At 32.3% G+C, this 72,089-nt stretch overlaps 6 protein-coding genes across 8 annotated transcripts in view; 3 read left to right on the forward strand and 3 right to left on the reverse strand.

The window, feature by feature from the left end:
• Positions 1-320: 320 nt before the first annotated feature.
• On the reverse strand, positions 321-4,030 carry LOC123910014 (F-box protein At1g70590). Of its 2 annotated transcripts, none has more exons than XM_045961036.1 (4): positions 3,365-4,030; positions 1,891-2,024; positions 1,522-1,704; positions 321-953 (listed from the first exon to the last, which is right to left on the reverse strand). In XM_045961036.1, exons 1-4 carry the CDS (start codon positions 3,882-3,884, stop codon positions 789-791), a joined length of 1,002 nt encoding a protein of 333 aa, XP_045816992.1. In that variant the 5' UTR covers positions 3,885-4,030; the 3' UTR covers positions 321-788. The 2 variants fall into 2 exon arrangements, with proteins under 2 accessions (XP_045816992.1, XP_045816993.1); XM_045961037.1 differs by lacking the exon at positions 3,365-4,030 and adding an exon at positions 2,742-2,845.
• A 25,774-nt stretch (positions 4,031-29,804) lies between these two features.
• Positions 29,805-30,143, reverse strand: LOC123904342 (cyclin-dependent protein kinase inhibitor SMR6-like). Its single transcript, XM_045954020.1, has one exon. It carries the CDS (start codon positions 30,141-30,143, stop codon positions 29,805-29,807), a length of 339 nt encoding a protein of 112 aa, XP_045809976.1.
• A 3,988-nt stretch (positions 30,144-34,131) lies between these two features.
• On the reverse strand, positions 34,132-41,812 carry LOC123908296 (glutamate--glyoxylate aminotransferase 2). Of its 2 annotated transcripts, XM_045958898.1 has the most exons (14): positions 41,295-41,812; positions 40,038-40,184; positions 39,334-39,399; positions 39,051-39,168; positions 37,820-37,901; positions 37,606-37,693; positions 37,372-37,530; positions 37,085-37,258; positions 36,860-36,991; positions 36,151-36,216; positions 35,946-36,010; positions 35,475-35,566; positions 35,205-35,361; positions 34,132-34,504 (listed from the first exon to the last, which is right to left on the reverse strand). In XM_045958898.1, the coding sequence occupies exons 2-14, from the start codon at positions 40,152-40,154 to the stop codon at positions 34,375-34,377; spliced, it is 1,446 nt and encodes a 481-aa protein (XP_045814854.1). In that variant the 5' UTR covers positions 40,155-40,184; positions 41,295-41,812; the 3' UTR covers positions 34,132-34,374. The 2 variants fall into 2 exon arrangements, with proteins under 2 accessions (XP_045814854.1, XP_045814853.1); XM_045958897.1 differs by having other exon boundaries at positions 37,606-37,901; positions 41,295-41,693.
• Positions 41,813-49,843: 8,031 nt separating this feature from the next.
• Positions 49,844-58,693, forward strand: LOC123906855 (ribose-phosphate pyrophosphokinase 4-like). The gene is made up of 7 exons (XM_045956867.1): positions 49,844-50,347; positions 54,110-54,425; positions 54,769-54,864; positions 57,437-57,505; positions 57,664-57,792; positions 57,929-58,028; positions 58,286-58,693. Exons 1-7 carry the CDS (start codon positions 49,980-49,982, stop codon positions 58,417-58,419), a joined length of 1,212 nt encoding a protein of 403 aa, XP_045812823.1. The 5' UTR covers positions 49,844-49,979; the 3' UTR covers positions 58,420-58,693.
• Positions 58,694-66,922: 8,229 nt separating this feature from the next.
• On the forward strand, positions 66,923-67,381 carry LOC123904343. Its single transcript, XM_045954021.1, has one exon. It carries the CDS (start codon positions 66,923-66,925, stop codon positions 67,379-67,381), a length of 459 nt encoding a protein of 152 aa, XP_045809977.1.
• Positions 67,382-67,599: 218 nt separating this feature from the next.
• Positions 67,600-72,089, forward strand: part of LOC123906857 (general transcription factor 3C polypeptide 3-like) — a 19,574-nt gene continuing 15,084 nt past the window's right edge. The window contains exons 1-4 of the mRNA XM_045956868.1: positions 67,600-68,138; positions 69,387-69,492; positions 70,049-70,162; positions 71,572-71,753. Of these exons, the coding sequence (XP_045812824.1) occupies positions 67,834-68,138; positions 69,387-69,492; positions 70,049-70,162; positions 71,572-71,753 (707 nt within the window). The 5' untranslated portion in view covers positions 67,600-67,833. The remainder of the gene's footprint in view (positions 68,139-69,386; positions 69,493-70,048; positions 70,163-71,571; positions 71,754-72,089) is intronic.

Below are 72,089 nucleotides of genomic sequence, written 5' to 3' on the forward strand. Positions count from 1 at the left end.
GGATTAGTGTTCTCTTTCTTTTAGGAGCTTAGCTGAGAGGGTAGATTGGAATTCGTTTCCTTCTACATTTTATCTTTCATTTTGCTATTACAAGAGCTTTGCTCCATTTTCAGTCAATAAACACATGATTTCATATACTTGCATTTCCAAGTTCCAACAAACCCAATCCGTTTTTAGAACGGTCTAGCAAAATAGGTGGCCTAACGATCTTGTTCTAATGGGGTGGATTGTAGGATCGTCCTACGTGTCAGCTTTCGACCTTGACTACATTGTTGGTGAACCCCTGAGACAACTAACCTTAACTTCAATTCATAAAAAAATTTAAAAAATAGTAGGTGCCAATTGATACTTTTGTGAAGTCAAACATGTTGCTGCTTCCCTATCACCACTCCCTGCGTAACATAAAGAAGTTGCAATCTTCCGTACATCATATGTGAAAAGGAGAAACAAAAAGCCACTTATATTCTACTCTGCACAGTTCTAAGGTGATCTGAAGAAAATTTTCAACAGTTCATCTTATAAATATCTAGAGATACATCTAGCCTTTTTTTAAGGAAAAATATCCAGAGATACACTATGAATTGTATTTGTCGAACAGAACACGAACTATAAGTTAGACATTAGATGCAGGCAGACCACTACGGTCAGAATTAGTGTACATAGGCAGTTGCTTGGTCAACTCCTGCTTTCTTTGTCCTTGTGCTTTAGGCAATCTGTCTCGACTTCGGCTATATGATGCATGGTAAAAGTAATGCGATTTCTTGCTCGCTGATCATACAGATTTTAGCTCAATTTGATGGCAAAGCACGCCAACTATCAGCTAGAAGCATGGCATGATTGCGTGAAGCAGCAGACAGCCGATGAACAATTACATTCTTAACATGAGGAGCACCCTTTTCACCAGCACGGCTAGCAAGTTCCAAGTAAACCAAAGCCTTGATCATGTCTCCCTCCTGTGCAGATATAATTTAATACCTCAATTAGAAAGACATTATAATCTAACATTAAATAGTGAAGTCTTAGTTATTTTCCACCAGATCAGACTTGCTATTAGAACCTTTTAGTTATTAATAATCATTGTCAGTTAACTTTTAGTTATTGCTGACAGCTATTCCATTAGTATAAACGAATTCCAGATAAGATAGTCAGAATATATTCAACCCAACAGCAAATGTGAGGCAACTGATCGCAAAACTTTGAAGGACAAATGTCAGAATGCTGAATTGAAATACAACCTCAAATAAATATGCAATACAGGTGAAAATTGCATTATGCACGAGTTGGCGTGTATGCCTATAGCAATTGAAAACTAGCTTAACAGAGGTCTGGAACATAGAGATCAATGTAACCAAGAAACATTGAGTAGAACCAGAGCAGATGAGATGCAAAAGTCATACAAAAAATGACTAGAATAAGACCTCAGTTTTGAATTAACAAGCTTCAAAACAACAAGTGTGGCAAGAATATTGATTAAAAAGAAGTGCAATGATGACCAGTTTTCATAAAGGGATAAACACTTACAGAATAAAGAGCAAGTCCATGCTCAAATTGAGCTTTACTATGACCACGATCTGCAGCCCGCTTCATCCACTTTCTTGCTACTTGATGATTGCGTGACAGTCCTTCCCCAAATGAGTAGCATAAGGATATATTGTACATAGCACGCACATACCCGCCTTCTGCTGCTTTCATATACCACTTAACCTATTCCATGGAAAACTTGTTAAAAGCAAAAATAGGAATATATTGTTGTGATAATAAAATAACCCAAAATACCCGATGTTATATTTCAATTCTCAAACAAAGAACTATGCAGATCTCCCAACCCCTCCCTGTTTATTTGTAATTTAAAATTGTAGTAGAGGAAATGAATAGAGATAGAGCACTAACAGCTTCTCTTATATTGCTTTTGCTCCCACCATCTCGATGAAGACAGAGAGCGAGTTGGTATTGGGCACGGATATTCCCACCTTTGGAAGCTTTGTACAACCATTTTAAAGCTTGCTCAGTGTTTGGGGGTTCAACTGCATAACATCGGTATAACTTTGTCAAGCATAAATTATCATCATAACTTTCTTTGTCAATCTAAAGAAATACTAACACTCATCAAAATTCACGAATAATATACATACGCCAATATAAAAAGTATCAGCTTGCCCTATATCATTTCATAATAGCACGCAGAAGAACTTATGTGGAACTGGAAGCTTGTTGCAACAGCTTTACTATTCTCAGTTTATATAAAATCTCCAAAGAGGGCTTCGTACCAAGTAGCAAGTATAACCCAGACACAATTATCTTATCTAAAAAAATGGATTTGACTCCTCTAAAGTGAGTAACTAATAAACTAAGAAAATCATGGAAATATATTTCAACCATTAATGATTTATTATACACGTGATATAATACGAGGAATGAATTATTCTTCAATGATTGATATCACTTTAAATGAGTTGAATCCTTCTGAAATAAAGTTTTCAATCTTATAGGAAGAAGAGTGTTTGTCTCCTGTTAAGCACTTTTAGATAAGCTCTATGTAGAACCAACACTACAAATTTAAAACACGTCCAAGTTCTACAGACTTGAGTACTCGATGCCAACATATGTAGTTACTCTCGATAACTTCCATTTTTTAAATGACTAGTGTTGTCTCTGTGTCATTGTCGTGATGATGGACGTCAAAGTTTTAAAAAATGGTTTGTTATCACAACAAAACAGTATCTGTAGTGTCAGTTACCTACCATTTTTCCGTTTTGGCATAGTGAACAAAAATCATGGAAATGACCGCAACGAAATGCCGTTGTGTCACGATGAACTCCATTACGGCCGTGGCCTGAATTTATTAGTGGTTAATTTGTTTTTTAGAAGAAAGAAATTCATCAAAAAATTGCGAAAGAATTACCGTTATGAAATCATGAAGAAACAATGAGAAATTAAATTATTATATATTATGATAGTACAAATAATTTTTGTGCAACATTGCGACTACCACAATCTATAACGCAGCATACTAGGTTGTGAAATCCTTAACACTACCGCAATCTTGACCGCTATTTTAAACCTTGACTATACAGGATATGTTTAAAATGATGACATTCATCCTAAGTTAAATGAATGAATGTATGCAGCAAGAACACAGACACTAATCACTATTGCAATGTACTTGAGCAATTGCTTAAAAAAAAAGTACTTGGAACAGAACCTATATATCCAGATACCAACCAGCAACAAACAAAAATCTAAAAGAAGCATATGAATATGATTATCACAATCCCATCCTCTACAACATGATTTTATATAAGCAAAAACATAAAAGAACAAAATAAGCTGCAAAAAAAAAATGAAAATTTGAGGAGGAAAAAACCTTGAAGATACGAAATTCCCAAATTACACTGAGCAGAAGAATTTCCAAGTTGAGCAGCCATAAGATACAAATCAAGAGCCTTAACCTTCTCTCCTCTCTCCCAATAAATAAGCCCAGCATCCACCATAGCAAGAGTAGAACCACGAGCAGCAGCTTTGGTAAACATATCAAGCGCTTTCTCTATATTCTGACGAACACCTCGTTTACCGTGCTTGAACCGTTTCCCCCACATAAGCATCGTCATCGCTTCTCTTAATGGCCGTAACGCCTCCGACCATGACCGACATACCAGAGAAGCTGATTGGAGATTCGGCTGGTCGAAGGAGGATGCGATTTTGTTGAGAACGTCGTAAGGGAGGGAGGAGAAATCGGTTTGTTCGGGAGGTTTAGAGGGAGGTAGACGGGAGCAGAGACGAACGGAGCGGGAGGGATAGTCGGAAGTGGTTAGGTTTGTTGGGAGTGGAAAAGAGGAGAAGGGAGATGAAGAAGAGGTACAAGGCCATGTTTGGTTGTTGTTCATCTGAAAAGCGCGGTGGTGGTGGTGGTGGTGAGGAGTGAGTGGTGGTTGAATGAATAGTTGAGAGATTGATGATGTTATGTCGGTAATTTGATTCTCAACTTATTATTTTCATTTTCATTTCATTACATTAAATTAGATTGGATGAATATTTATCTAAATTGGATTAACTTGCGAAATAATTTATTTAAATAAATAAATTTTTATATATTATTATAAGCTTTTCAATAGTTTATGAAAAAATAGTTTATAAAAATACAAATTTTGTTAGTGAAATTTATGAGTTAATATAAAAGTTTATTTTATTTGTATAATTTTTTTCATAAATTCAAAAATATGTCAAATTCAAACGGGACTCAAGGACAAGTCATATGACTAGATTTGTATATCATATGTACAATTAACTTGTAACTATTTTTTCTTTAATAACTAGTAGCCAACTTTTATTTAGCATACACATGACTTATATTCTTATTGACTTTATTGATTGTTGGGTAAATATTTTTATCAAATGATAGATAATCTACTACTTTTAATCACTAAATTACTTGACAAAAAAAAAATTATTATTATTATTATTATTATTATTATTATTATTATTATTATTACATTGATTATGAATGAATGAAATAAAATAAAAACAAGATATTTTCATAACTTTCAATTTTTTTTTTGGTTACAAAAATAAAATAAAATTTCATAACTTTCAATGACTTCATCGGTCACTTTCAAACTATTCTAAATTAACGAACTTTCTATATTAGTACTATTATTATTACAATTTTTTAAGAAGCATAAAAAATAAAATTAAACAATTTAAGCATAAGGAGTGCTAAAAATAAGAGTTTATATATATAGAGTCTAAAAAGACAATAATGGTCCGTTTGGTGCGCAGAATATGATAGAGGTATGATATGATAAGAAGTTGGATAATGATATGATAGGATAGTGATAGGATAAATACTTATCATATCATGTGTTTGGTGCACAGATGATAAAAAAGAGGATATGATTTTATTTTATTTTTTTTATAAAAGAATATCATTATTTTATCTTATTATGTGTTTAGTACACTTGATTTTTTCAATAATCAAAAAGAATTTAATAATTTTATAGAAAAAAATATTCATAATTGTTTCATAATCAAGAACTGGTGAACATAAACCATTATTTTTCAATGGATACAGAATCACGATTGCTTCAATTTGATCCATAAAGCAAACAATATATTTCCATCAACAAAGCACATATTTAGGAACTGAAATACAAAATTAGGGGAAATCAGAGATGATGGAAGCACATCGATAGGAATTATTGGGAGAGAAGAAGGTGGTGTCAGTTGCAAAGAATGAAAACAAATTTGGAGTGGTTGCAGCGAAAGGAAAAATAATTGGGAGTGAAGAGACTATTTGCAGAATATGGGAGTCGAAAGAGAGTCTCTTTGTGAAATAGAAAATACGTGCACTAAGTTTGGCGTTATCCGGTTACTAACCCACCTAAAACTAAGGATTAGGATAACAAAGAGCCAACGGGATAAGATTAGTGATAGGTTTAACTTATCCTTTTCTATTTGTGCATCAAACAACGGATTTAAACAGGATATGATAGTATTATCATATCCTGTCTTCTTATCCTGTGCATCAAACGAGCCCTAATAAGTAAAATTAACCTGTGATTAGTCCTAAACAAGCTTTTGGATTTAACAACCAAAGATTTAAATCGAAATAAAAACATTTTTTCCTAGCTTTCACCCACCATCAAATGTTGATTTTGATCTGTTAAGAACTTTTACGTGAATTGAAACTAAAAGCAAGAAACAATTTGGACTAAATGACTGCAATTTTATTAATCAGCAAAGTTGGCTTAAATAGCCATTTACACAATGATAAAAACAATAACTGAAAGCAACCCATTATCCTAAAATAAAGGCTAATAGCTAAGTGATAGCAAAAATTAAGGAAATCAAATAAAACTGAAGACTAAATCTTTCCTACAAAATAGGACTTTTATTCTAACTGATAAATTAATAATGCAGTAACTCTTTCATTCCCTCCCTTAAACTAAATGCTATGCAGCAACTAGTTTATATCAGAAATTTCACATACTCCCAGCATCTTTCTAAGCTTCTGGAAAACTTCAAGCTTCAACGGTTTCGTCATTATGTCCGCAACTTGGTCTTCACTTCCACAGTGAACTAATTCAATTTTGCCCTCTTTAGTAAGATTTCTTAAGAAATGAAATCTTACATCAATATGTTTGCTGCGACCATGCATAACTGGATTTTTAGACAGCTTGATAGTTGAGCTATTGTCACACATTACAATTATACCATCTCCATGAGAATGTCCCAGCACCTCTAAAATTCTCTTCATCCAAATTCCTTGACATACACATACTGCAGCAGCCACAAACTCAGCTTCCGTTGTTGACAAAGTCACAATAGGCTGCTTTTTTGAACACCATGAAACAGCAGCGGAGCTCATTAAAAACACATAACCAGATGTACTTTTTCTATCGTCCACGTCACCGGCATAGTCGCTATATGTAAATGCTAACAGCTCACCATCTCCTCCTTTCTTATAATGAAGTCCATAATTCAAAGTCCCCTTTAAATATCGAAGTGCTCTTTTAGCTAATTGAAGATGAATCTCCGTCGGTTTAGCCATATATCTACTTATGAGACAAGTAACAAACATGATATCAGGTCTTGTGGCTGTGAGATACATTAAACTTCCCACCAGCTGCTTGTAGTATGTTTCATCAATAGTTTTTTCATCTCCATATCTACTTACTTTATATCCTGGAACTATTGGACTGCTCACTGAGTTGCTTTCCATCATGCCAAACCTTTGCAAAACTTCTAATGCATATTTCCTTTGACATATATAAATACCATCAGACTTTTGCAACACCTCTATCCCAAGAAAAAACCTCATCTTACCCAAGTCAGACATATCAAACTCTCTTAACATAGAGCTTTTAAATTCAGACATCATAACTTCACAATTTCCAGTAAAAATTAAATCATCAACATAAACACTTACAATTATAATTTTTCCTTCTTTGCTTCTCTTTGTGAATAAAGTCTGCTCACTATCACACCTCTGAAAACCTTCACTAATAAAGTGTGATTCAATTCGACTAAACCAAGCTCGTGGTGCTTGTTTTAATCCATACAAAGCTTTGTGTAACTTGTAAACAAGATGCTCACTGCCCTCTTTTTCATATCCTCTTGGTTGTTCCACATAAACATCTTCATTCAGCTCACCGTGGAGGAAAGCCGACTTAACATCTAACTGAAAAATCTGCCAATTCTTATATGCAGCTAGAGCAACAATCATTCTCACAGTATCCATCCTTGCCACCGGTGCATAAACTTCTGTGTAGTCGATTCCATGCTTTTGGGAATATCCTTTAGCAACCAAACGAGCCTTGTACTTGTCAATTTTTCCATGCTCATTGTATTTGGTTTTGTAAACCCATTTTACTCCAATTATTTTGACCCCAACAGGTGGTTCAATAAGTGTCCATGTATGGTTCTTTTCAATGGATTTAATTTCATTATCCATGGCCAATTTCCAATTTTTACTCTTCACGGCTTCCTCAAAGCACAATGGATCAGTTGACACCATCAGAGCCAAGTGAGCTTCATCATCAGACAAACCTTCGCCACTAACAAAATCATCCATCCATGCAGGAGGTCGCCTCACTCTCTCTTCACCATCACTATAATCGTCTCCCATTTCTCCAACTCCCTCATCACGAGTTTCTTCAATATCTCTATCAATAATTTCTTCATTCTCATTTTCACATACAATTTCTTCATTGTCTACACCACCCCATTCTAAATCTAGTACTGTTTGTTTTTCATTCCAATCCCATTTCTTTTCTTCCTCAAAAATAACATCTCTACTCACGACAACTTTCTTAGCAACCGGATCAAACAACCTATATCCTTTTGACTCTTCACTAACTCCCAACAAAACACAAGTAGTACTTCTATTGTCAAGTTTAGTCCTCCTTGCATCCGGAACATGAGCGTGTGCTATGCAACCAAAGACCCGAAAGTGATCAACTGAGGGTTTTACTCCACTCCAAGCCTCCTCTGGTGTTACATCCTTAACTGCCAATGTAGGACACCTGTTTAGGACATAAACAGTCCAGTTCACCGCCTCTGGCCAGAAAGTTTTGGGAATGTTTTTATCAGATAACATTGACCGAACCATGTTCATAACAGTTCTATTTTTTCTTTCGGCAACGCCGTTCTGTTGCGGAGTATAAGCAGTTGTTAACTGCCTCTTAATTCCACTTTGTTTGCAAAAATCATTGAACTCATTTGAATTAAACTCACCTCCTCTATCAGTGCGTAGACACTTAATAAACATCTCAACTTCTTTCTCAACCATGGTTTTAAAACATTTGAAAGAATTTAAAGCCTCTGACTTCTCTACCAAAAAATACACCCATGCTTTTCTACTATAATCATCAATGAATAATAGGATGTACCTTTTGTTGCTGTGAGATGTAGGACTGATAGGACCACAAATATCTGAATGAATGAGTTCCAACTTCTGAGTTGCTCTCCAATTACTCTTCCTTGGAATAGAGTCGCGGTGTTGCTTTCCATTGATGCAATCAGTGCACGTCACAGTGGAGATAGAGAGTTGAGGAAGTCCACGAACCATGTTCTTGTACAACAATGTTTTCAAGCCTTTGTAACTTAGATGTCCATACCTTCGATGCCAGAGATGAGATAAATCCTGAGCTTTTGTGTGAAAGCACTGATCAAATTGTGCTTGTGAAGAGGCTTGAGTTTGGGGCAGCAAGATAAACATCCTATTGGCACTCATGTTGGTCTGAATCATCAAACCTTTCTCTGGATGAAATATCTTGCAACTCCCTCCCTTGATCAAAATTGCCAATCCCTTTTCTTGCAACTGCCCTATGCTTAAGAGATTATTTTGTAGTTCAGGAATATAGTATACTTCAGTGACAACGAAATTCATTCCATTTAGCAGTAACTTCACACTTCCTTTTCCCATCACATTCATCTTAGTGTTGTTTCCCAATTTTACAGAATGTCGGAATTTTTCATCAAGTTCATTGAACACAGTTCGATCGCCGCACATATGATTAGAACATCCTGAATCAAGGAACCATGCATCTTCTCTTTTAGCTTCATACAACTCCACATAAGACATCAAAAGCATTTCTGTTTCTTCATCAATTTCTGCATAATTAGCTTCTTTGTTCTCTGGACATTCATAACGAAAATGGCCAAGTCGATGACATTGGTAACACTCTACTGTTGCTTTGTTGAAATCTGCTCGACCTCTACCTCTTCCTCTTCCTCGGTAGGCACCTCGACCACGACCTCTTCCCCCTTCATATGTCACTTTCAAAGCTTGTTCCTCACCACTACGTCTTTGGAACTTCTGTTCATGCACTATTAATGAGCTTTGTAACTCATCAATAGAAAGAGCATCGATGTCCTTTGATTCTTCAATAGAACAAACAATATAGTTAAACTTCTCAGTCAGAGAGCGTAGAATCTTTTCAACCACTTTAACGTCTGACATCTCCTCTCCATAAGTTCGCATTTTATTGGCCACTGTCATGACCCTAGAGAAGTATTCTGTTACACCTTCACCAGACCTCATCTCAAGAGTTTCAAATTCTCTGCGGAGAGCTTGAAGATGAGACCTTTTCACCCTTGCATTTCCTTCAAACTTTTTCTTCATAGCATCCCATATGTCTTTAGAAGTATCCTTCTTAAGGATGGTCTCGAGCACAGTTCGATCAATAGCCTGAAAGAGATAGTTCTTTGCTTTGAGATCCTTCAATTTCATCTCATCATTCTTCTTTCGTTGCGCATCTGTCAGTACCACTCCACTTGCTGGCTCAACATAGCCAGGCTCGATCAGCTCCCAATATTCCTTCGATCTGAGAAAATTTTCCATTAACATGCTCCAATGATCATAATGACCATCGAAACGAGGAATTGCGGGTTGTACAAAGCTCCCTTCTGTAGTCATTTTTGTTGTGCTGCTGCAAGAATATCAAAAACTGCTGCTTTGATATATCAGGCCCAGTGGGGGCTCTGATGCCAGATTGTTAAGAACTTTTACGTGAATTGAAACTAAAAGCAAGAAACAATTTGGACTAAATGACTGCAATTTTATTAATCAGCAAAGTTGGCTTAAATAGCCATTTACACAATGATAAAAACAATAACTGAAAGCAACCCATTATCCTAAAATAAAGGCTAATAGCTAAGTGATAGCAAAAATTAAGGAAATCAAATAAAACTGAAGACTAAATCTTTCCTACAAAATAGGACTTTTATTCTAACTGATAAATTAATAATGCAGTAACTCTTTCATGATCAACCTCTCAATCGAAATTTCCTTACATTTAAAAACTCTATTGTTACACTCTTTGAAAATAAACCAAACAGTCGCTAACCATATTGTTTGAAAACAACTTCTAGTAAACTTGCAAAAGGCATGCGACCCACAAAACTAAGATGTCAAAGCTACAGTGCTATCATGAATACAACACGAAACACCCAATCAATGAATAATACCACTCCAGAGCGCACCAAAAATAGTACATGCAAACATAAATGGTTAATATCCTCACTTCAATGCAACTAGTCGAACACAAGATAGACTCATTACGAAGACACCCAAGAGCAAATAAATCAGCCTTCATAGGTAACCTATCAGCAGTGAAGCGCCAAGCAAAACTAAAAACCTTCAACAGAACAAACTTATTCCATGTGAGATCACAATGAGTAGACAATTATGTCAATGTCAAACGAGTCAAGACATGGTATGCACCATTGACTGAATAACCTGCATTAGAATTTGGTAACCACACCCACTCATCATGGGTATCAACCTGCAACTCAATGTTAGTAAAATAGATTTACGTAGAGATTCAATAAAAATTCACTAATTTACCACATCACTTTATTCTGATGATATAGTTATTTTGAAACTAATTGTACGACATGAAAAAATGGTAGATTTTATTGGATATTAGTGTAAAACTATCTTACATTGACTAACGATGTATGTGAATTTAACCCATTTATTAAAAAAATGAACATATTTGTGTAAAAAAAAATGAACATATTCAATTACATGTGATGGCATGTAACTGAACATTAAAAGTGACATTTTGGGATAATTTTTTTTTTGGGCAAATATATCACATATTGTAGTATGAAACGGGTATAACTTTTGGTTGGTTGTGGAATGAAATTGAAAATATTTGTATTTTTTTGGGGTCAAGGAATGAATATATGTTATACTCCCTCCGGTCCTTTTTATAAGGAACAATTTGGAAAAAAAATTTGGTTCTTTTTATAAGAAACAATCATTAAATTTTTTCTTACAATTCCATTTTTACCCTTATTAAATTGTATCAATTCCAAAGTTGTGCATTAATTAGAGTGATATATTCCCTAAGGATAAATTAATACACCAAGGTTAGTTTTGGAATAGATCGTAAAATTTTAGAATTTTTATTAAGAAAGATAAGGTTTCTTGGTATGTGTGTTTTTTTCAAATTGTTCCTTATAATAAGGACCGGAGGGATTATATAATTTTTGACATGACAACAAGCGGGTTTCAAGGCTCACCTCACCTATCTCATAAACCTCCAAAGCCCAAGCAATCATAACTCTATAAATACAATACAATAGTATCATCTTAAGAGTAGGTCATACATCATGAATTTATAAAATTTATTGATCACGAACCATAACTAACTCCTAATTAAGTAATTGATCTCTAATAGATTAAACTAACAAGATGAATTAATGTAAAATAGGTGACCATTTTAGTCAATATTTGTTGAAAGAACAAAATTTCATCTGTTTATGATCGGTGATGATAGTTACAGTAGGTGCTATGCGATAGACTGTGGTTGTTCTCCACCGGAGATATTTGTAAAGACACTTTAAATCTTTTAGATTTTTTTAGGGAGAGTGTGTACTTTTTTTAGAGTTGAGGACTGCTTTTGGTGGTTAGAATTGCCACATTGAGTTTGCTGTCTTTGTTGGGTCACGAGCAATTATCAAAGTGAATTAGATTATATTTTAACCCAAAATCTTAAGGCTCGTTGTCACTTCTAGGTCAGATACCACTCTTTGGTCGTAACGTGGGATAACTAGAGGATCATGCACATTGAGCTCAGAGCAATTATATATCACATATTAACCAAAAATCTTAAGACATTAAGTTTATGTGTCATCTCATAATCTCACCTATAAATTGTTTAATCTCAATTTTTGTAAGCAATGTGAGACTTAACTCATCAGAGACTTGTCGCACTATAATGTTAATTAAGATTGAACTTCCGCCTATTCCTGAACCTAAAGAAAGTAAAAGTTCAGGAACTTGCTATTTTTGATATATGTTCCTTTCAAGCTTTTTTCTTTCTTCATCAAAACTCGTTGTGATGTTGTCAATTGTTCCAGAAGTGAACTCGGGTTGTTGTGTTGCGGCTTTGTCTTTTGCACCGTTTTGCTCTTATTTTTTACTTTCTTGATGCTATGTTGATGCTCTCCTCTGTTTTTTGCTCTGTATACTCACTTCGTTTTTGTCCTACCTAGTGACACATTTTTTTTATAAGACCTAGTGACACATATTGTACTATTAGTCTATTACTATAAAGTCTATGAATCATATAAATACATATGTTATTATTATTATTATTATTATTATTATTATTATTATTATTATTATTATTATTATTATTATTACTACATTGATTATGAATGAATGAAATAAAATAAAATAAAAACAAGATATTTTCATAACTTTCAATGACTTCATCGGTCACTTTCAAACTATTCTAAATTAACGAACTTTCTATATTAGTACTATTATTATTACAATTTTTTAAGAAGAAAAAAAAAAAAAAAACAATTTAAGCATAAGGAGTGCTAAAAATAAGAGTTTATATATATAGAGTCTAAAAAGACAATAATAAGTAAAATTAACCAGTGGTTAGTACTAAACAAGTTTTTGGATTTAACAACCAAAGATTTAAATCGAAATAAAAATATTTTTTCCTAGCTTTTACCCACCATCAAATGTTGATTTTGATGTTATAAACCAACCTCTCAATCGAAATTTCCTTACATTTAAAAACTCTATTGTTACACTCTTTGAAAATAGACCAAACTGTCGCTAACCATATTGTTTGAAAACAACTTCTAGTAAACTTGCAAAAGGTATGCAACCCACAAAACTAAGATGTCAAAGCTACAACGCTATCATGAATACAATACGAAACACCCAATCAATGAATAATACCACTCCAGAGTGCACCAAATATAGGACATGCAAACATAAATGGTTAATATCCTCACTTCAATGTAACTAGTCGAACACAAGATAGACTCATTACGAAGACACCCAAGAGCAAATAAATTAGCCATCGTAGGTAACCTATCAGCAGTGAAGCGCCAAGCAAAACTAAAAACCTTCGACATAACAAACTTATTCCATATGAGATCACAATGAGTAGACAATTATGTCTATGTCAAACGAGTCAAGACATGATATGCACCATTGACTGAATAACCTGCATTAGAATTTGGTAACCACACCCACTCATCATGGGTATCAACCTGCAACTCAATGTTAGTAAAATAGATTTACGTAGAGATTCAATAAAAATTCACTAATTTACCACATCACTTTATTCTGATATAGTTATTTTGAAACTAATTGCACGACATGAAAAAATGGTAGATTTTATTGGATATTAGTGTAAAACTATCTTACATTAACTACCGATCTATGTGCATTTAACCCATTTATTAAAGAAATGAACATATTTGTGTAAAAAAAAATGAACATATTCAATTACATGTGATGGCATGTAATTGAACATTAAAAGTGACATTTTGGGATTTTTTTTTGTTTTTTGGGCAAATATATCACATATTGTAGTATGAAACGGGTATAACTTTTGGTTGGTTGTGGAATGAAATTGAAAATATTTGTATTTTTTTGGGGTCAAGGAATGAATATATGTTACATATAATTTTTGACATGACAACAAGTGGGTTTCAAGGCTCACCTCACCTATCTCATAAACATCCAAAGACCAAGCAATCATCTATAACAATATATAAAGGGGATAAGGGAGTTTGGGCTGGATTTTTTTTGGTCCATTTTGCCTTTAACTTCCTTTATGATTTTTTAATTAGTCCATTTTGCCATTAACTTCCTTTAAGATCATGCACATTGAGCTCAGAGCAATTATATATCACATATTAACTCAAAATCTTAAGACATTAAGTTTATTTGTCCTCTCATAGTCTCACATATAAATTGTTCAATCTTAATTTTTGTAAGCAATGTGATACTTAACTCATCTCACACTTATCACACTATAATGTTAATTAAGATTGAACTTCCACCTATTCCTGAACCTAAAGAAAGTAAAAGTTCAGGAACTTGCTATTTTTGATATATGTTCCTTTCAAGCTTTTTTCTTTCTTCATCAAAACTCGTTGTGATGTTATCAATTGTTCCAGAAGTGAACTCGGGTTGTTGTGTTGCGGCTTTGTCTTTTGCACCGTTTTGCTCTTATTTTTTACTTTCTTGATGCTATGTTGATGCTCTCCTCTGTTTTTTGCTCTGTATACTCACTTCGTTTTTGTCCTACCTAGTGACACATTTTTTTTATGGAAAATTCTATGGTACATTCCTTAGTTGGAATGTTTTGATACATTCCTAATCTGACCAATGAGGATGTAATGTTGACTAACTTTGAATTATATGGTACAACAACATATATGGTACTTACCATGTATCCTTACATCTATTAATATTTCAACTAAGTCCCTAACATATTAAAAGTTTCAAAATTACCCCAATTTTTAAATTATTTTTAATTTTAGTTGTGATTTGTGATAATTAAAACAATAGGACAAAATTACAACTAAAATTAAATAAAAAACAAAATGTCACAAAATCATACGTTCTTTTCTTTTTTTCTTTGAAACAAACATCATGGTTTACAACTTCTGAGCTTTCATTCTTCACCAACAAAAAAAGTCCAAATGACTTCTTCCATTCCTATTCCAAAGAAAAAAAAGAAAAACTTGTCTTCTTCCATCACCAACAAAAGAATATTTCTTCATCCTCATCCTGATTGATCAGATCTGAATTAAAGGAAGTTCATGGTGTAGATCTAATAATTCAGATGGAAAAAAACGTAAAAGAAAGTTACAAAAGATAATATATTTGAGTTTATTATAATAGATCTGGATTTAAAGTTACAAAATAAGAACGAACATACCACTTCATCAACAAATCAAATGCAACATCGTTTGGGTAACGGCTGAGTTGTTTTCAAACTTTTGAAAAATATGATTTTAGATTTTTTTATTTTAGATCATTTGAATCAAAATTAAAATCATAAATGTATTGTAAATGATTTTTGTGATGCTTCTGGGTATTTAGTTGTTATTTTCGATGTTTAAATGGACCTGAAACTGTCGGGTTAAAGCTTGGGATCGCGGGTCTAAAACCGGGTCGGAGTTACCCGGATGGAGGTTGAAGATGAAGTTTGATATTTCTATCAATCGTAATTGTATATATACTAAATACCGCAAACAATATCAATATATATACACCTGGCCGAGCGGTTAACTTGTTTGGCAATTGCTACCATGTCACGGGATCAAATCCCTATTGCAACTTTTTTTGAATTAATTTTTTTTTAAATAGCCTTCAAACTATGGAAAAAGAAAAAAAAAAAATCGTAACAAGGGTTTCAAAATTCAAACCCAAGACCTTTAGAAAGTGGCAAATAACTCAATTAGTTAAAGTTACTATTTTTAAGAAACCTTTAATTAATCAAAGAAACCTTTTTGTTACGATTAATAAAGAAAATTTATTAAAAGTTTCTTTTTATTAAATATTTCTTTTAAAAAAAACGTTTTTTATTCTTGAAAAAAAAATTAAAAATAAAAACAAAAAGTCTAAATTATTAGAAAGATTTGATTGGTTAAAAAACATTTTACATTGGTAAAGGAAATATTTTGAATTCATATAATACTAGTAGGACACCCGTGCGCCCGCACGAGAGTCGCGGCGTTGCCGCTTCTCGGTAACATGAAATAGTAAAAAATAAAAAGATATAATATTTGGTTAAAAAAATAGAAGAAAAAAACAACAATGGTAAAATAAAACTATCACAAAAAAAATTTAGGTCTCTGTATTAATATATGAATATAAATATAGATAATGTAAAAATTATGAAAAAATAGCCTACCTTATTAATATATTAGTAAAAACATAGGTCGTGTAAAAATCACCAAAAAAACTTAGGTCCATGTATTAAATATTTGAGTATAAATAGTCCCGTAAAAATATGAACAAAACATAAAAAAATAAAAAGAATGTAGAAAGTTTAGTCAATAAAAAAAATTATAGAAAGAATAAGATGAATACAACAAAAATAATATATACAATAAAAAAAAGTAGTATATATTTAGTCACAAAAAAATAAAAAAACAAAAAAAATATAAAAATGGTATATATGAATCTATGCATAAAAATAACACAATATATTCACTTATATTTTAACAATATTATATAACAAATTTTTAAATATTTTATTCCAAATAAATTTATACCTTAATATAATGACAAACTTAAATATCGAATAAAAGTCAATAGACCCGTGTGAATGCTTCGCACGGATTTGTTTATTTTTATTTAAATACATTAATTTATTTTTGGTCTTGCAATACTATCATTAATTTATTGAAATTTTCATATTTTATGAGATTTGACTTTCTCAAGAAGTTTGTATATTAATTTCTAGTTTTCTATAGAAGTCTTTATATTAATCGTGTGTTAATTACGAATTAATTATTGCACCAAAAATATTATGTCAAACTTTGGTATATAAGATAGCTACACTCAAGGAATATGATTTGATGATAAAACAAAATTTTAGAAACATTGCCAAAATTGACTAAAAATATTTTTGCTCTCAGCTTTCTTTCATCTCTTTTTTACATATTCTTTTTACATATTCTTTTCTCTTATTTAGTTTTTTTTATCATTTCTCATCTCTATGGCCTATATATTTTTTCTATTGGATCTAAAGAGCATATTTAAAGACGAAGAATAAATTTATTTATTCAATTTTTTTAATATGTTGATGAGATCCTTACAGAAACTGATGCAGATGTCTATGAGAGAAAAAATAACATGTGAGTTGGGAACGGGGAGTGGAAGATTAATATACACCATCCCCTTTAAAATATGTAAAATTTGTATTATTTTTCATATCTAAATAAATTACATTAAATAAAAAAAATTATAGATAATTAAAAAATCACAAAATATTAAAATTTTAATAATTTATATTTTTCATTCACGGGTAAATTATCTATCTATTATTTATATGTTTAGGAGTTTCTCTCTCATAGTACTTTTCTTATGCGTCATTCTCTATTTGATCACTTGATTAGGTGTCACTCTACTATTTACTAATCTCCTATGTGGCGACTTATTAGAACATTTCTCTAATTTTATTTATTTGACCTTTGGTTAATTTAAAAAGGCAACCATTACTATATTAATCAGGTTTAAATCACAAAAATCAAAATCAGAAAGACAATTATTGATATATTAATCGGGTTTAATCACAAAAATCAAATTTAAAAATTATAACTATATATAGAAATTTCTTATTCTTATAAATTAATTTGAACAACATTAGATGTTGAGATTTTTTTTTTTCGTTTGAAAAATATCAACAATATTTTCAATTCTTATTTTTTAAGTGTATTATTATTTGATTAATAAAAAAAATCTGTATTATTATTTGAGTGCATTTGTCTAAATTACCTTTAACATAAATGAGTAGTTTTACAACAAATTATTTTTATATTATATACATGCACAAAAAATATGAAAATAAATGAGTAGTCAGTTTATATTCTATATTTGAAAACAATTCAAAACATTATTTATTTTGGTAAGAATTCAATACATTATTATTAGGAGATTAGGAGGCAATCAAACATCTTATAGTACTAATATTCTAAAATGGTAAGACCCCAATTTTTTTTTTTAAACAAGACCCCAATTTTTTTAACATACGAAAATAAATTCTTATTATGTGATGATATCATTTTACTTAGAATCTTTGGCTAATTTGGAAATTCAATCATTTCTCAATTTCTCAATTATTGTTTATAAATCGTATTTAATGCACCTATTAAAAATAATTTTAAAAGGAAATAACTCAAATTCAAATATAAATAATTATATCTCATTAATATATTAATATATATATATATATTTGTAATACATAATATTATACATGTTTTTTTTTTGTGAAAGTATTATATATGAAATTTAAATGATGTTTATGATTAATCATAATTATACTAATTTTGAGCTATAATTTTTTATTAGCAGGTCCATACGGAAGAACATATTGTTCGTTATTCAAATTAAGATTAGGTATTATCAACTGATGTTAGAGTTTTAAGTATTTATTTATATTTTTTTTTAATCATGTTTACTTATTAAAAAACACTTTTTGTTCATATTATTTTTTATTGGTGTAAATCATGCTTATAAATGTTTTTTTTTACTATTATTAATAAATGTTGTACTCTTTTTTTTACTCATTATTTTTTTGTTTGTCTAATTTTTCATGTGATATTTAACAAATATACTGATAAAATAATAGAAACTCCTCGAAGGACTATGCTATAGAACGAATTGGCCAAATGTGGAACTAAGAAATTGAAGGCTTAATATGTTTCAAAACAAAATTGAAGGCTTAAGAATCTCTGAACAAAAATACTCACCTTAAAAGGAATATAAAAATAAAAATAAAAATAGTAATTTAATTGTTCACAAAAAAAGTTATTCTTAAACTTCATACTTATCGAACAGAGAAAATGGTGTGATTGTCTGAAATATAAAAGGAATGAAGTAATTGACTTCATAGATTATTTTTCTATTTTATTTTATTATTTTATTAATTTTATTAATAAAAAAAGTTACATAGTGATTTATACCAAAGGGGTATTGATAAAAAAATAATCTACAAGGAGGTATTAAGCAAAAAATAACTTACACGGGGTGGGACATACATTTGTAGATTTTATTATATAAAAAATACGATAAATATCAATTGAAAGTGAGGAAAGTAACAATGATTTTATATATAAAAAAAGAAAGAATTAAAAGTAATAATATCATGTATTACTTTGTTTTTATTTTCCAAACATCACTGTAAGATAAACAAATAGATAAATTTTTTAAAATTTGCACCATTAACAAATGAGATATGCATAAAAAAAATGATATAATTTTTTTTTTGTGTCAAGCAAATGACAAATAATTCTTCTGTTCATTACACAAATGTGAAATTTTTTCACACGGGGACATGGACTAAAATACTCCAGAAGAAAACAAATGTCTAAAGGAGAATGATGACGATTAAGAACTAATATATATTAACCGTTAGATTAGTTTTTGCTTAATGACCTTTTTTTATGAAAATAAAAGAACAAGTATACAAACATGTGGGTTGGAAACGAGGAGTGGAGTATCACTCTCCGTTCTACCATTTCTCCTTAAAATCTCCAAAATTTGGATCATTTATCATATTTAAATAAATTATTACATTAAATATAAAATTAATTTTACAAATAATTAAAAAAACCACAAAATATTGAAAATTTAATAATCCATATTTTTCATGTGTCAAAAAAATATCTATATTTTTCATTGAACATTAACCCGTGCATTTGCAATAAATATATTATTACAGCCAGATAAAATTAAATACATAATAAAGGAGTGAAACTTATACTAAGAGTTTCTCATATCCCAGTGGTTAAGATCCCATATTTGAGCTACAGAGATGTTGTGTTCGAAACATTGGCAGTGCTCTTTTAATTTATTTTTATTTTTTTTGTATTTTCAAGTCTGTTGTTATAATTGACAAAAAGTTGCTGCAAATGGGATTCGAACCCACGACATGATAAGTGTAGATATACCCATCAACCACTACACCACATTAATGAATCGTGTTTATTTGTGCGTTTTATAATATTTATACGAAACATGTTGATAAAAATATATTAAATAACCTTCATCTTCAACCTTCAACCGGGTCACATCGACCCGGTTTCAGATCCGCGATTTCCAGCGCAAAACCCGACGATTTCTTGTGATTTAAACGTCGAAAATAACAATTAATTATCCAGAAACATCACAAAACGATTTGCAATAGATTTATTTTTTTAATTTTGATTCAAATGGTCTAAAACAAAATACCTAAACTTAAAATTTTTAGAAACTTAAAAACGAGATCTTGTCACCGCCGCATATGCCACCATGAATACTACTCGATTTAGATGAATGAAATCCATTAATACTACTCGATTTGTTTCAAATCTTATGAGTTTAACAAAATTTTATGGAAACAATGGATCTTGAGATTGAAATTCTGAGTTTGAAATCTTATACAGCAAATTAAAGTTGAATAGAAAGGAATGGACACTTGAATTCAAGTTCAAGTGATCCGATTGAAACGAAAAAAATCCAAAAGGAAAGGATTGGTTTTGATTGTAGCTGGTGTGGTGGCTGCTGTTCTTTTTTTTTTTTTTTTTGGTTACACTGATGGCTGCTGTTCTTTTGGGCTCAAATCTTCATTTGAGCGTTGTTTTGGTTTTGATTTATTAGATTATAATTATAATTATAATATAATACATACTTAATAATATTAACTTAATGAGGGACATGTAACAAAAAAAATTAATGAAGGATTGATGTGCAATAAATAAATGTTTCATAGGACTCACCATGAACTTGCGCTGATGTGGCATAAGTTGGAATTCTATTGGTTAATTAAAAGGAATGCATCAAAACAGTCCAAAACAGGGCTGCACCATAGAAGCTCCCTTTTTTTATAAGACCTAGTGACACATATTGTACTATTAGTCTATTACAATATAGTCTATGAATCATATAAAAATAATAATTCAAAAAATAATAATTAATTGAATTTGACGGTATCTGACACTAACATGTGTGCACACCAAATATTTCTTTGACCAGAAATGTCTTGCTTCAAAAAGATTATTGTTAGTTTGAGTTTAGTTTTGCGGTGACAATTGACAAAAATTGATTTAATAAAATTGATTATAACTAAACAGTAAGTTAAAGTTAAAATAGTTTATGCGTAGATATATTTATGTAAAAATGAGTCGAATAATAAATTTAAATGTAAAAATCAATTATAGAATCAAAAGTTATTAGTAGTATCATTTAAAATAAATTTTAGCTTATAAAAACCTTGAAATTTAACCCATTTGGGTTGGTTTGGTGTTATTGGCTTGAGACCTAAGAGTGTGTTTCTCTTTAAGGTTTCAGGTTTGATTATCTCTGGTGACAATTTGAATGGACTAATTTAACTTCTTAAAAAATAAAAATAAAAACCCTGAGATTAACTCTGTAGTTGATAGGATTCACAATAAAAAGTTATCTATATAACCTAGGTAAGAAAGTACATAAAATTTGCTTCATGCATGCATATATCCATACTTTTTAAATTTGATGACTCTTTTATTATTGATCCATCCTAGTCCTAGCATAGAAAATATGCCTACAACTTTACAAATTCAAACTTCATTCAATTGTCGGTAGTCTAAGATCAGGACATGGCAGTGTGCAGTATACACAGCATGCAATGCAATAACACACATGATATGTATGTATACAGACAAAGGACGTTATGCTCAGAACAATACCTCAGCCATAAACAGTGATTCAACTTATCCATAAGTCAATACTACGTCACATTGCTTCCATTTTACTATAATTTGCAGGCGGATTCTAGCGTGAGGGAGTCATCCATATCTCTCACCCATGAGAGACTGAAATTCAACCACTAGATGCATTAAATGGCTGTGATGCTGTATATGGAGAGAGAAAAATTCCTACAGCTATAGCAGGTGAATATGGCTCACACTGCATTTTGTGTTACATTTTAACATTTCTTTCTTTTCTTCCTTCTTATCCAACTATTATCATTTTAATTTTTATACATTCAGCATTTTTTACAAAATATGTTCATTCATGCTAATTAATATACTAAAATAATATTTATCATTATTTAAAGAATTTAATTTATATGTACTGTCAGTCTAAAGTTATTTTACATATGCGTTCAATAATATACCGACACATCACGTATGGTAATTAAAAACACATGATGTGTCACATTCATTAAATGATGTGGCAACGCATCATTGGATGTATGTGTAAAAAATCTTTACACCGAAAATGTACAACAATTAAACTCTTATTTAAAATTACAAATGAAACCATCTTTATTTTTACTAAAATTGAATACCCATTTTTTTGTATTTTGACTCAATTGAAAAAGTTAACAAAATCATCTTCCAAATTATTATCAAATCTAAAAGGGTATCAAAATCATTTTCCAGAAAAATCATCATCAAAGCGTGAGAGAGAAAGAGAGGGTATTCAATTTCAATCAACATCTAAAAGTTGGAGTATATAGATTCCTTCCATTTCTATTCAATAATTTTCCGGATCCCTTATGGAAATAGATTCCTTCCATTTCTTCATTTCATTACTAATTAAAAAGCTTTGGAGTATATATAGAATATGACTTCACTTAATATCGCATTAGGTAAAAGCGTGAGAGAGAAGTGTATTCAATCAACATGTAAAACCCAGATCTGAAAAGAAAAATCTAAATCAACAACAATAACAATAACCCCCAAGAACAATCATTCATATAACAAGCAACGAAATGGATCTGAAGCAGTAGCTGTATTTGTTGTTATCCTTCTTCTAAGTTTAAGTTTTAAGGTAGAAGGTAGAAGAAGACATATTTTCCATGTAGAGAGTGATGGAAGTTGATGAAGTTATTGGTGGTAGTCATGAAGATGATGAATAAATTGTTTAAAATTTCTGTTTTTAATTTTTTTTTTCTTTTAGAAAATGAATATATAATTAAATAAGAAAAATGTTAAACGGTATTCCGACTGGTTAAAAAAACAAATATAATAATATGAGATTGAAATTTGTGCAGTTAATTTTTCAAAAATCGAAAAAGTGTTATTTTCAATTAAATAATCTTTATGGCACTAAATAAATAACGAAAAAATGAAAGAAAAGCTATGTATGTTTGCCATGTCATTAAAGATGTCCAAGTTGTCCAACAAAAGAGGAAAAACAAAGATCACAAATTTTTATTTACGGTGGATAAAACAAAACTGGTCTACTTTACGATGGATAAAAATGATTTATCTTAATAACAATTAAAACTGAAACCTAGTTTTAATAAAAAGGTCATTAACTTTGACTGAATCTACCAATTTTGATTGGAGATTTTAAATTTAATAAATCTGACCGTTCAATATGACCTAATTAGACTGACAAACAAATGAGAAAAATAATTTTGATGATCAGACTCCGAATGGATAGACAGATTGTAATAACAGACTCATCAAAAACCTAGTTTTGTTGAAAGTGTCATGAAGGTTGAATAAAACTATCGATTTTGATTGGAAATTTTGAATTCAATCAATCCAACCGTTGAATATCACCCAATTGGACTGACAAAAAATGAGGAAAAAAAAATTGATGATCGTATTCAAAATGGATAGACATATTGTAATAACAGACTCATCGGGAAACTAGCTTTGATGAAAGTGTCATGAAGTTTGAATGAAATTATCGATTTTGACTAAAATTTTTGAATTTAATCAATCCGACCGATGAATATCATTCAATTGAAATGACAAATGAATGAGAAAAAGAATTTTGATGATCTTACTTCAAATGGATTGACAGATTGTAATAAAAGACTCACCAGATACCTAGTTTTGATGAAAGAGTCTTGAAGTTTACCTAAAACTATCGATTTTAACTACAGATTTTGAATTTAATCAATCCGACCTTTCAATATCACATAATTAGACTGACAAACGAACGAGGAAAAAAATTGATCATCGGATACTTTTCTTCTCAAATCTAATACTTTTCTTCGTAGATTCGGATTTATTATTGATCTTTTGATGTTGTTTAGAGTGAGAAGAATGTTTGGAGAAATATTGAGTTTGATATTTTTGGGTCTTGCTTGATTTATCTACGTGGTTTATGGTTTGATTTTTGAGATTTTAGGGTCATGGGTATGAGTCTGTTAGGATTATGAGTTTTTTAGGTTTATTAAAAAAGAATTTAAAAAATAAATATTAGCTTTTTCTTAATTAAAAAAAATGAGATAATGGTTTATATTGAGCGAGTTATAAAAGATAAAAGACTTATATAAAAAAAATTAAGATAAATGACTAAAGTATTACATATAAATATGATAAATGACCTATATATTATAAATAAAAGATCAAAATGTTACAAATAAATAAAAGGGTTAAATACGTTTTCAATCCCTACATTTTTCACTATAGTCAAAAATAGTCAATACATTTTTTTTATGGTGAAAATAGTCACTATAGTTCCCGTTGTTAAAATTTTAACTGAATGCTGACTTGACATCTATTTTTATTAAAAATGTAGGAATATTCTTGAATATAGAGTTAAATGTAGGAAATAAAAATGTATTTATCCCTTTATTTTTTTTAATAAAAATAGGTGTCAAGTCAGCATTCTATTAAAATTTTAACAGTGATGACTAAAATTAGTAACGAAAAAAATTGTAGGATTTTTTTCACCATTAAAAAATGTATGACTATTCTTGACTATAGGGTAAAATGTAGGGACTAAAAATATATTTAACTTTAAATAAAATAAAGGACCTCTGGTATATTTTTGCCTTAAAACTGAAAACTAATAATACAATTGATGGTTTCATTTGTAATTTTAAATAATAGTAATTTTTTTTTTTGGTCAAATGGTAAATATTATTTTAGTATATTAATTAACATGAATGAACATATTTTGTAAAAAATGCTGAATGTATAAAAAATAAAATGATGATGGAAATAATGATGGTATTGGTAGATAAGAACGAAAGAAAAAACAATGATAGTAAGATGCAGGATTGAATAATGATTGTAATTGGATGCAGTGTGTGCCATATTCACCTGCTATAGCTGCAGGAATTTTTCTCTCTCCAGATACAACATCACAGCCATTTAATGCATCTAGTGGTTGAATTTCAGTCTCTCATGGGTGAGAGATATGGATGACTCCCTCACGCTAGAATCCGCCTAATTTGCATCTATAATTGCATCCTTTAATTTTCCCGATTCACCTGCATTTAATTGACATTTGCTAAGTTTGTTACAGAATCCTATGTTGTACGTACACCGGTATACGGTAGACCAATGCTCAAATAATCACTTAAATTTTTAATATCTTTCGCATCTTAGACGTATAAACAAATAATATATGGTGATATTGATCGTTGTTAGGGTTTCAAAGAATTTCTAAACAATGCTACATTACTAAAGAGCATATGAGACATTTTTTAACCATACTAAAGTCAGTTATGCAAGTTTGCTTAATCAAGTATTAAACTCACATGATTAATAAATTTCAATTAAAAATACTTCATCACAAAAATCTAAATTTAAATTTTGACTAAAACAATATATGGAGTGTATCTTAGCATGCATTTCCAATTTAATAATTTAATAGAGACACTTTGAGGTTACCTATGAAATGAGGCGTGGAACATAGCCATTATGAAGAAGTTCTACGAATCGAGTCGCTCTGGAAGCATATGTACAAGCTCAGAATGAGGGACGTGATCTTGCTCGTGAGGGAAATGATAGTGTAATATACCAAGCAACTTAGCTAATTATCTCCATGTGGGTATCCAATAAGGAATAGATTTTCCACGGTTAGTTGTTTACAATAGCGTGTTGTAATTGATTTGAATCATCCGATTTCTAATTGATGGTTAAGGCTTTTTTTTGGGGGGTACGAAGTGTCCACTACCATTAGCGATGACTAATCTCCGTCGGGAACCTGTGGGGCATACAAGGTGGGTTCTCCTCTTCCAACCAAATTTTCTCCATACACATACCCCAGAAATCGAGCCTCTAACCACATTCTTAATGGGACCAAGATCCTTATCACTTAGACCAATTCATTGTTAGTTAAGGATATCTTACTTTATAAAAGTGTATTTTAAATTTGAACCATTTAACCTTAAGGGTCCGTTTGATTTGCAAAATATAAATACTAGACAGAACAGTATAGGACAGTACAAGACAGAACAACACAAGACAAACGTTTAAGGTATTGAACAAACTTTGTGTTGTACAATGTTTGGTGGACAAAAGGTTATTTTGGTATTTTAGATAATTTGTGCTGAGGACAAAAAGTTGTCCCGTGATTCTGTGGGGGACAAGAATTTCAAGTTTTGTTTTGTCCCTTGGCCCCCAGTTTGTCCAGTACCAGGAACAATTTTAAAATCAAACACAGTACAGCAGGAGTTGTCCTGTCCAGTCCCTTATTTTTTAGCGGATCAAACACACCAAAAATTAACGATCATGATTAATTAAAAACGTAAAACTGCATCAATATTTCACGGCAGTAAATCCGAATGCCTCCAATGATAAGACTCAAATTTAAGAATAGTGAAACCATCTAATCCACTAATTAGGATCTGGATTTGCTGCAGTGCATTTTGCACGCAGTTTCACGCGGTTTTGGATCTCGGTCGTTAGATTAAAATCAGACGGTCCAGATTATATATTACTAAAATCAACTGTTTGTAATCTGAACCATTCATTTATGATCGGACGGCTGAGATCCAAAACTGCGTAAAACTGCGTGAAAATTTTACAGCAGGATATCCTGTGCCCACTAATTAGACCCACTGCAAGCCAAAGCAAGCAGTGTTTTTCCTTTTCTTTGTAGTACAAAATCAATCATCTTTTAGACGTGTTCGAATGTCATTCCTTAAATCACTGGCTCCGATCCCTAGAATCATATTGTTTAATTCATAAATACCAGATGAATTCCCCCTATCCACTATACACTATTCAAAACATTTGCTTTGCCTTTTCTTGCACTGTTTGCACATTCACAATCAAACAAACCACTAGTATATTTGTAGTTTTGCTATATATATATATCTAACTACAAAGTATATTACTTACTCCATTTCAAAATAAATGTTGTATTTGATTATTTTATATAAATTAAGAAAATATGTAATAAGGAGAAGAAATTGTGATTTTATCAAATTATTCTTACTAATTATTGGTGTATTCTAATTAATTATCATAAATACAAAAATGAAAAAAGAATAAATTAGGAGTGCACATATTAAATAAAAACATTAAAATTTCATTGGAAACTAAAAGCGACACTTATTTTAATTTTCTTATTTAAAAAATGTGTTGCACTAAATAAATTCTAAATATTGTGAAACTTATTTTAGGACAAAAAAATATATATTATTTTCACTCTTATACTATATTTATAAGCAAAAATCATCACAATTTTTATACTTTAAATATAAGCAAACATTATTAAATTCACCTTGTTTTTTTTTAGGAAAATTCAAAAAATATTCCTTATTAAATCCAACTTTATTTAAAAAATACTCCTTAAATCCAAATTTATTTAAAAAATACTCCTTATATTGTTTCTCATAATTTCTAAGATGTGTGCATAGTCGATACTCCTGGTCCAAATTTAATTGGTAATTATTATAGTAAAAGGGAGTATTTTAGTAACAAAAAAAAATTTGACTAAAAAAAGTTTTACTAAAAAGGAGTATTTTAGCAATTATATAACAAATTTTTTAATATGTATGAAGCAAAGAAAATTTTGCTTATATAAAGCCGAGACCCGAGAGAGTATTATTATATAGTTATGATATGATGATAGTGCGGGAACAAGATAAGATAATATAACAAGGATTTCAAATTAGTAAGCTAGTGTTAAAATATGTCAATGTCAATTATTGAGGTTAAAAGTTAGAAGGAAGTGCAAAAATTAGAGCCATTCAACTAGCATAGGATTCTAAACTTCATCACATGGTTTGTCCCTTTACAACATGACCGACTCTACGTCACAAAAGAATTTAGAGGGAACCCCCACTCTAATTAAGCATATAAATATATGAAGTAAGTGGAGGGTCATTTGCACATAACATATACATATTTATTCATGTTATTTTTTGATAAAATATGATGATAATTTCCTTTTTAAAAATCTACTTTTGTATTAAAAAAAACTACTCTCACTTTCCTTTATTAAATTTGCTTCCACCACACATATATACAACAATTATGAAAGATCTTAAAAATATGTTAAGAAAAAATTAAACCAAAGCTTGTAGATTCGATCAAAGACTTGTCTTGATAATGACTATTGGCTAAAAATGTCAGGTTCCTTATTTATATTATGAGTGTATTAAACTTATGCAAGTAGGTTGTCATTTATTTCTATTTTTAATATGTTTAACTAGTACATCGGGAACACTGTTTAGCATGACTCTATTTTTATATGCAAAGTTAATCCACTTATATTTTGTTTACCTTCATCGATAAATTGTTTTATTTTGCTTTAAAGCAATAGTTAAGAAAATTAGAATTTCCTAAAAACTTATTTGTTTTTTTTTTGGTATATAAAAAAAAACTTACTATTTGTTTTATTTTTGTTTGTTTGTGAAAATTATATATTACTATAAAGAAAAAAGTGCATAGACGTGTAGACTAGTTTAGGTTGTTGGTGGAGCACTAAATATTGAAAAGGCTATATATTAATTGAGATGTGGGGTACAATGTAGGAAGACCCAGGACTCTAAAAATAGAAGATGACAATAGACTTTGAATTCACCTAATTGGTTCTCCGGCTACATCACCAAATTGGTCTTTAGTCTTTAACCAATCAAAGATATATAGAAACATCCATGCAAACATTACCTACCCCATTTGCAAACAAATTACTCCTCTATTCTAAGATGACCGATTTAGTTTACCAATTTACACAAATTTTAAAAAAAATGTACTGTTGTATTAAATTAAAATAGATCAGTTAGTTTAAAACAATTTTTTATTTTACAAAATAAGTTACACATTTACCAAAAAAAATTACTATATTTCACCCATATACTTGACGAATAATTATTAGTTAGAATTTAATTACTTCATAATCGAATTTCAAATTACCAGAGTCTCTTCTAAGAACTAAAATGTTTTTTTCTTATTAGAGAACTAAAATGTTAAGACCAAATTGTTTTTTTCTTACTAGAGAACTAATTAAAATGTTAAGACCAAATATATAGGTATTTTTTTTTCTATTTTTACCTGGGATTTCATATTCTTCTCCATGGTCATGAATAGTGACATACATGCATAATTATATTATAGTCTATAGACACAAGAAGCTACGCCTACTATATAGTACTATTTCATTTCCGTGCATTTGAATAAATCAACAATGGAGTACTATGCACTAGACAAGATCAATTAATTGGACATCACCTATTTCAACAGAAAGAATCTCTTCATGTTTTGGGACTCAAAATAAAAGAAATATTAGTCCATCAACCAAAAACTAAAAGAAGATCAAACATGCAAGGCAAATAAATAATTTTTATTTCTTTATACTAAACTTTATACAAAAATAACACATTCTCTTAACTACTACCCAATTAACCTCTAGAGCTAGATTAACATAGGAATTAAACAACTTAAAACATAGAAAATTAAATGTTAGCCAGCTAACACTAACTTCTTTTATAAATCGAAGCGACAAAGACTGAAATCACTGAATTCCAATATAGTGTCAACAAGACCACTCTGTCACTTACGATATATATGGTGACTAGCTAACACTAATTAATTAATAACTAAAGGTAGCATATATAGTTATTTTCCCATCTCTATGATCAATTAGCTATAGCTCTTTCAACATGGCGTATGAACACAGTTTCTAACTCAGGTGGAGTGAAAAACTCTCGAGTTTTACCGCGATAATTCCATTTCAAAGAAGATTTTCTCTTCCTAGGAGCTGGTGGACATATCAAAGTTACTGGAATCCTTGATCCTTCCCCTCTTGGTGTTGTTGAACACTCTTCCTCCATCTTAATCTCTTCTTCTTCACTTTTCTCCAAAGTGATTCTTGTATTTATTGGCTTCAATGGTTTTCTTAAATTGATAACCCATTTTCTATTTTTCTCTGAATTTTCTAACACTCCTTCCACTTGTGACTTCTCATGTAATCCCATATTTAACCACAAAAAAAGCGTTGTCTTTGAGAGAATAAATTAAAGATTATGGCTTAACTTTTTTTTTTTCTTGAGGAATCAAGTTAAACTAGTGGGAAAGTGAAAAGAATAAGAATAAAGAGAAGAATTGGAAAAGTTTTTTGCACTTAGAAAGGATTTAAAGAGGAAGGAATTTTAGTTAAGGTTCAATGGAAAAGAGCTTGTTTGAGAAGATTGTAGAAAAGTGAGGGAACAAAGGGGAAAGTAGGTTGAAAGAGTTTGAGGACTTTTTTATTTATAGGGTATTTGGTTTGTGTGTGGAAAAATGATTGTAGTGTTTTTTGTGGATATAAAAATTGAAAATGCTTTTTCAAGAATAAAGACACATGCAGTTGCTTGCTACAATTGTAGTGAAAAGTGTGATGATGATGATAAAAATATGATCTATGTTCAATTGTATATAGTAAAAATCATATATATTTTGAAACATTATCTTTTACATGTAGACTCTGTTTTTTCTTTTTGTGTTTTTTTACAGATTGTATGTGGATTTCTCAAAAAAATAAAAATAAAAATTCATAAATATTAGCATAGTTGTTATTTTCCTAGCTCTTTCTCTTTTTATTTTTTGTATAATTTTTCAATTTATTTTGTGTGAATAATTATTGAAAATCTCTCTCATTAACTTCTTTTTTTCTTTTTTTTATTTTTTGGTACACATTAACTTATTTTTTTAAAGAAAAAATGGAGAGGAGAAATTATTATCAAACCGTGTCTGATAAGCTTACAAAGTCAAACTCTTACTACTAAAACGACAAATTAAGAACATTCAAACTAATTTTATGTGTTTCGATACACCAAAGAATTCTGCATTGTTCGATATTGAGGCGCGTTATAGATAGTTTATAAATAATGCCCACATTCATGGATTCATTCAACGATGCATCTTTTTCTAAATGATAAAACCATGAATGACTTATCCTCTGAACAAGATGTGTAAAATACCAAAATAACATTTTTGTCCACCAAACATCGCACAACACAAAGTTGTTCAAGACCTTAAACGTTTGTTCTGTGTTGTTCTGTCTTGTATTTTTTTTTTTGAAAACTTGGTATCCGGTCTTAGGACCGACTAATCCAAGGGGACCAATCCCACCGCCCACTTGCGGGGGCCCCATTTAAAGCCAGAGTTTTTTTTGCTCTGTATGGACTTAGCCCACCGAAATTGGCACCAATGAGAATCGAACCTGAGACCTTGAGAGGAACATACTCCAAGGGCCCAAGCCAACACCACTCGACCAACCCCAAGTTCTGTCTTGTATTATCATGTATTGTTCTATCCAGTACTTATATTTGCAAATCAAACGGACCATTTATTTGTGAAAATACTACATTTAACTTCTATAAGGACATACGGATACGGAGTATGTTATTGTTATCATCCTAAAATATAAGAAGAGATTCATGACTTGCTCCATAAGAAACTTGGTTTGCAAGTTTTTTCTTCCTGTTTTTAATATTTATTTATTTATCAGTCGTATGGCTGAAGGGAGATCATTGAACCAATTGAATGAACATGTGATAAAAAAAATTGAAGAGAGAGAGAGAGAGAGAGAGAATTATGAGGAAGGTTTATTTGTGACGTAAGGGTGGTGGAAGAGTGGGGGGAGATTATTGAATAAGAGCAGTGAGAGACAAGAAGCAGAAGATGAATGAAGAAAGAAATGTGGGTGCCCGTAAGAGTAGCTGACCCATTAGACTATAAACCATGAGGACATATAAGACCATCAAATGGGAATATTCATAGTGTGTGAGTTTTATAGATCCGTTTTGATCAACTTATTTTTATATTTATGCAAAACAATTTATATAAATAAATAAATATTTTATGTATCATTTATAAGTTTGTTAAGTTATTTTTTTTAAATAATACCTTATCAATATACAACTTTTACTAGCGAAAAAATATATATACAACATTTCACCACCTCCTAAGGTATGCATTATGCTAACATCTACCCCACCTCAAAATTTATATTGACTTGGGTGTCAGAGCATTTTTTGCGGGTACACCCCCACCCCACCGCTTGCATTGTCGGTCATCTCCATGCTTGGATTCCGACCTCAAGCTCGGAGCATTTATTCCATAAGTCTACCAAGTGATTCAGATTAAGGTAAACATTATGTAATTCCTAAAATCTCACACTCACAATTAATCATAGGTTTGATTATCAAAGTATATTTGCAGGTATATATATTGTACCCTCCGAGAAATTGTCATCTTTAGCTACATCGTTATCTTTCAGACCATTCCCTTTTTCCTATGTACACCATTTTTAAATAATTGTACAGTATACCCTTGAAACAAACTTAAGACTATTCCACTCATTAAAACAATACAACAAAAATAATACTATTCTACCTTAGTCGACATTGCCTTTTTTTTCCTTTTGAAAAAATTATAAACAAAGTTATGAATTTTATGTAAAAAACAAACCACATGGATAAGAATATTACAAACTCATAGATAAGGTGAACAAACATCAACATCTGTAGGGTTTCAAACAAAGTAACTTTTTTTTTACATACTTTAAAATGTTCTATATTCCAATATTCCATATTAATAACTTTGCATATTGGATTCCCATAGCTTTACAATTACAACTTGGAAAAGGAAACTATTTTTATCTCAAACTTTATAATCTAGATTTAAATGTGAATAATAAATAACTCCACTATTTTGAAATATAAAGGAAAGGATATAGAAATTATTACAAAAAAAAAGGGGATAGAGAAATTTCAACAGAAACAAAAAGAAAATTCCAATATATCTTAGCAACTTCTGGAAGCAATTATTGATCATTTTCCTTTATTTATTTATTTATTTATTGCTTGAACTTATTAATAGTCAATATAGTATAGGGAGGCAAAAGGACAAAACCTACCTACTAGGAGTGGGCATGGTTGGATTTTTAAGGAAAACCGAATCGAACTGAACCAAACTTTTTTCAAAATTCATAATAATCGAGCCGAACTGAATCGTTTGTCTTTTAAATCGAACCGAACTGAACTATTAAAATGGTTTGGTTTTATGGTTCTGAACCAAACTATAACTAACTTTTGACTAAAAAGAACTGAATCATTAAGAGAACCGAACTGAACCAAACTGATAATCATGAACCGAACTATTTCATTTTAGTTTTAAAATTGTTAATTATGATTCATATTTTTTTGGTTTGGTTCAATTTAGTTCTGCAATTCGGTTTAGTTTTTGGTTTGTTTTTTTTTTTGCCCACCCCTAACAATACCATATATAATACTACCATTTCCTTTTTGGTAGAGTAATATATTTATTGTGATCTATTCAAATATTATAGTGCAGGGAAGCATGCAATAGCAAAAGAAGTTATATACAAAAAGCCTTGACAAAGTTATAGGCTTTAAATGCATTTGTATATTAATGGTTAAAATAAGATGATAAAATAAAAATAAAATAATTGAAAAAGGAGAAATAATTAATATTAATTTATGTGTATTAATGATCATTTTACATCCGTCTCAAAAATAATTAAAATAATAAACTCTTATTACTAAAATATTATGGACAAGAGATTTAAACTTCATTCTGCTCAAATTTTATTGGTTACAAATTTAAGAAAATATATGTGAAAAATAGTCCAAAAAGATGTTCCTTCGGTCCCATAATAATGGTCACAATTGACCATTTCACACAAATTATATAAAAAAAAATGACAGATAAAAGAAAGTGAATGATGATTTACTAATTTACCCTTTTCAGTCATTGGTGTATTCCCATTACCATGTAAAGTGAAGAATACACAATATTAATTAAAGAATAAAATTTGAAAAAAGTAATTAAAATCATATTAGAGAGTAAAAGTGATATTTTGGGACAAATATTTGTTTCTAAATGTGACGGTTATTGTGAGACATTGAAAATATTATATTTCAAAAAGACCATATCATGGCACTTGTAAAACACATAACATAGAGATAATCCATTTATTCTTTTGACAAAGGATAGGATAATAGAGATAATTATTATATTCAAGATGATTGTTTGCCATGGTGGTGGCACAACATATGATAAAAGGTGCAAAGAGAGATTAAATATACATGAAAGATTGTCAGTTATATATAGAAGGAAGGAAATCTAAGGTTTAAGAAGGAGGGTATGTCTTTTTGAAGGGATATTGATGATGGATTGAATACATGAGTATGGATGATTTCATTACAACCTTGAATAACCTCTATGGTCTTCATATTGCTCCATGAACTCATCATTGAACTTTTTGAAACTATCCATAATAGCAGGCATTTCTTCCTCAGCTGGTAATATAGTTGTCCTCAAATGAAAGACCCTATACAAAGTTTACCACAAAGAACCATAAGAAACTCGAATATTAGTCAAATATTAGTGCACGGTCACCTCGAGGCCGTCCAATCAAGATTGGACGTCCATATTTCAAAAAACAATTATGCTAAAAGAATAATAAAAAAATAAAAAAATAAAAAATAAAAAAACTATCTTAAGAAACTATTTGATCTTAATCGGACGGTTCAGAGGTGCAGACTGACTACATATAATCCAATTCCAACTTAACTCAGAGTCTGGTTAGTTTGAGAAAACATTTTCTGTTTATTCTTATTTGCAAAACTGTCCCTTGTTTTCTATACAAATTTTTTAAAACAAAAACAGTGAAAACTATGGATTTGGATTTTGAAACTACAGAGTCGTCCACATCTAGACTGCCCAATTAATATCAAACGGTCAAGATTTTAATGCAGTTTTTTAATATCTGAAATACCGAGCTGGAAATTTGTGCCTTCCAATCTTAATCAGACGGTCTAGATGTAACTGACTGCGTGCAGTCAAGGGTTTGTGATTGCACACAATCTAGATCCAAGGTTAGCAATTTTGCAATTAAAGTAAAAATAGAAAATAAATGCAGAAATTGTTTTCTAAAGGTTTACTTGTGAGATATTTTAAGCATTAGAATGGTGGAAAAACAATTCTGATGTGGCCTAAAAAATGGCATAGAAAAAAGGATGAGTGTGTACCCGTCTTTCTGTCCAAATCCTGAACCAGGAACAGTAGATATGCCAGTGGCTTCCAAAAGCTTGAGACAGTAGAAAACATCTGCAACCTTTCCGGCCTGTTTAGCAGCCTCTAGTGCTTTTGGCGGCAATCGAACTTGAGGGAATGAATACATGGCACCTGAACAAAACTCAATGGATCAATAATGGTGTACTAGGCACAAAACAATCCAAAAATGTTGTTGTAACATGAAAAGATACTTCGAATTCGATTTGGAAGACCATTTATTATACCTTCTGTGAAATTACAAACAACATTCCTGCAGCTGTTGAACCCATCAGTCATTATCCTTGCTCTTCTTCTTAGTGATTCAAGTATTCCTTTGCTGCATATTATATATAATTGTCAATTTATTATCTTAAGAACCATTTTCTTAAGTTTTTATGGCTTCATATCAGATATTTGGAAAGGCACGGGACAAATGATGATTTCTAATTCTAACTATGTAGCACCGACACTTTAGATCAAATGTGTGTCTAGTGTCTGACACATCCGACACCGACATGATACTAACACGCGGTTACATTCAATCACTTTTATTTTCTTAAATGATTACAAGTTAAACATCTGTTAGTGTCAGTATTGTGTCTGTGTCGGTGCTTCATAGATTTCTAATGTTTGAATACAACCGTACAGAAGATGGAATTAACTGGACGAAATTTTTTATTTGAAAATTTAGCATATTAGTTTAGGACGATTATTACCTCTCCCTAAAAAATTGGTCATAAGAAATATCTCCAGGTTTGGGTGGATTGACCATTAGTCCCATCTGTAGAACAAAGGTAAGAACCAGGGAAAGGGTGAGGAAAAGGAGAGAGGGAAAAGAGAACAAGACTGGCTAAAATTATATTTTGAACAAATAAGTCAAAATTAAAATATGGAACAGAAAAACATTCAGTGCTAACTCACAAATATTTGTGCTGGAACATTTGGACTAAGTGATATTGAGGCAACTTTATAGATCTCATCAACTGTCTGCAAAAGAAAATTAGGATCATAGAAAAACATCAGCGGTGTATCTAAAGCAAAATAGAAAAACATCAGCTGTGTATCTAAAGCAAAAATTGGTCAGAAAATGTGCTTGAATTGAACACTTTACATGTTAAGTCAGAAGATCCTATATATCTAAACAAGAGGAGTGCAAAAAGCTATTTTATCATAGCAAAATTATTCACTTTGTTAAATTACATGCAGCACCATGTGCTGTTCCATGAGGTCTCAACTGGCCAGAAGAATTTGACCTTGTAACCTAAAGGGATGGAGTTCCAATCTCCTCCCGTCCTCCGGATGGTTGTAAAATGGTCATTACAGCCACTTTAATTAGTAATAATTTCTCCCTTCCCAAATTAAATTTTTTTACAGGCAATCGAGTCTTCATATTGATGTATATATCTTGTATTCCTTCTTTTATGTTCAACAGCTTTTCTACAACTTCACGCTGTTGCTTGAGTTTGTCAATGGTATGAAAAACTCAACAGGAATCGGCCACAATAAATCTAGTTAAATATAAAATCATTCACGTGCATTCAACATTTCACACAACAACTTAAACCTGTGAAATGCCAGCTTGATACTCAGTGCAAGAAAAATCAGTAACACAGATTATGAAGAAACAAACCTCGGGAGGAATGTTGGTCATTTCAAAATATCCACCTCGCTGTCCACATTCACCCAAAAACCCTTTTGACACTGAATGAAATGAAACAAGCTGGACTTCCTTGCTTAGAGGTGGCCCTATATCCATCAAAACCTGTGTTAAGAAAAATAAAGTATTATTTCGTGTTAACGATTGAGGCAAAACATCAAGATATACACCTTTCAAGATAAGCACAGCAAAATATACCTTTTTGGAACTAATGAAGGGTCGTTCGTCCTGATATATATTTGTCTGGTAAACCTCATCTCCAAGCAAGACTAAATTTTCGTCATAACAAAATTGCAAAACCTCTCTTAAATTCTCAGCACTAAGACATTGACCAGTAGGGTTTCCAGGATTTATGATCACCATTGCTTTAACCTGATCAAATTTCAATTTATAAGAAATTTTGCACTTCCTTCAAAGACATTAGTTTTTGTAAGATCTATCTAGAAATAGATGGAACTTAACATTTGTCAAGAAAAAACACATACATTTAATCCTTTACGGCGACCCTCTGTAATCGACTTTCGAAGTTCATTGGTATCAAGACCCCAATTTGCTGTCTCTTCAAGGTAGTATGGAACAAGAGTACCACCAAGAAGAGCAATTGTTGCAGAGTAGAGCGGGTATTGTGGGACTGGAACCATAATCTGGCAATAAAAAGTGTTGGAAAATTATTGACTACAAAAAACAAAACAAAAAATGTAAGAAAAAGACTATATTACCCCATCTCCTTCGCCTTTGATGATAGTATTTAAAGTCTGCATCACAGCCTTACTCGCACCGTCAGTAAGATATATCAACTCTGGATCACTAAAATAGAGGATGAAGTAATTAATCACTTTGTCTAACAAATTGGAAACTAAACTTAAGACCCTTTTGAAGAGGTTTACGCAATGCAAAGTAAGAAAAAATAATGAGTATGGAGAGGATATATACCTTGGATAACCATCACGCCTCTGTATGAACTCTGCCACTTCCTTCCTCACTCCTGGAATGCCTCGGGAGTCACTATAAGCACCTACAAGATACCATTAGTTGTAGCACATCACTGGAGATTCTCATATCATACAAAAGTCTTAACTCGTAAAAATGGTTTAGCCTTTTAATATGGTTGTTTAGCCTTTAAAAAAAATGGTTTCTAAGACTCGGATGCAAAAGATATCCCCGGTCTGAAAGGTCCTTGAGAGGCAATGGAAGAAGTTTTCTTCTGCTTGTGCTGTTGCTGTATCAGAAATTAAGTCTTAAGTGAATTATCACTATATGTGAAAACATGCTCAACTAAACTGTTAGATATAAAAACCGTTCAGAATTCTATATCTAATGGAATAGTTTATTTATAACATGGCATCACAGTCTCTATGACCGAGTCGTCAACCTTGTCAACACCATTCTAATAAAAACGTGACTTTGAATATGAGGTAGAATGGACCAATGCATTTGCTGATGCTTCAAAGCCAAAGAGTCCTTGTGAATCATTCCCCCTTCAGCAAACAACTTAGGACCCGTATACTTTCTAACAACACTTTCAATTTTCATTTTTATTTTGTATGTGGTTGGCTAGAAAGACATTTGGTTATTGATGTTCCTTTTTAATTGTAATAGAGAGAGAATAGAAGCTAACTACAATGAATTCTTTTCTGAAAACAATGTTTTGAAATTTTTCCGAAATTTCACAAAATATTCAATCTATTTTTCAAAAACTTTCATAATGTCTTCTCTAGTGTTTACTTTATCGGTGGAAATGAAAACATAAAATACCAGAAGTGAACGAGCCCTTAAGTTTTTGGTATAGGTTGGTTCTCATGACATAAACTATTCCAAAATATCTTGTTGGTGCAACCATCTTCTTTAAGCAAGTTCTTTTAGGGTTAACTGATAATTGATCAAAGATCCTTAGGAAAGAAAAACAAAGGATAATTAGATGGAAAACTATGCAGACACATATAAAGGGTACCTCAAAATTTATGGGCATAGTCTGGCATTGCATCAGTAATCTAAAATCCAAACTAAAACTAACAAAACCTTGACCAGATGCAAGTTAATGACAATTGTCTAAAATTTTCAGAAACCTTTTTAGCAAGAGAAAATACACAGAATTGTGTTCAGTGCACAGAATTTTTAACTTTACAATGTTATATAACAATGAATTGGCATATGATATGAATACCTAAACCACCCGATGTGATTGACAGATACTGTTTAGCTCTTGCAATTGCATCAGCAGGGAATAACAGTCCAACATTAGGATCATCAAGTAGGAATGGAGCCTGGCACAAAGCAACAACCTGAAATGGAAAAAATGATGATACAGGTTAGCTGATACAAACCACATTAGCATAATCAACAAATAAAATATTTTAACACGAACAATTTAATTAGATACGCAGCAGATCATATTATGAAAATGACAAGGGACATATATAAGTAGAAGTATGGTAGTTTTGCTGAACCTGGCGAGGGAAGGTCAGTGGTTTTTGTCCCAAAGCATGTGGGTTTCCAACATTGGTGAATATAATCTGTCAATAATTGAATGTAAGTTATTTTAATATGACTGGGAGCAAGTGTGCAAATATCGAGAGATGGACATGAATATAAATATAATTCTTTTGAGCAACTCGACTATGAGAAGATGTAAACCAATAAACAAATAGGTAGTATACATAATAAGACTATATTTAGATAAACATATAACTGGCCGTTTATGCAATCCAATCTCAGGATATAAAAGTTGACAAGATACAAAAATAGACATGTTAAATTTCAAGCAGCCGGAGAGAGTATGACAAAAACGAATTCGCCTTAATGAAGATGTTTTCCGCATAGAAAATTAGACAATTTTTTTTTTTTCAAAATGTAACATACTACCATTACCATGATGGTCATACTATAGTCTATAACCTGTTCAACCAGGTCACACTCGTGGATCACTCTAAAATGTATGAGAATCTATAAATAATTTGAAATAAAAGGCTTCAATTTACATTATAGCTAGCATGCATCCCGTCAAAACCCCATCTTTTACAATAGCAAATAAAAATACAAATTCAATGAAAGGAGTTCAATGATCATGTCCAATTTAATCCTCCAACTTAGAAGTGCAGTTCAAACAGATGCAACTTTCTGTATATGATGTGGAAAAGAAATTCTACTATACCTTTTTTCCCTCCTTTTGAAGCTCGGTAGCACGAAGGTATAATTCACCTCTGACAGCATACTGAGCTTTCTTCACATTTTCATTTATCGACTCATAGTCTAAAGGTTTTGGTGGCATAGTGAAGCAGAAGTCTTCTTGCAGATATTACTAAAAGAAGAAAATAGAAACAGAACAGAACAGAACAACAAACAAATTAAATACCAAGCAAAATAATTCAAAGAGGGAAAAGATTAAAGAAAAGTAAGAACCATCTAGTTACTACTCATGAAACAAAGCTTCATAAAACTACCCAATTCTACTGCATGTTAAATGTTTTAATCTTATTGATTTTTCAATTACAGAATTCAAGCCAACTAGTGAAGTAAAGACTGACACATATTTTAAATTGCGGCCGTGGTTAAGCCGCGAAGTTTTAGATTGCTATTGCAGGGACCTCTAAAACTGCTATATTGCAGCTGCGGACTACAATTAAAACTATGACTGACATGCTAGACACATAGGAGGCATAGTCCCATCAATCATACGCAACTGGATCTTCTTCGACCCCTCGTGTCTCTCTAGTGAAATCTCAACTGTTAGATTAATCCAACAGCCAATATTTGGCCAAAGAGGATGGAGAGCTAACTTTGTCATAGATCACATACCAAGGATAATTAACAAATGCAACATCAGCAAATTTGCATGAAAATAGAGATACCAGAGTTAAAAAAGAGCAGCATAAATGCAAAAGCATGTGCACCACACCAATATGTGCTCCCCCCAACTAAAAACCTATACAGCTACGACACTTTAGATTGAAGTCGTGTCTATTGTTCAACACTTAACGACACTGACACATGTGATTATATACAGTTACTTCCATTTTCTCAACTTATTATCAATGTCATGTAGTGTCAGTGTGAGTGTCGAGTCTATGTGTGTGTTTCATAGCTCAAAACTAATGAAAATGACAACACAAAGTCACCAAAGTATTGAAAAATTGAACGATTACAAAGAAACTGAAAAGGCTAGTGAACAAACGATACACAATACATCATAAAACCGAAAAAACAACAATCAAATCATGACATAGTTCTTAATCCATTCCAAATTCACAAAATTTAATTTCAAAAATAAAAAATTGGGAAACTTGAATTCACAAATTAACACAAACCCAATTGAAATAAAAGGCAAAAGATTCGATTTTTATCATTGTATTCCATCCAAGTGGGTCATTTCATCATGTTACGTGGATCAATCGCAGATAAGAAACGTTACCTGCAGAATTGGTTTGAAGCTATTGGGGAACCAAACAGTGTGTTGTTATGACAACCTTAGATTGATAGAAGAAACACTCAGTGAGAAATTCACAATGTTATGTTATACACATACATACACATGTGTGACAACAAAAGATTGAGTGTTATTTTTGTCTGTAGCAAAAAATTTAATTATGTGGCAGATGATGAATGCAATGGCAGAATCAGAACCACTGAAAAAAGGGTTGAATTGAAATGGATTATTGAATTTTTGCTAGGGATAATGCTTGTGCTTGATTTTGTGGACTAGCTTTAGGCTTAAAGGGTATTGTGTCAGTAGATAACAAGGCTCTGGCCTTAAGTCTTTCTTTGATTGTTTTTGACAAAATTGAGATGTGTCATTTTCAATTTGTGGAGTGGTTCATGTTAATTTGTTTGGTTGTTTCTTATAGATATGGTTTTTGGGGAATTTTATAGTCTTCCCTTTCTTTGTTGTTGCATGATTTTTGTTATAAGGTTGAACTTTATATGTGTCACATTCTTTACATGTAAAATCAATGTAATAATGGCAACCAAATTGGGTTAAATATGTTTTTCTTTTTTATAAGCAAGGTTAAGCATGCTTTTGATCTATGGAGACATTCTAATTTAGATTTAGATTTATTCCTTATTTTGTTTTGTGTTAACGCTACGGCTCGTAGGGGAAAGAAACCTTAGTAATCTGAAGTCGACCGCAAGGTAACTAAAGTCTGGTCAATAAATTGTTTCACTTAGATAATTAATATTTGGTCAATAAATTGTTCCACTTAGTAATTCAACTCGAGTTTTCCCGACGATTAGTCCGTTGGTGAATTTCATTAACTACTTAAGCCCAATGACGTGGTTATTTAGTACTTATTTTATTTTATGTTCAAATTTTCTTTGATTTTAAATTTTTCTGTTTACAAAATTTATATTTAAACAAGTGTGTTGGAACAATGAAACTTCTCACTAAACTATAGTTTACAACCATTTCATGATTTGTAGTTTTTTTTAGTTTTCGGGATGTCTATAAATAGTTTATTGGATTGCAAAGTTGAACAAAAGATAAAAGATTTGATGGATGAAGATATAAAGGTGAAGCATTTAAACGTCATGTAGTTTGTTCTAGGCAAGGTGAGAGAGGTAAAAGACATTTGTAGCAGGATGGTCGTGTTAAAGAACCCAGGGCAGAAGGGTTTCGGAGGATGTTAGGAGGAGTGGTGGCATGCATCAGCTTTTTAGGGGCACCAAATTTATTCTTTTACTATGTATACATATATAGAAATTATATAAATAATATTAATATTTTTTGTATACCCTAAAATTTAATAAAAAAAAGTAATTTTTTTTAATGATAGAAGCATTTTATTAAAGGAAGAATTAAATTGTCCAACGTCGTTTAATTTAATAAATTATTTATCTATTCGAGTTAATACTCGTTCTTTATAATTTCCTAGGGGGAAATGATTATTAACAGATTATTTCAGTTAGAGATGTCAAAAAGGACTACCCGACTCTAAACAAGACGGCTCGGACAGACTTCGGGCCGGGGAGAAAAGTCCATGTTAAAATACGGACCCTAAAAACCTTGAGTCCAACCCTATATGGGCCGCGGGTTTGACGGGCCGCCCATATTTTTAATTTTGACATTCTTTTAAAAAAATAATGTAAAATAGTTTACCAAAATAACATTTAAAATTAATTTACAAGACTACGAAGGAAGAAACAAACGAGGAAGAGTGATTAAAAGAAATTGTGAAAAATGCAAATGATGATGTCACGTGAAACTTTAGAATAAGATTTTGAATGTGAAATAAATTTTTTTAAAGGTTCCGTGGAGAATTATAAAACAATTACAAGACATATTTTATAAATTTATAATCAAATACAATGATATATATTTTAGAGTAGAAATTAAGATGTTAGCCAAAGAAACTATTATATCAAGTCATTGTAGGGTAATTATTTTAGTTGTTATTTTAATTTTTTGGGGGCTTATTTTGCTTTATGCGGGTAATGGGATACCCGTGGCAACTTCGGGCTAGTCCGTATTTTAAATGAACTTTTTTAGGGAAAACTGAAAGCCCTAAAAAAGCTCGGGCTAAAATTTTAAAGTCCAAGCCTTACATTTATTCAGATTTAACGGATCAATCCATACGGACTTAGCCAATTTTAACAGTTCTAATCTAACTCTGATATGCACAAGCAACATGACAAGTTCATTTGCCATTGAACAATGTGTGGAGTAAATTTACAATTATGAAAAAAAATATACTACTAAAATTAGAAATAACCATAAATACGTCTAACTTCGACACTAATTCAATTTTTGTTGTCGATTAATTTAGTGACTATAATTACTCAAAAGCACTTTGATGAGATAGCACGGATCTTTTATAGTTTAACTAAAATTTTAAGTTCAATCTCTAACTTTAGCATGCGACATTGTTGAAACGCATATATAGAGAGAATTTGTCACTTATTTTGTATTGTTGTAAAATTGTTAAATATTTACATAATCAAATGAGTCCTTCTTTAAACATGACAAAACTCATATTGTCGTTTAATCTAATGTTTAAATAAATAATTTCTTCTTTAATATTATATTGCAGTTGCATTTCCATTTTGTTTTTTATACGAATTTCATTTCAACCAAAATTATTCTTTTATTGTCGATTGAGAGCAAGTTGGTGAAAATATAATACTTATGTGTTATCATGTTTTTTAGAAATATTTATTTTTTATTTGTTGTAAAATATTTTAGTTAATAAATTGTTTTTTCGAAACCTAGACTTATACAAAGATAATTTTACTTCATCTGGTTATGTACTGCAGCTTCAATCTAGATTTATTCTTCGACACAAATTTCATTTCAACTGAAATTATCCCTTTGTTGTTGATGGAGAGTATGTTGTTGTTATATTTATATTGAACCTAACTTGTTGTTATATTGCTTTCGAACTCCCTGAAGCGTTTCGATACAAGACTCACAGCTAAGTTAGGCAAAATGTTTCATGCACCGACAAACTTAATTGCATTGTTTTTCCTACAACAAAATATTGAAGTTAATAAGTGTTTTTTAGAAATATTTATTTTTTATTTGTTGTAAAATTATTAGATACTTACACAATCAAATTAGCCATCGCATAAAACATGTCAAAGCTCATGTTGCCGCTTAATCCAATTGTTGGCGATAAGCCAACATTCAATGAACATTCGGCTTTAGCGATGTTAGCCAAAAGGAAACCTGTTGAAAGTTGAAGTATTTCAACATCATTATCTTATATTGCTTTAAGCTCCACATTCGATGGTATTGATGGATATTGAGGGATATCCGATCTCCACGATTTTAACCGTGAAAGAAAGCTAAGGACACAATCCCAATTTGTGATATTATATTGGAGTTGAATCCAATTTGAACTCCACAAAGTTATTTTCATTATATACGGGCTATGCTTGAAAATGTCAATCATCAATATAGCTTTGTGAAGTAGGCTTTATCGACCTAGTTTCTATTATTTTAAAATATTAGAATTCGAAGAAAAAAATAATATGCAAAATTAAATTTAGTGTAATTTAATATCACTTTGTAATGACCACAACTAATGGTGATTTCAAAATCATTAGCAATACTTACATAATCGAATGAGCCATTGTTTAAACATAACAAAACTAATATTGCCACTTAGTCCAATGATTAAATCGAAATTACCCCTTTGTTGTTGATGGAGAGTGTGTTGTTGAGAGGAGAATATTTATATTGAATCTCACCTGTTGTGATATTTGTTTCGAACTCCCTATAGAGCGTTTCGATGCAAGACTAGGCAAAACGTTTCATGCACCGATAACCTTAATTGCATTGTTTTTCCTACAACAAAATATTGAAGTTAATACGTGTTTTTTACAAATATTTATTTTTTATTTGTTGTAAAATTATTAAATACTAACACTATTAAATTAGCCATCGCATAAAACATGTCAAAGCTCATGTTGCCGCTTAGTCCAATTGTTGGCGATAAGCCAACGTTCAATGAACATTCGGCTTTAGCGATGTTAGCCAAAAGGAAACCTGTTGAAAGTTGGAGTATTTCAACATCATTATCTTACATTGTTTTAAGCTCCACATTCGACGGTATTGATGGATATGGAGGGATATCCAATCTCCACGATTTTAACCGTGGAAGAAAGCTAAGCACACAATTCCAATTTGTGATATTATATTGGAGTTGAATCCAATTTGAACTCCACAAAATTATTTTCATTATATACGGGCTATGCTTGAAAATGTTGATCATAAATGTAGTTTTGTGAAGTAAGCTCTATCGACATAGATTCTATTATTTTAAATTATTAGAATTCGAAGAAAAAAATAATATGCAAAATTGAATTTAGTGTAATTTAATCACTTTGTAATGACCAATTGGATAGTTAACCCTAAAAACAAAAATTATATTTGTAATTTTGACACTATAAGTTTTCCAACGAGTGGTCGTTTACTCGTTAGCATGACAAAAAAATTTGATTCGTACAAACTGAAGTACCCCAAGGGCAAAAAATGAAAATTCAAGATGTAGAAAAGAAAGACGGGGGTCGGGAGAAAAAACATCAATTATTTTTTCCTTTGTTTTGTTGAGGCCTGGCCCGTCTTAAAATACAGGGCTAGTTGACAAGCCCGGTAGCCCAACCCATTTTAACTCTAGTATCTTAAATATTTTTGTAATTTTTATATAATAAATATTTTATCAATTAATTAATAGAGTAGTATCATAACCTTTTCTAAACAACAGAAAACGCAAAACTAGGGTTCTATTGTCTCTCCCTTTGGGATATTTAGTGGAAAAAGGATAGTGCTATAGCGTTGTCTCCTTTTTCCGTGGATATACAGCATTCGTGACATGAAGTATTTCCCTAACCCATTTTAATTGATAATCTTTCTAGCTCAAGGTATGCATACATTTTCATTATTCTTCTTTCTTTTTCAATTCTTCTAGTTGATAGATTGATAATATCTTTTATTGCCTTCAATATGTTCTGTTCTGTGATTTATTGCCTTTGACCAATGAACCCTTGACCTAGCCGGTTTGATGACCAATCCATTTTTTAAACATTGCTAAATACGACAAGAGAGGGTTTATCATTATTGCTCTAAATCCTGCTATATTTTTTTTTTTTAATTTGGATTCTGAAAATGTTCTGAGATTGGAAAAGAAGTTTGTGTGTGGTCTATCGAAAAGACAATTGCTAAGGTAAATACGAAACTGAAATGTTTGTTATATTTATTTATGTGTAATTATTTATTAAGAATCAATTTGATTTCAATTTGGGAATTAGGATTTATGGTTTAATTTGTTTTTGTATATAATTTCTTAAGGGAATTAGGGTTTAAGGTTTAATTTCTCTTACTTCTATATCAGAGCTTGGTTAATTGTGAACTAGTTCATATAAGAGCGAAAAATAACTCTTTACTAAACTTCATAAATCACATGGACTCATCATAACAATCATCAACATATAATAAGCATATCTTAACATCAACTCCAATAACATAATATACTAGCAAGATCTCAAATAAATCTGAACATACAAAATATAGGTCACTCCCAACCCGGTATTACAGTAATAGAGGGACTCTACAAAATTATTAAAACCCGAAAGTAAATAAACAAAGATAAATCGGAGTGACATCATGTCAATCTCCTCACTAAGTTAAACAAGCTATCAAGCAACTACTCATGAGCGGCATAATCCTCTGTTAAGAAGTCTTTCTAAAATCATAATTGGTGAAATAGGGATTGCTCTTAACTTTGACCCGAGACAAAAGAATTGGTATTTCATTGATAGTCTTATAATATTTGAGACCGTTTATGACCTATATGATTTCTATTTGACCCAGCCCTTTGACCCGACCCCAAGAGCCCAACACATACATAAAACATAGGGTAAGAATAAATTCATAAAAGTGATCGAAGATAAAGTATAATCAAGCACGAATAAAATACAACAGTTGCATAAATACCATTCATACAACTCTTACAAAATTAAATAACATTAAATAATTAACATATTGCATATATCCAACATTTGTCAATAAAACAACATCACATCATCTCACTATTATTCGAATACAAAAATCAATTAAATAATCACCAATTACTCACCAAATGACATAAATCATATAATATAACATAACATATAACAATTAGATGCACATAACTTACATAGTCAACTCTAATACCATTTAATTATGTAATGTCAGCTAGACCGATCAATATGCATGTTGTATCAATCAACCCCAATTTTTATGGATAACTTTATCAAATCAACACCTATGGTTTCATGAATAAACAACGTTAATTCATGACCAATATCAACACCAATAGACTCAACCATGAATGCATGAAATGTATTCATCACATATCAACACACTGACAAGACTCACGAATTTCAACACCAATATTAACATCAATAGAAATCACATACCAACACCAATGTTTTTTTACAAAACATACCAACACCAATTAATATTCATACATCACCCCAATTGGAATACATACATTAATATTTATAGAATTCACACCTCATCACCAATACTCATTATAAAGCACCACTAATAGATTTCCTAAATCATCACACTTTCAACATAACATAATCAACTCAATTAATCATGTACATCTCCTTTCAACGCTATTCAGTATCAATTAAGCATAGTATAAACATGTTATAACCTATAACCATCAATTGAACACAAATAACACAAAACTGCTTTGCTAGACTCGCTCAACAAACTTCGGCGAACTCAAGGCGAGCCAAAACAGAAACACCAAGTTTCTGAAAAAACTAGCCCTCGCTAGGCGAGTTACCATGCTCGCTAAGCAAGGATGAACACCGGCTTAAATCCTCGCTAAGCTAGGATAATCCTCGCTTGCCGAGAATGCCCAGAAAAACATGAGTTTAAGAAAACTCTCGGGTTTCCCAAAAAAAAAAACCTCCATATTTACAAATTAGACACCTTTAAACATAAAAAATCATAGCTTTAAACATCTACTACTATAACATGTTCAACTACACAAGATTTAACACATATTAACATCAAAAGACATGAATTCAACATGATTTATCAAGATTTTCATAAAATATACAAAAACACTCAAATAGCAACATCAACACAACAAACGTACGTTTTTATCATGTCAAATCAACTTCTAATGTATTAACACATAACAACACAAGAATGAACATAAAGATTCATAATACTCAAATTCCCAAAACCCATATAAACCCACCAAAATAGATATTTGGAAAGCTTGAGGTTGAGAGTAGAATCGCTCTACTCTCCTTTCCGTTAATAATCTCTCAAGAATCGACTCTCCCCTCATACCTTGATTGGAGAAAAATCATACTTTGCTTGAGTTCTCCTTCTCTTACCCTCTACTTCCTTCTCTTTCTTTCTTTCTTTCTTTCTTTCTTTCTTTCTTTCTTTCTTTCTTTCTTTCTTTCCAAGCTCTTACTCTCTATTCTCTCTCTTTCTCCACAAAACTTATGACAAAATGAGTCTTCTCTCTCTAATTCTATCTTATATACCTAGGTCATATTTCACTACTCTTTTACTAACTACGCACCCATCTAATTGGGCTTACTTTACATACACCCAACTTAGGCCCAAATCACATAAAACCCAAATCATGCTCCTAATTCCTAGTATTAATCCAACTAATAAAATGCACAAATACATAAAACACGAAAGTTATGTGTTACATAATTAAATAAATATTAATATATAAATAAATAAAATGGGGTGTTACATATTTCATGTAAATTAAAGTTCTTTATTTTTTGAACAATACTATTTACCACAATTGCTCAACTTTACGAAACAACACCTTCACACTTTTTTTCCCTTTGAATCTTTTCTCTTATTCCCATTTTTTGTTAAAATTCAAACATTCACATTTGCTACTAGAAACAAATGAAAAGTTGTCTTATAATGCCATGTTTCTCCCTGCCCTCCCAAATTTCATCTTAAAAAGATTAATCTCTGCAATTGAGCACGAAACTATCAGATTCACGCAAAAAAAAACTTAATGACTAAAAATTTCACAAGTTTAATTTGTATGTACTATTGGTGTAAAATTTTTTTTTGCCACACCATTTAATGAATGTGACACATCATGTATTTTTAAACACCATATGTTGATATATTATTAAACGCGTGTGTAAAATAACTTTACACTGGCATATACAATAAATTCAAATTTCACCTTTTAAAATAAATAAATGTCATTCGAATAAATAAATAAATGTCGGCCTATCCAAAATTCAAACTTCTTATTATTACATGCAACTAGTTTAAAGACCCATGCATTTGCACGAATTATTAATTTTTATTAGATATTTAATTTATAATAAAATATTTAAAATATTAGGTAGTATATATTTCTATTTTTTCAATTATACTTACTGCCCAACACTTATAGCTTATTACCTAAATTCCTCGATAGCAGAATAAACATGTTAGGTAGTATATGTTTCTACTTTTTCAATTATGCTTAAAAAACAAAACATTAATTGTTAAAAAAAAAAGAAAAAAATCTTAATGAATCATAGCGATAGCGAAGTTAGTTATTGACTTTCATCCAAACAGAAAACCCGATTTTTGAGTGTCAACAGTCAGTGACCGCCGACAATGGCGGCCACGCCACCCCTTCCGCCATTTCCGGCAACTTCAACCAAATCCCTCAAACTCTCTCACTCTCCACTTCTTCTCTCCTCAAAAAACCGTTCCAATTTCATCACAAGTTGCGAAATCAGAAGAAGCTTCGAGAATCATCGTAATTGGACAATTGAACATTTCTCAAACATGAACAACAGAGATTCCATTCACAGCAATAACAGCAATTCTTTTTCTTCTTCATTGGTTTCTGCTACTGCTTCTCAACTTCCTATGAAGAATTCTAAAAAAGTTGTTCTTTTTTATTCTGCTGAAACCAAATCTCTTGCTTACAATATTGCTTCTGAATCTGATGCCATTGAACTTCGTTCCATTTCATGGGGGTTCGTTCATTTTCTTCCTTTTCAATTTTTGTTTCAATTTTTTAACCAATGTGGTAGTTTATTCTCGTTTTTTTTTTATCAATTTCAATTGTTCCTTTTTGTTATTTTGAATACCCATTTAGCTAAATTGCTTTCCCGTGATTGAATTGACATTGTTTTGGTTAAAAGTTTGGAACTTGGAAGTAGCAGGACCCATTATAGTAGAGTTAGGCCATGTTTGGATATACAACTTAATTAAGCTCTAATAGTAGAGTTAGGTCCTGTTTAGATAAACAACTTAGTAGTGACCTTGCATTTATCATAATCATATAAGAGCTTATGCATAATCTATGATTTTGTTGGGATAAACAATTTATTTGTAGTTTATAGCACACACGCTTATCATGATAAGCACTTATGAGTAAACTTACATACGCTATTTTTATAGCATCAAATAAAATTTAAATTGTTTTTGTATACTCTATAAGTTATTTCCATTCCAAACGGACCCTATATCTATAGCACAAGATTTAATAATGTGAAAATTGTTTTCATATAAGCTATAAGTTGTTTTTATAAACTATTATGGTGAGGTTATAGCATAAGTTTACTCAAACAATCTCATAAGTGAGCTGAATTAGCAATCTGTTAGAGGGGAAGGCCAACAAATGCCACTGCAAAATTTTAAAATGTTTGGTGATTTTTCCTTCCATCCGTGGGACCCAAGGGGTTATATTGGACTGTAGGATTACGCAACCACTTAGGTTTTAATGCCAATGCTAGTAAAGTAGCTTTGTGATTGCTTCCGATTTTATTCTCTAGTAATCACCTTGAGGACAAGGTGATAGTTTAGGGGGGTAGTATTGTTAGATATGAGCCTTAATTAGGATAGCAATAATAATGGGCCTTGTTTTTTTTTTTGACAAACAAAAACTCATATCATTTCATTATTCAAAAGAGGAGTAATACAAAGAGGTAGTGTCTCAAAAATATAGCGACTAGACCAAGAAATGGCCGCCCTAGCAAGTGTATGAGCAACCATATTCGCTTGCCGCTTTATAAACTTTACCACAAAGTTTGGATTTGTCATCAAAACAAGTTTAATATTACAAATAAGAGAGCTAAATTCCGAAGTACCGGCATGTAAATTGTAAATTGCATCCACCACACTCTTCGAATCCGTCTCAAAAATAGCGTGTGTGACGCCTTGATGCTCCATGTCCTTCATAGCTTCGAGTAGTGCGAGCGGATTCTCCTTCGACTAAAGAAAATTTCCCATCTTTCCATGATGTTCCAGCCCTCACAAATCTTCCAAGATGGTCTCTTAAGCACCAGCCAGCAGTCGTTTTATTCAGTTCATTATAAAAACCGGCGTCAACGTTGCACTTGTACCAACCCATAGGCGGTTTCTGCCATATGGAGCTCTGCTGCTGCTCTATAGGTATCGGGTTCTGCTGCTGCATATTCTGAACCGAAAACCACTCATGCCAAAGTTGCGTTGCTTTAATTCCCAGACTTCGTCCCGGTTCTTTCGAATTATTCCATACCTTGTCATTTCTATTGTTCCACAGTATCCAAAGTAACATAGCAAACTGGCCTGCTGTATTTTTATCCTCACCATGACACATGGCCAATATTACTTCAGGAGCTGTTGTAAAATGTTGTAGACGGGCTGCTATAACTTGCTCTAGGCCAGCAGCTTGTCTAGCTTGTGCACTGTCATTACAATTAAATAATACATGCCAATCATCCTCATTACATTGTTCACAAAGTGGACATATCAATGGGCAAGGGACACACCTTTCTTGTAGCCGAGTGCGAGTTGGAAAGCACCCCTTGCAAATCCTCCATAGAAGGTGTTTTATTTTCCAAAGGCTGCTCCACTTCTCCTGTTGTGTCAAATTCTCCCTTTTTCCTGTAACATTTAGCATCATGTTATACCACTTTTAACACTATATTGGCCATGTACGTTATCAACCCAAATTAGCTTGTCTTCCTCAATCATATCGAATAATGGAATATCAGTAATGCGGTTAACAATATCCCCAGGAAATAAAGATTCAATTTTTGCTTTATCCCACTTTTTCACATATGGTAACATAAGTTCATTAACACTGATATCATGCGCACCTTGCACTTGTGGCAATTGGATCCAAGCTCCTTCCTTCTCTCTCAACCATGGATCACTCATGACTTTTATATTAGTGCCGCTTCCAATGATCCACCTACAACCATTCATCAGAATATGGCGCGCTTTCCAAATACCACGCCAAGCATAGCTCGGATTATGCCCAATTTGGGACTCAAAGAGAGATGAATCAGGGAAGTACCTTGCTTTGTATATTTTGGCCATTAATGTGTGCGGTTTTGTTATGATGTTCCACCCTTGTTTTGCTATCATCGCCAAATTAAAGGTATGCAAGTCTCTAAATCCCATTCTTCCTTGAGCCTTCGGGTAGGCCATACGATCCCAAGCTAACCACTTTATTCCTTGATTATGCGCCCCGAATAATGGGCCTTGTTAGTTATTATTATTATTAGGCAATTTTTATTATTTGTTGACAGTTCTTATAGAAATTAACTGTCACATGGAACTGCAGTTATATAAGAATAGCAGTTTTTATAGAAATAACTGTCATATAAGTGTTGCCAGTTGCCTATAAATAGATAGAAGGGGTGATTGAGAAAGAGGGTATCTTGGGATTTAACTGCAAAGGGGCCATTTTGGCATTAGGGAGGTGCAGATCCTCGAAGTTATGCAATATCATTATGTAATCAAAGGGAGTTTCCCTATTTCCTTATTCTATATCAGTTGGTTTCTATCACAATCCCATGGAATAAGTGGCATAACTCATAAGCTTATTCCATAAGTTTACTCAAACAATCTCATAAGTGCTTATATCAATAGACAAGCTCCAATAAGACAATCCAAATAGACCCTTATTCTGTTATGAGTATATTATTTGGAACAGTTGATTTTACTTTTTAAGATGCAACATTATGGATAAGCTCAAATAAGACAATCCAAATAGACCCTTTTTAAGATGCAACTTTATGCAATTGAAAACTTCAGCAAGTAGTAGTACCCATTATAGTAGAGTTAGGCCCTGTTTGGATAAACGAGTTAATTAAACTCTTATGGCATAAGTGCTTATGTATCAGCTTTTCCTATAACAAAAGAGAATATATGGTCGTTTTGGATAAACAGCTTATTTAAGTGCTTATAGCATAAGTGCTTATCATGTCATGCTTATGTATAAGCTATTTCTGTAACAAAAGGTAAAATAATGTCAAATGTTTTCATGAGGTATAAGGTGTTTTCATAAGCTATCTAGGAGAACTTATGGAAATAATTGAAAACAACTTATGGACATGTCATAAACTTCTTCCATAAGCTTTCCCAAATTGTTTCACAAGTGCTTATGCCATTAGATTAACTGTTTTCATAAAGTATCCCCGTGAGCTTATGGAAATAAGCTGAAAACAGTTTATGGAAATGTCATGAGTTGTTTCCATGAGTTCTCCCAAACAGACTCGTAAGTGCTTATATCAATTCAAATAAGTCAATCCAAATAGGCTCTTATTCTGTTGCGAGCCTAATATATATTTGGAACTGTTGATTTTACTTTTTAAGATGCAACATTATGGATAATCTTGATGTCTGATGTTTTATTGAAATGCGGTTGCTATGGTGCATTGGTTCTGGTTTTTTTAGTGTGTTGGTGTTTTTGAGTATTTTTTTAATGGTTTCACTGAAATGCTCTATGGAATTGAAAACTTCAGAAAGTTTCCTGATGGCTTCCCCAACATTTTCATTCCCAATGCTCAAGGCATTCGTGGACAGCACGTGGCTTTTCTGGCCTCATTCAGCTCTCCGGCAGTGATATTTGAGCAGATTCCAGTCATTTATGCCTTGCCAAAACTGTTTGTTGCCTCATTTACACTTGTGCTTCCTTTTTTCCCAACCGGAACTTCTGAAAGAATGGAGGATGAAGGGGATATCGCCACTGCTTTTACTTTGGCTAGGCTTTTGTCAAACATACCGATTTCTAGAGGAGGACCAACAAGTTTGGTCACATTTGACATTCATGCTTTGCAGGTGTACTATTGGTAGAATTGCTTTCTACAATTGTTTCTAGGTGTGTGTTTGGGTGAATGCTTGTCATTTGTGATTTTGAATGAAATAGATTTTCTAAAATTTATTTGATGTAGAACTTGGTAAACTTTTTATCCTGACACAGAAATTATGTTTTATCATTGCTAGTCAAACTGAGGTTCGGAGTTAAAATCAATTTTATTCAACAAAACCAAACGTCTGTATAGTATTTTCCTAAATTCAACGTCGATGATTTTCGTGTGAAACCAAACACACTTCTTTGGTTGTCTTTCTTTGTCTCGTGAAATTCCTGGCTATAATTACTTGATCATTTGTTTTAATTCAGGAGAGGTTCTACTTTGGTGATAACATTTTACCATGCTTTGAGAGTGGCATACCATTGCTTAAAAGAAGACTCCAAGATCTGCCTGATTCTGACAATGTGAGACTTTCACTTATACTTAACTCTTTTCATTGTAGCTGTGTTTTTCATCTTAATAATATGCTGTTATGATTTTTCCTTATCTGCTTGTGGTCCTGTAAATTACCTTGATCTTATCTATCAACTTAACAAATATTTTGTTGTTTTAAATCTTGCATCTAGTATTTTCCCTGTTAGTCTGCTGTTATGAACAAAAGTTGTTCATAAATTGAAGAGATAATTGCTAAAAGAGACTAACAAACTATACTAAGCTAAAATAACTAACTTCATTCATTCATTTTGCTTGCATATTACATTCACCCAATGCCTTTATTTATAGGCTTGCTTAATCCTAACAAACTAACCAATGACTAATCAATTCAATTCATCTAGATCCTTCTAAAACATGATTAATCACCTACAATTAACTAATGCATCTTGGGCCTATTTTAATCTCTAAGGCCTATATTCATTCATTACATTCCATTGGTCTTGCAGAATCACCTTGTCCTCAAGGTGTAATCTAACAAAATCCACAATATTACCTAGACCAAAATAAAAATTGCAAAGCAAATTGTGCATATCCTCCTTCTTTAAATAATTTTGAAGCCCAGTGAGTTACCAAACAACAAAGCCCATTCACTCAGTCAAAGTACCCAAACAAACAAACAAAACGCTCTGCACTGCAACTCTGCAAAGACAAAAACAGCTTCACTGCAACTCTTCTTCCCCCTATCCCATGGCAGCCACAACAAAGAGAAAATGTGATGACTACCACCAGAATTCGCCGCCGGACTGGATTGGTCACCGCCGGGATCAAACACAGTTATTGTGGATGTGATAGATCGGACCGGTGTGAACGAACAAAAAGAGCGTGGACCCGAAATGAAGGAGATGATGCCATAACTGCGAAAAATAAATGTGACGCTGCTTAAACTTTGGATTTGACGGCAGCGCGCGGTGGAACCGACGACAATTGTGAGCGTTCCTCCGGGATCGAAAATTTGAATGGAATTATCAGTTAACACGAAAATGAAGAGTGGAGGTTGCAGAGGCGCATCCGCCTCGGCAACGTCGTGCACAACCTCCTTCTCCGGTGAAGGCAGAGTTGTATTGATCGAACGGTGTTTCGCCGGAACTAAACTCCGAGGAACAGCGCCAAATGACTGGATCGTGAAAGAGGCAACGTGATCTGAATCGCGGAGAGGAGGATCGTGAGGTTCCGGAAAAAAATTTGGACGAAGTGCCACTTGATCCTTCTGTGGTTGCGTGCTCGTCAGTTTCAGAGCTGGAGATGACTTTGTGGTTTCTTTTTTCCTTTGCATCGTCACCGGAGGCTCTGCTATTGCTGCAGAAAAGACGGCGTGTTGCGATGGTGGACGCGGTGACATCAAAAGTGGTGATGTAGCGATGTTGCTATTTGCAGGGTGTTCCACAACAGCTGGATCGGCATTGGAGAAGTAGTTTCGTTCATCAGCAATCGCTTCATGTGATTTAATTGTTTCTTTTTCATATTTTAGTGTGGGATCAAGGTGTAATGGAGTAAAATCATGGATGATGGGAGAGGATTGTGATTGAAAATAGGGATCATGATAAAGGTATTGATGCTGATGTTGATTCAAGGCAGTGGGAGTGTGTATTTGTGGTTGGTGGATTAAATGTTGAAATCCACAGAATGTTGGTGGTGAAGTGAGTTCCTGGTGTAGTATGTGATGATTGAAAGGGTTATACGTGGCCCATGGAGAAGGATCAGTGGAGATGTGAGTAATGTTGGAAGGTGTAATGATGTGTATGTAGAAGGTGGGTTGGGAAAGCCATCGTGATGGTTGAAAGTTTTATGTGATGCATAGACTTGATCTGGAAAGCGGTAGTTGTTGTGGATCGGGTGTTGATAAGCTTGAGGTTTCAACAAGGTATGAGTGTTGATGATGTTAGGATCATAGTGACGGTAGGGAGGGAAATCTATGGTAATGAAAGCACCAATTGTTATGAACAACTTTGAGATAATTGCTAAAAGAGACTAACAAACTATACTAAGCTAAAATAACTAACTTCATTCATTTTGCTTGCTTATTACATTCACCCCATGCCTTTATTTATAGGCTTGGTTAATCCTAACAAACTAACCAATGACTTATCAATTCAATTCATCTAGAGCCTTCTAAAACATGATTAATCACCTACAATTAACTAATGCATCTTGGGCCTATTTTAATCTCTAAGGCCTATATTCGTTCATTACATCCGCAATCCCCTCGTTATTAATCTTCTATAGTTTTATTTAAACTTTAAGAGGCTTATATTTAATAGATATTGATTAAGAGCGTAAATGAGAAATTCAGTGTTGTTAAAAAATACTAGTGGCGTTAAAATGCTACAAAATAGTGGAATTTGAACATATTCTATTGTTCAGTGATACGTTATTTATTTAGTATAAAATGTTAAATAACGGCTATAGTGGTGCTATAAAACTGTCGTGTAACAGAATTTGAACAAATTGTTATTTTACATGATCTGCGATTAACAACACTGATGAGAATGATTGCTTTCACACTATCTCATATTCAATGAAAATTTGGCTTTCATGTTTCAGATATCAATTGCTTTTCCCGATGATGGTGCTTGGAAACGATTTCATAAGCAACTTCAGCATTTTCCAACGGTATTGCATATTGTTAATCTAACAACGTTTCTCAAATTTAGCAAAAGTCATAAATATTACACCGGTGTTAGTCTTGACTCTAGAAGGTACTGGTGTGAAAATGTACTAATTGCAGCGACGATTTTATCTGTTAGCACTTACACAATGCATATATGCAGGTAGTTTGTGCAAAAGTTCGGGAAGGAGATAAACGAATAGTCCGAATTAAGGAGGGAGAACCTAAAGGTCGCCATATTGTGATTGTTGATGATTTGGTTCAGTCAGGTGGAACCCTGATAGAATGCCAGGTATGAAACATTGGTGTATGTCAATTCGTACATGAAATGGAAATTGGAAATCTTATGCTGTTTTATTTTTTATAGCAAACATGCTTCCTATTTTTTCTGGGTAAAACTCATAATTTTGTTTTCTTTCATTTTTCAGAAAGTTTTGGCAGCTCATGGAGCATCAAAGATTAGTGCTTACGTGACTCATGGCATTTTTCCAAATAAATCTTGGGAACGCTTTGGACATGATAATGGGGGTATTGCTTACTCTTCCTTTCTCATTAATCCATTTTGATTGCCTCTAAAGGAAAATAAGTTCATCTGAAATAATAATAAATTTATAACACAAATTCATCAATTTATTAGGAGCAGACAGTCTCATTTTATTGTGAAACCAATTTGTGTTGCATAATCTTACCTACAAGTCTAGCATTGCTTTTAATTATTTTTAACTTCAAACAATATTTAATCCGTACAGCGTATGGTTTGCACTTTACTGACTTTCAATACACAGGGAATCCAGAGAGTGCATTCACATACTTCTGGATTACAGACTCATGTCCCTTAACAGTGAAGGAGGTGATGCATAGGCCACCATTTGAGGTTCTGAGCCTAGCAAGCTCCATATCAGCCAGTCTTCAAATCTGATGAGAATGTAATCTTATAATTTCATCTTATCCTCCCAATGAAATGGATACAATAAGAGACATGGTTAAACTTTAAAGTTAATAATAGAAATAATAGTGATAGTTAGAGTTGAGCTCTTTTAGTTTGCGGCCTATATGGCATCTAGACAGAACTTGCAAGGGAATAAAAGATGGTCTATATTGGCTTATTCTTCCTACTGTATTCTCTCTCCAACTTTATCATGAGTTTTTCTTTGGAAAAGGAAAAATAAAATAAAAATCCTTTTATCAGAAAATTTCAGTTTAAGGCTGGTGTCAATTTTTTATATTTATGGATTTGAACTATGTGCGGTCATTTATTTCTATCTATCTCTTTCTTGATATATGTAATAGTCCAAGCCGTTCTTTAAACCTTCAAATTAGACAAAATAACAATAGTCAATGAAAACTCATACCCAAGTGAAGGAGCCGAGAACGCCCGACCTGACAATGTCGGTATTTGTTGTCAGTTGAGCGGTGCTTATTTAGCAGAGCTTTGGGGGGTGTTTGAAGGTTTAAGGTTGGCTAGGCGACTTAATTTCAAAGCTGTGGAGTTGCATGTAGATTCCGCTATTGTTGTGCTGGCCATCTGTTCTACAGGAAGTGGTAGTATGTGTGGTAGATCTCTTGTCGAGAAGATCCGTCGGTTACTTCATCTGGATCGGGAAGTTGTTGTTCGTCACTCCTACCACAAAGCAAATCAGTGAGCAGCTTGGCTTGTTTGAGGGGATATAGCTGTGAGTTTTATGATGTTTGTCCAAGTAAAGTTAGCTTTGAATGTAAGCATTGAACTTTGGATCGTTCGAAGTTGTTGGTTGCATCTTCAATTTCTTCTATCGTGAAGATGTTGTAAGTTGGTAATCCAAGTGCAGCCAGCTTCTTAGCTGAGGAACAGGCAGAACTCCTTACTTAAATATTTGGTCTTGAATATGCAGTAACAGCTTGAATATTGCAGGATGGCAATATTTTCCTTCCCAAATTTTGTGAGATATCAACAAATGTTAGAGAAGAACTACAGATATATTCATAGAAATTGTAGCACTTATTTGATTTAAAGCCAAGTTTAGGTGTTGTAGGAAAGGAAGAGAGAATATAAATGATGGAATGTTTCCAAATATTTCATCGGAAGTGTCAAATAGCTGAGTTGGTGAGAAATTTAAGTTCTCCAATGAGTCATTTCTCAAGATAATACTCAGAAGATTGTTCTCTATTGAAAGAAATTCAGTGCCAAAATTAATCTCTTCAAGAGAGACTAATCTTTTGAGATTAGGTACACTTCCATTGAAAACTTTATCAGCCAAAACCAAACACTAGACATTCTTCAGATGAATGAGGCTGAAGTCCCACATCGTTCAAAGTCATGACATACACCCAAAAGCTATAGTATATAAATGAATTACAGTACTTTTCACAATTCATACAATTCTAGGCATTTTTGGCAAATATTAAGTGTTGTGGCTCTTTTAATTAGCTTTGTTATTTTTTCTTCAATTTTTTGTTCGAAAGGGCATCTGAAAAATTGATCCATCGAGTGGAATGTTGAAGAAAATTTAGCAAAGCAAATAAAAAGTATTAAGTCTTTATCAAATAATAATATTGCATTCCTCTGTAGTCTGTATCAGTTTGATCGGCCGGATAAGAAACAACACGTTTTTTAGACGGTTTTTTTTTATATTCATTAAATAATTGAGACATGAAATTTTTATTTTATTTTATTAGATTTTGTGAAGAAGAAAGTTTGGTAATTTATGAGATGTGTTATTATGAATCCAAATGTTGTAGGAGAAATGAACATGAGCCAAAAAAAACCTATCATTAGTCAGAGAAGTCTGAAAAATCTGGAACTGAATTTTTCGTCGTATCTTTTTGTATAAAATAGTGGCATAATCTGAGTTTATCATTTCATAACGAGTTAATTAGGGAGCTCTTAAGATGTTTAGTGTATATAGAGACTAGCCGCAGCATATACTCAGAGATTGCTTAGTTTCTCAAAAGGCATTAGTTAGTCCAGTTTGAAGAATAATGATCAAAGTTTATCACTTGAGACACTATTAAGCACGGACACTCATCAAATGTTTAGATGTCGTACACGCGTCGATATCCAACACCGATACAACACATATGATTACATTGAATTATGTTATTTTCTCAAATTATTACGGTGTCGTGTATTTGTGCTCGTGTCGTGTTCGGAGTCAGTATCTATGCTTTGTGAGACATTTTTAATCAAACATTAGATGTTGCATCTTTATGTTTAATGGAGCTCTGATGATTATATTTTAGTTTGGGAGGAAATCATTACTTGAAATTGATCACAGTTCATGGTGGATGATAAATAACTGCAAGTTCTATTTACAACCAAACCAGTAAAAAAGTTATTACTATTAATATAGATAGATAGATAGATATGTTTAATGTGTATGTAATATACTAATCCGTAAGGTTCCAACAAATATATGTGCATTGGTGAAATTGTAAACCTTTTTTTATAAAAAAAAAACCATCACAGTGAGTCAAACCAAGTGAATGCAGACTTGAGTAAGGTTAACATTTCTTCATTTGTGAATACAGATCAACCATTTCTTCCATTGACCAATTAAGCATTCAAAGGTTGTTGTCTTCCAATGTAAAAGGGAAATTGGGGTGGGTTTGAACAAATCATCACTTAAAGAGACATTTGCACCAACAGATTATAGATAATGGGTAATTAATTGAGTTATTGATGATGTTTAATCTGAAGATAAAGTTTGAGACAAAGAGGCAGAGGATGAAGTCCCACATCGTTCAAAATCATGACATGCACCCAAAAAAACCTCTTAATATATAAATGGAATTGTTTGATTAGGATGCCAATGAAACCTGCTGCGCTGACCTCATTGTTTGATACTTGATGCCAATGAAAAATGTATTTCATCAAAAACAACATCAAACAACATAATATTATACATCAGAATCAGGAACACCAACTTTTGCAGCATAACCAAGTGCCACTAACTACAACACCAGAATCACATCAGGAACAGCTATAACAACATCACAATTCACAAACAACTGGATTCTATTCTAAGTAACCAATATTGCACCAAACAACCTTCTTGATTCATAAACAGATTTCCCTCCCAAAAACAACAGAATTTGGCAATGAAAAATAAATATGTTCAATCATGAAGTTACTGACAAGTGACAACATCCAATCCATGTCCATCATTTTCATACGATCGACTGCACAAGTTTAGTAAGTAAGGGAATTTGGAATGGAAATTAGAGGCAGAGGCTGAAGTAGTGAAGTCCCATACCGTTTGCTTGGTTAAGTTTGTACGCGTGAGATGCTCCATCCAGTGCCTCCTCTTTCTTTCAGTGATGCGTGATTCTCCTTTTGCGTGTTCTATTCCTCATTTCTTATATGCAATCCATCTTCATGTATCATGTTGGGCCACTTTAGCATGAGTCATGTGACCTTTTCTTGGGCTATCCATTGGTTTGTTTTCTATTCACACCAACCCATAAGACTAAAACACTTATTAATAATATTTGCTCTCAACCATAAACTTGTTAAGTTGAACCAAGAAAATAAAAACTATACAAAATATTATTTTAATAGAGAAAAATACTTAATTGACTCAATAAACTAAAAATTACAATTTATTTAAAATGACTCTAAATTAAACACTAAACTAATAAAGTGATATTAAAACTTATTGAAAAGACTCTAAAAATAGTGACTAATGAGAACTCATCATCTATTTCACCTGAAACAAACACACCCTTAGTGAACCATTGAACACTATTTTCATCAATTGTACAAATACACACACAATGGAAAATGATTGAGATCTCTCTTCTATTGCGTGTAGCTGCAAAGCTACCACCTTTACCAATTATTCCACCTTTTTGTTAAACTCCACCTCAAAACCTAACGACCACCTCCACCATTAATATTATATCCCCTATATATAAACATCACACTATCTTGCTTTGATGACTTTATTTTTAGCCAAGAAAATAGCTCAGTTGCAAATACACATAATGGAAAATGATTTGGATCTACTTTTTATTATGTGTCGCTGCAAAGTAAACCACCTTTACTAATCGTTCCACCTTTTGTGAAACTTCACCTCTAAACCTAACCACCACCACCACTATGGCCACAAATAGCCTTGTAGCCCCCTATAAACACCACACCATCTTGTTTTGCTGATTTTACTTTTAACCAAAAAAATAGTTAAGTTTTTATTGTCCCACTTAAACAAAATGACTTCGTAGATCTGAACAAATTGGGGGTCAATTTCAATTCCACCACCCATATCCCTGCCCTCACTACAACTAGTATCCCAATCACCATTACCACCACATTCTCTTCCCCTCACCATCTCCACTTTCTTCACCCACATCACCTCAAATATCATAAAAAACATTGACACTAACGTTTATGTATCAAATCAAAATTCTACCTTTTTTGATTTTTCAACACCCATCAAACAACATCAAATGCAACCAAACGAGTTTACTGAGAAAAATAGTTTTATACCCAAATTCAATCTCACCACCTTTATCACCCCCGCAAATTCAGATAACATATATAGGATTCAATTCGAAACTAAACCGGCTCCAAACCAAGAAATCTCTTTGGGTTATACCTAACTATGGTAATACAGAACCACCATTAGTGTATAGATTTCATGGTTTGTTATGTGAATCTTATATATATATATATATATATATATATATATATATATATATATATGAATTTGCGGGGGGGGGGGGGATAGAGGTGGTGGGATTGAATTTGGATATAAAACTATATTTCTCAATAAACTTGTTTGGTTGCATTTGATGTTGTTTGATGGTTGTTGAAAAATAAAAAAGGTAGAATTTTGATTTGATACATGAACACTAGTATTAATGTTTGTGATGATATTTGGGGTGATGTGGGTGGAGAAAGTGGTGGTGGTGGTGAGGGAAGAAGATATGGTGGTAACCGTGATTGGGATGTTGTTGGTAGTGAGGGTGGGGATATGGGTGGTGAAATTGAAATTAACCCTCAATTTGTTCAGATCTACGAAGTCATTTGGTTTAAGTGAAGCAATAAAAACTTAACAATTTTCATGGTTAAAAGTAAAATCAGCAAAACAAGATGGGGTGGTGTTTATATGGGATACAAAGCTATTTATGGTCGTGGTAGTGACGATGGTGGTTAGGTTTTGAGGTGGCGTTTCACAAAAGGTGAAAGGATTAGTAAATGTGGTAACTTTGCAGCGACACGCAATAAAAGATAGATCCAAATCATTTTTCATTGTGTGTGTATTTGCAACTAAGCTATTTTTTTGGTTAAAGTAAAGTCATCAAAGCAAGATGGTGTGATGTTTATAGGGGATATAATATTATTGGTGGTGGTTAGATTTTGAGGTGGAGTTTCACAAAATGTGGAAGGTTTGGTAAATGTGGTAGCTTTGCAGCTATGCACAATAAAAGAGAGGTCTCAATCATTTTCCACTGTGTGTATTTAATTTGTACAATTGATGAAAAGAGTGTTCAATCGTTCACTCATGAATCACAAAGTTTGTAGAATAGATTGTAGAAAGTGAGAGGCTAAAGAGAGATGGTGAAACTAGAGGCTAATAAACAATTTTGGTTTTTTTTTGTGAACAAAATTAATAAGACATCGAGGAAGACAGTCAGAGACAGAAGGGGAGGGGGAGAAAGAGAGAGAGAGAGAGAGAGAGAGAGAGAGAGAGATAATACAAATCTAATAAGACATCGAGGAAGACAGTCAGAGACAGAAGGGGAGAGGGAGAAAGAGAGAGAATACAAAACTAATAATATTTATGATTTTTTGTTAAAGTTTTTATAATAATAAGGGACTTACAGAGTATTTATAATGGATGAAAGATGTATTTTCCAATTAAGAAAGAAAATTTATATATTTTTAACTATTTTAAAAGATTACTTTTGTATTGTAAATTGTAAGCATTAACTTAAGAAAAATTGCAAAACAAAATCAAATCAAATAAGAAATCACCCATTATTATTATTAGGGTTGTGTATGGTCGGATTCATGCCGAAAAGTCGCGATATACGTAGAACCGCAGAGGTTGTAAATGGAACCATTTCCAACCGTCTTAGACAATGGGTATGGCGGGTGACGGGTAAGGCGGAGTGGGGGTATAGTGGGTGATTTGTTCCGGGTGAGAGCAACAAAAAAAAAATTACCTTCAAATTTACGGCGTTGATTGAAGGATGGATCCCAGATACACTATAAACTATAACCACCAGTCCACAACCACCATTAAGAGGAGAGAAGTTGAACTGCAATTATTTGCTTTGCCTCCTTCACATGCAATGGGTACCCTTTTTGTACTGACCTTGAGTGGAAGGGAGAGAGAAATTATTTGCTTTTCCTCCGTCACATACAGTAGTAGCCGGAAGTGAAAATTAGAACTTGGAATAATTTTAGATCTGAAAATGTAATACTCCGTAGTGAAATGTTTTAAGCTAATAAGAAAGAATTTGCTTAAGAATAAAAAATTGCTGGTACTAGTCTTGCTTTATCTTGAAAGCGTGTAAACAATTAATTGAGATAAATGCATGTGTCATAATGTGGAGTCCCAAGAAAAGTAAAAGTCTTTGGAAAGTTGATATATTTATGTCACTTTTTGAGTCTCAAGAAAAGTATGCAAATGCAAACAGACGTGAGTTTATGACATAGCTGTAGCCTAAAATCAAGTCTACTCCCATTAAACAATGTTTTTTCAGAATCGGACTAGACCAGATACACTCACTCTTAAATGAATTGAACCAATTTAATACCCGAAATCCGATAAGACCCGCCCAAATCATTCAGACTTGTTTCGGATTTCTCATGTTTCAGGCGGGTCATACTTTTATGCTCACCTCTAATTATTATCACACTATCACAATTTTTTTTTTGTGTAAGCAACATTAAATTTCTCAGATACGCATAGGTTAATGAACCATACACATTTAATTAATTAATACACTTACATTTCTTCCTCACTTACCTCAACAAACCTTTTGCCACAAACTATTTTTAGTCATCAAATGACCATCCGTATTCAAAATAACTATTAAAGTATGAAGTAAAAGATCGCATTTCCTGGTGAAATTGTAATCCTTTCCATAAAAGCATCACAATGAGTTGAACCAATTAAATGCACATTTGAGTAAGATAGCCAATTCTTTAATTTGAACCCTTATTTTGTGAAGCTCGGTAAAAAAAACCCTCATTTTGTGAAGGGTCAATCATTGATCAATTAGGCATTTAAATGTCGTTGTCTTTTGTGACCGATGCGATGGAATATAGCGAATTTCTACGACTAATGAAAGGCACTATCAATTTCATTTAATGTTTTTTGGCATTCCAATGTAGAAGGAAAATGGGGGTGGGTTTGAACTTTGAACAGTGACCACTTTTACAATTTTTCATGATAGAGCAAACTAGATCAAGAGTTGAATTTTGCAATTCTATAAAGAAATATCATGTTTCTCCTACACAAAATTTCAATCAAGTGGATTAATTATTTACTTTTTATTAATTAAATTACAAAATAAATAACTTATGAAATTAAAACCGAAATTTTTTATGAGTTTTTTCGTATCATCAAATTATATGTCATATAATTTGAAATATATTAATTTTAAGTGCAAATAGAGACCAAAATTTTAAAATTTTAAAATAAGGTGACCAATTTTATTGGCAAGTGAAAATAAGATGATGAAAATTGTAATTATGTCATACTTTTATTTTTTATTAAATTGCTTATTGGCCGGAATTTCATTTTTAAAATGAATAAATTAAGTATTGCGATTAAACAGGCATATAATATAATATCCCTGAGTTAAGTTGAAAAGACTAAATCTTACTTTTATTTATTTTTTGGTCGGGTTCATGGAGAAAGCACTAAGTAACTGGTATCTGTGCTCCATTTCCTTTTGACTATAGTTATCCAGTTACCATTTCCTTTTGAATGCATTTGACACTTTTGACTTCTTAACACTAGATGATGTGAATTTTCTTCAAAAACTTCAAAAGGTTATGAATAGCAATGTTGTGTCCCTAGATGTATGAATGTTATTTTTAAGAGAATTGATTTTATCATTCAAAAAGAATTAGCAGCATAGTTTATGATCGGTTTACCTCTCATTCATATATATATATTAATGGTTTGAAAATCACTATTTTTTAGAATAAAGAATTATTGAAAACACCAACAATGAATTGGTATAAGCGGTAAGAATCTTGAATACTATGGGAATGTATCAAAGACTACATTCACGAAAGCAACAATTCCATAATGCTAGAATTGATTTTTGATGTTTGTAGGAATGAAAACAGACAAACAACAGGTAAGATGTCAGTTTTGATTTGGTCTCTATGGCAAAACCGAAACAACTCTGTGTGGAATGAAAGCTAATTAAGTACACAACAAGTAGGACTGCAAGCAACACAACTGTGACATGATTGAGCTATGATACAAGGCATCCATGCGAACGAACAATTGCTGCAACACCAGCAATCAGCAGCCGAACCAGCAGTCCAATGGCAGCAACCACCTCCGAGATTCATGAAATGTAATGTTGACGCAAGCTTTTATGACACGTCTGAAGCAACCAGACGTGGATGGTGTTTACATGACTACCGAGGACGATTTATACTTGCCGGAACTAATCTCATGCATACCAAACTCAACAGTTTGGAAGGTGAAGCCATGACAATTAAAGAAGCAATAGAAGAAATGATGCAAAGAGGTTTATCCTACGTTATCTTTGAAAGGGACTCAAAAGTAGCAGTTGATGCTATTCATTCTAGGCATGATGGATTATCCGAGTTTAACATTTTAATTTCTCATATTAAGAATTTACTTATGTCGAATAACAACGAGGTCAAGTTTGTAAGCGACAAACGAATAGGGTTGCTCACTCCTTAGCAAGGGCGGCCTATTCTATGTCTAGTCGTCACCTTTTTGAGTCGATTCTTCGTTGTATGGAAAACTATTTGATTATGAAATGAATTGAGTTTCCTTTGTAAAAAAAAAAAAGAATTTTGGTCATCTTAAGCATGTGGTCAGAAGTTCGATTTACAGGCTCATGCGTATCGAGAAAATTCGGTTGAAGAGGAGAACACATCTTGTGTGCCCCACATATAGAGATTAGTCGTGGGAAATAAAATTAAAATATCCTGACAAAAAAAAAATTGAAGAGTGAAAACACGTTTCAGTAGTCAAGACGAAACTGTGGCGCTGCCGCCCTATCAGCACCTTTTTGAAAGCTCCCCACCGCGCCCTTCACGGCCCACTCCTCTTCCCGAGACACAAACCGCCGCTTATAAATAACCCTAAAAAGAGCCAAATTCGAAAAAAAGTACCAAAAACTCAACAGAATGGACGTGATTGATCAGAACCAAGAGGAGGATCCTCCAATGGCGATAGAAGACAGTGACAATGCAATCGAAGACGACGTGGAAGATGATGATGATGGAGAAGACGAAGAAAATGCTTCAGAGAATGAAGAAGAAGGAGAAAAAGATACAGTTGTGGATGAAGATCAGTTCATGTTTAGAGAAGGAACGAATCCTTTAGATTTAATACATAACAATGATTCCGGTATTCAATTGTACCAGAGATTACAACAGTACGAAGCTGAAGCTAACAAAAAGCGAAAAGCACCCGAAGAACAATGCCACCGGTAACAACTAATTTCTTCTAGGTTTCAAAATTTCAATTCATTTCAATACAATTTCTCTGTTATTGTCTAATAGTTTAGTTTCATATATTTTGTTCTGTCAACTTCATAATAGTTCACCTAGTTTAATCTATGATCTTGAATGAGTCCTTGACTTTGTAGACACTCTTGAATAGGTCAATATTTCTACAAGGTCTCCCGCTCTATCAAATTTTACTCATACCAGTCCTTACAAGAATATGTTAGTGACTAAATTGATAATAAGGGTCAGTTTGATATGCAAAATATAAGTAAGGGACCGAACAATACAGAACAGTACAGCACATGACAAGTTTAAGGTGTTGAACATATTTTGTCTTTGTACCATGTTTGATAGACAGAAGGCTATTTTGGTATTTTAGACAACTTGTGTAGAGGACCCTAATTTTTTAGCAGATCAAATGGACCCTAAGTGTATAAACTTAGAGACCAGATTGATAGTAAGTTGTTAAAATATAAGGACTTAATTGATAACTAGGATAGTACCCGTGCGTCCGCTGCATTTCTTGATTTTAATTTGAAAATTATATATAAAAAGTAAGAAAAAAAAAGTAATTAATTACATTAAAAATATTCAATAAAATTATGAAAAAATGAAATATATTTAATAAACAAAACGGAAATATATAAGAAATAAAGTTACAAAATATATAAATATATAATGTTGGATAATTTATCATGAGATGCAAATATATAAATGTCATAAGAATGACCTTTTTGAGTAGAGTCAGAGAACAATGACCTTTTTGAGTGTGTCATACAAAGTTAGGGACTAATTTGGTGGTTTACTCAGATATTCAACTATGTATTTAGTTAAACAGTGGTTGGTTGAATAGTGAATATTGTGTATGTGCAACTGTGAATGCTGCAACCAAATAGCCACTATTATAAATTTATAAGGAATAAAATTCTTAAGTGGTAAAAATTTATTTATTTTTTCTAATAGAAAAAAGATGGAGAGACTACAAGTTTAAGTAAAACTATGGCAGGTTAAGAAATTTTAGAAACAGAAAACCTTGATCCTACGAGGAACATGGAATAAAAGTTCAATGAGCTACTAAAGACGACTCTTGATTTTGAGTTCAGAAGATATGAGTGTTGAACGGAATGGTTATACATGTTTTGCATGAATGAAAAACAAATAACTTGCTGCTTGCTTACACTGACTTATATATGTTTGTCACATTTTGTATTGGATGTGTCCAAATGCAGTGAAGGGACTTCTTCTAAGAAGGCAAGGGAAGATGATACTTCTAGTGTATGCCTAGCTGATATGGTGGTATACATGAATTTTGAACAGGGCAAGAGATCAAAAAGGGTATGATGTACACACTTTCAATCATTTTTTTTGTTGATAATCACACACATTCAATCATAATTGTGCAACATCTTGGTAAGAGAGTTGCCTTGCCATCATATATTATGATAGCATTTATTAATTCCTTACTGAAAAGTAGATTGCAAGTTTTAGACTCTAGCAATGGAATGGGCATAGTTGAATTATAAATTTTATATTATGGTTTTGGATGAAATTGTTTACGATCAAGCCAATTATGTTTGTCCACTCATAGCTTTTTCTAGACCGTTTCCATTTTTTTACAAGCTAGGTGACATTGCTGCATTTTTGTATGTTTTTTTTTTTTATTCCTTTTCATCAATTTTCGGTTTTAGATGAGATGTTTTTACTAGTTTACTTTTACACCTCTTTCTTTGTAAGGTTTTGGACCTTCATTTGTCAGGTATATTTTTATCTTGAAAGGCTTTAGATGAGATTGTAAAAATGATGAGCACTCTGAATTACATGTTATGTATTTACTTGATTATTTTCCTCTAAAATAACTTACATGACACCTTTTCAAATTTTTATATTCCAGAAGCGGTCTAAAAAAAGAGGTAGGCAAAAAGGATCAAAGAAGAAAATTGACGAAAAGCTATCGCAAATGTTGGGTGATGCCTACCTTCACTATGCAAATCGACGTTATGAGACGGTACATTATTCTCTGATCTAATGATCTATATGTTTTGGCATTGGACAATTGGAGTTTGTTACACAATGTTTAACTTTTCAAAGAGATGGGCTTCCTCCAGCAACAACACATAGCTACAAGTTTTCCTGTCTATTGAAATGCTTTTTGAACAATATTTGTTGAAAGTCCCACATTGGGCAGGATATAGCCCTGAAAAAGTGTTTATAAATTGGAGGCATTCCTTACTTTACAAGCTGATTTTCTATGGTTTTGTTAGGTCCAACACAAATTATATGATGGTTTCAGAGCCTATAAAAAATCTGTTGGGCCACCCGTTATCGGACTACTCGGGTCACACTCCTAATATTCAGCTGTCGGTGTGAAGGAGATCTTTTGAGAGTCTCATATAAGATGTGATGTTATTAGGATATAGAATGAAGGGAAATTAAAGTAATTAAGAATTGGTATAGAAGTTAGTTAGTTAGCTAGTTATTTAGTTATCTTAGTTAGTTGGGTTTGTTTGTTAGTTGTTTATTGATCCTTTTCAATATCCTTGTGTATAGGAATTCTATAAATATAGACTTCCATTCCCTTAGAAAGGATATTATGAAACATATTGTTTTGACTGGTTTCAAACCAGTGTAAGGAGAGTATCTTCGCTGGTGTATCTTTATCTTTTCTATCAATATTGATGATATTTTTGGAATCCAATTCTTGGGTTCCTAACAGACGTGGCCTGAGATAAGTCTATACAAGTTAGAGACATCCCCTCTGTCATGAATATAGAGGCCTAACTCATCCTTACAAAACCGGCTTGCAAGGTGAGTATTGCCTCCTCTTTATAAACTCTTCTCAAGAATCCTATCTATCCGATGTGGGACTAAATCCCACCGAGTGTTGGCCGCTAACACACCCCCTCACGCTTTAGCCCGGCCCAATGGGCCTGAAGCGTGAACGATGTAGGAAGCCCAACGATAGACCCGATAGGCTCTGATACCATGTCATGAATATAGAGGCCTAAGCCTAACTCATCCTTACAAAACCGGCTTGTAAGGTGAGGATTGCCTCCTCTTTATAAACTCTTCTCCAGAATCCTATCTATCCGATGTGGGACTAAATCCCACCGAGTGTTGGCCGCTAACACCCTCACCTTACAAGCCGGTTTTGTAGGGATTAGTTAGACCCAACCCAAATTCCAAGAGTTCCTATTTTTAATTGGCCCGACTTTCATAATAAGAAGGGGAATTGTTGATGTTAGATTGCATTTGAGCTATGTTATTTTATTCTGATTTTGCACAGTTTAAGTGTTCATTTAATCTTGCTGCTCAAAAAAAAAAGTGTTCATTTAAACTTGATATACATTAACTTTAGTACTATTATGTTTGCTATTTGCAAATTAGTTATACATTGCTATGCTGGCTTTTTTCTAGGCTATATCTGTATTACATGAAGTTGTCAGGCTGGAATCAAATTTACCTGAGTCGTATCACACACTTGGACTTGTCTACAATGCAATTGGGGATTACGAAAAAGAAATGGGTTTTTACATGATTGCTGCTCATTTGACTCCAAAAGATTCATCGCTTTGGAAAAGGCTCTTTGCGTGGTCCATGTGAGATGTTCATTCATTTTTGTTGCCATTGTTATTTCTTAAAAGTTACTCTTTGGAAGTATTCAGATGCACCACTCTAATGATGAAAAAGGTTTAAATTGAATCAAGTAACGTATCCTTAAAATAAATGACTTGTGTGTGCGGTGCATATTAATGAAGAAAATTGTTTATAACTACTTCATTTTGCACATAGAATACCCCTCCACTATGTTTATTTTCTGTTTTTTAAGGATTTAGATTCAAACGATTTGTCATTTGACATGATTCATAGAAAATTATTTCATTGTCAATGTTGTTGATGATAGAAGGCAAAACATCAGCTATATAAACACTCCA

This window comes from Trifolium pratense, linkage group LG2 (assembly GCF_020283565.1).
Source record: "Trifolium pratense cultivar HEN17-A07 linkage group LG2, ARS_RC_1.1, whole genome shotgun sequence".
NCBI classification, from domain to species: Eukaryota; Viridiplantae; Streptophyta; class Magnoliopsida; order Fabales; family Fabaceae; genus Trifolium; species Trifolium pratense.

Bases quoted from the DNA above. Each gene is read 5' to 3' on its own strand.
- LOC123908296 (XM_045958897.1), bottom strand. From the start codon at position 40,154: ATGCCACCAAAACCTTTAGACTATGAGTCGATAAATGAAAATGTGAAG. The intron at 37,902-39,050 runs GTATTCATATCA...GGTATCTTGTAG, and splicing joins AATCACATCGGGTGGTTTAG to GTGCTTATAGTGACTCCCGA. The intron at 36,217-36,859 runs GTTTGTTTCTTC...TTTCTTTTGCAG, and splicing joins TGACCAACATTCCTCCCGAG to ACAGTTGATGAGATCTATAA.
- LOC123904342 (XM_045954020.1), bottom strand. From the start codon at position 30,143: ATGGGATTACATGAGAAGTCACAAGTGGAAGGAGTGTTAGAAAATTCA.
- LOC123906855 (XM_045956867.1), top strand. From the start codon at position 49,980: ATGGCGGCCACGCCACCCCTTCCGCCATTTCCGGCAACTTCAACCAAA. The intron at 54,426-54,768 runs GTGTACTATTGG...GTTTTAATTCAG, and splicing joins TTGACATTCATGCTTTGCAG to GAGAGGTTCTACTTTGGTGA. The intron at 57,793-57,928 runs GTATGAAACATT...TTCATTTTTCAG, and splicing joins GAACCCTGATAGAATGCCAG to AAAGTTTTGGCAGCTCATGG.
- LOC123910014 (XM_045961036.1), bottom strand. From the start codon at position 3,884: ATGAACAACAACCAAACATGGCCTTGTACCTCTTCTTCATCTCCCTTC. The intron at 2,025-3,364 runs GTTTTTTCCTCC...GATGTTATGCAG, and splicing joins GGGAATTTCGTATCTTCAAG to TTGAACCCCCAAACACTGAG. The intron at 954-1,521 runs GTAAGTGTTTAT...ATATCTGCACAG, and splicing joins ATGGACTTGCTCTTTATTCT to GAGGGAGACATGATCAAGGC.
- LOC123904343 (XM_045954021.1), top strand. From the start codon at position 66,923: ATGATACAAGGCATCCATGCGAACGAACAATTGCTGCAACACCAGCAA.